Genomic DNA, 72089 nt, shown 5'->3' on the forward strand with positions numbered 1-72089 from the left:
CTAATAATTTATCAGACTCATGTGTGTGACAGCAGAATTTTGGGTACAACTTTTTTATTTACATACAAATGTTTATCATTACGAATACGAATAGTTATAACATGGACACATCTTTTTGGAAGTTATCTTACTCCATACAAGTCCACCTGTCTTGTCCCCTCAAAGTCAAATAAATACCACTTGTACCCAAAAGGGTATGCATAAACTGCATGATCCAGGTTAGACAAGACAGCAAGAACAGAAAAGCTTCTAGGTATGTTCTTGTTGTAAAGATGGCAGACTTGAATGTTTTTATTACCGTCATAGCTTTCCTGTCTTATCGAATGATGTTGAAGTTGAGCAGAAGTGAATTCAGTTTACTCCGGAGATATTAAGTGACCCATCAAAATTATTTAAGAGGACATCAGCCTTTAATCTTTATTGTTTGACTAGCTCCTTTGTAAATGTGATTAAAAACCATCTGGCTTTTATCAGCAAGCTAATTATAAAGTCTGACGTTGTTACAATTATTTATGTGGGTGGCACTGAGTGTAACCAGACATGCCTCTCGATTGATAATTTCATTTACTAACCTATTTTGAGTGCTTATTCTCTCCGTCCTGCACTTATACGGTTAGTATCATGGTACAATATGTGTACTGTACCTGTGACTAAACAATGGGACAAAAGGTTGCAGCCAAACAAAGTTCACCATCATCATTTCTTGTAAAAGCACAACAACAAGAGGAGGCCTAAGCAGAGATCTTTGGAGACACCAGAGTTGGCATATTGGCACAAAGACTGTTACCTGTCAAGCATGCTGGTGATAATGTGGGCTTGTTTTGTTGCATCCGGCCACATGCAGTCATTGAGTCGAGATGAACTCCTTTTCCTATCCGATTCCAAAGCCTTCTAGACCTAAAGGTGAAGCTGTTAGACTGACAGCTAAAGCTTAGCTGAAATTGGCCAATGTTACAATAACACAGCCCACACCTGAGTTGGTTAAAAAGCTATGGCACATTGCAACCTTCAATAGACTAAAGCCGAGGACACACCAACCCGACATCGCCCGCTGTCGGCCGACTGCTGTGTCGCCTCGCGTCGCCTGTGTCGGGCTGGGTCGGGCTCAAAAAGAAGCACTTGTACACACCGCAAAGACGACACACAACAGCAACTGGCACGTACGTTCTGCGCATGCGTGAGAGGTAATTCCCCCATATACCAGCGGGCAGCGGTAGTCTGTATTCACTCAAAAACAAGGGAAAACGGGAAGCTCTGGGAAGCCGTAAACAAAACAAATAGGCTTCATATTCACACCACATTTCCACACCAATCTCGCTACCACAATGCGTAGCCTAAGAATAAAGAATTGGCACTGGCGTTGTCAGCCCTCGGCCTTCAGCTTGTGGAAGAAGAAAAGAGCTTTGCTTTCTTAGCTTTGCTTTCTTAGCTTTGCTTTCTTAGCTTAGCTTTGCTTTCTTAGCTTAGCTTTGCTTTCTTAGCATCGATAAGGACCTGAAGTATGACTTCAATACATCTGCCATTTGCAAAAAGGGCCTGCAAAGACTTTATTTTCTGCGCAGATTGAACACTTTTAATGTGGAGAAAACACTAATGGTGTTATTTTATAAGTCTTTTATTGAATCAATTTTAACTTTCTGTATTGTATTGTGGTATGGCAACTTGACAGTGCAGAACAAAAAGAGGATGCAGGACATTGTCAGAGCAGCCAGTAAAATCATTGGCACTCAGCAGCTCTCTCTGACTGACATCTATGAAGGTCGAGTCCTGAATAAGGCACAAGATATCTTGACCAGTCCTGATCACCCTCTGTCAAAAGAGTTTGTCCCTCTCCCTTCTGGGCGGCGCTATAGGCTTCCCAAGGCCAATACCAATAGGTATAAATTCTCTTTTATACCAACCGCTGTTAAGATGATCAACTTGCATAAATTTTAATATTTTTAATATATTTTTATCATTCTGCCTGCACTGATGAAAGCACTTTTGCTTTTACTCACTATTATGGTTACTATGTCACGTTTTAATGTTTTAAAATTTAATTGTTCTTTTGGTATGTCTGTGTTTGTATGATGATGACTGTTTTTCCCAGACTGCTAAAAGAATTTCCCCTAGAGGGACAATAAAAATGACTCTGACTCTGACTCTGACTTAGCTTTGCTTTCTTAGCTTAGCTTTGCTTTCTTAGCTTTGCTTTCTTAGCTTAGCTTTGCTTTCGTCACTTCCGTTTCTTCGCTACCTGAACAGCCAATCACAGAGTGAGCTGTTTGACCGACGGCCGACGCCGATTCAACATGTCGAATCAGCTGAAAAGCTGCCGACGGGCGGCCGACGGGCGGCCGACCTGTGGCGACGTGCGGGACACACCGGGGAAACTAGGCCGACAGACGCACACCGACGCTCATCGACGGCCCGACGGCCGACAGTCGGCTTGGTGTGTCAGGGCCTTAAGTCAACAACCCGATTATTTTATACTAGAATTTTTTTATTTTTTTTTTAAAGTTCACTTTTTCTTCATGTTGCTTGACATTAACAGTAAAATACTCCTCAGAATAAGAGACATAGTGATAACGTTTGCTTAAATAATGCGGTGGCTGAATTCACGTTTTATGCATGCCCTAGGCTCCACTTGAGTTCATGGAAAACAGGATGGCTGCGGGGAAAAAATAAAATAAACATACTTTTGAAGTGACAACCCACATAATGCCGCTTGTTTAGAGGGATATGGATTTAATTATGGCTTTGGATGGGCACAGACATTGCAGTGGTGTAGGGGATGCAATGTTCAAAGAGACTGAACAAAGAGATTGCTCAATCTCATCCTCAAGAGATTGAACATGCTCGGCAAGCTGTCTTTTTGTTTCATTAATAATAAGGTCACAACATAGACTATTGCTGTGCATGTTAACATAGCTAAGAAGTTTGTTACTTTTGGCGGCTCCCTTTTCTGTCATGTCCCATGTTGCCATGCCTCGCGAAAGGATGCCTAAAGGCATATGATTGAGAGAAGTTGATCTGCATGACAAAAGTCATCTGAACGTGTGAAGGCATCCATTAATCCACAGATAGACAAACTGTCTACGAATGGAGATGGTTTGGAGCTGCGGCAACATTTCATAGACGACTCCCAAAGGCACAACACAGAATCGTCAAAGAGGTACAAAAGAACCGAAGAGTCACTGATAAATAAAGACATGCCTGGAAGTGGCAAACATCTCATAATACTGTCTTTAATGACACATGGTGTAGGGAGCATCATGCTACGGGCTTCCTTTGCTGCCTCAGAACCTGAACCTCTTGGCATCACAGAGGAGCAAATTCCCAAATTTACCAAATGATCCTTCGGGATAATGTCAAGGAGGCTGCCTACCAGCGATAACCAGAAGTGTCAAAGTAAATCCACCAAAGATTTGTTTGAAAAGAATCAATATCCCTTTTGGAGTGGCCCAGTCAGAGCCTGGACCGTAATAAGTGCTGGAGGGGCATTTTAATGTAGCACCTTATATCAGCGTTGTCCATATCCTGTCTGAGTTAAATTGCGGTTATTCTAACATTTCAATCTCAGATTAGCTGCAACATCAAACTGATATTGCTGAAAGCTGCTCACAGACATCAACACTGGACGAGGTGCATTAGAAAGTAAAATGCAAATGATGCTGCTATATGTGCGGTATGTGCTATAATAAAAATGCTTGGACTGGACTGACCTATCCACTAGCCTGCATGCTGTTTTGTTTTATGCAGTCACATGCTTGGGGACTCTGCCTGCTGTGAAACAGGGAAACTCATGGAGCTACTAGAAGCAGTGATCGGTCATCATAGATTTTGTTAATAAGTTCAGAACAGCAGGAAATTGTGTGTGATTTACACAGCTGTCTGAGAAGATCACACTTAACGGGAAGAGAGGGGGAAACGACTGCAGAGGGAAAAAAGTGCCCAAGAGCCTCGGGTGACTTGCTTCTCATTTACGTGGATTGATGTATTTTAATAATATGGAAGCTTATTTCATCTGCGAGGCGGCTGGGAAGCAGATCGGTTGATGGGAGAATAATCAAAATTGTTGGTGTTGCAGTGTAGCAGAAATATTATTTAATGTTCTCATTTGTAATTAAAAAAAATCATAGAGGGAGTTAAACTGTGGAGCGTGACACCGCTCAGTATAGAATAAATATCTGAAAAATGGAAGGCAATGATCTAGTATTGTATGATTATGCAAATACCCCCCCACCAAAGCCTTGGTAACAATATAGATGTCCCCAAAAATGATTACAATTTGTATAATATTTTATGAATTCTATCCTTGGCCTTGTTTGAACTCTCCAACAAGTTCCTTGAAGTTTTGCTTCATTTTCCTGTTATGTTAAATTTTAGTCTACTTTTGCCATTGTATAACAGTTTTGGCTTTAGCTTGATTTTATGTGTCAGTTTGGAGGAAAAAAAGTATTTCTCTGGTTTGTAGATTCTGTAAGTGTGAGGGACCAAGCTGGTTTGGCACGAAAACACATGAAGATTTTAAGGACAAATAAAATTGATGTTGTTCAAAAAAATACGATGTTAACAAAGTAGTGCATAAATAAACCTAATTGTACTAAAGTTTATGCTGCACGTGGAAATTCCCACAGTCTTCAGGTCCTTGAACGCACCACAACGTTGTTCAGATCAGAGCACATGGTGATCAGCTCAGAGCAAACGTCGGCTGAATGTTCTCTGCAGTGTGTGCGTCCATAGAGCTGTAAGTTATGTTGTTTACTCTTAGTTATGTTTACTAATGACTTACTGAATGTTGTTTTATCAGTAATATCGTTTATTTTACATATACTGCATATTTTAATGCTAATTCGGAGAAAGCTGATTAATGCTGGCTTTAATTTCACAACTCATCTAGAGCTGTACTTTTAGTTATGATGTTAGAGATATTTCCAGCATTCCAGTATTGTGTGTTTATGTTTCAGTAACCACACACACCCAAATGTGAGTTGTAATGAGAGCACAGACCTCATAAAGAGATTAAACTTTATTCCTGGACTCTGTGATCATTCAACTCACCTGCACCATAACAAGTGTCCTGACCGACACCCTGAAGTGTTTGCTGCCACCCAAGATCCACATACAGTATTATACACTAATAAAAGTGTCAGTGCCTGGGGATTACCACCATTGAATTGCTGTGGGGGCTGCGGTGCGACCAGTCTGTCCTAAAAGGTCATTATCAAAGCTGCAAACTTCATACTGCACATACAATGCGATATTCCGTATATACTGTGTACTGGTAATTTTTTGTACATTTGATGCCATCGCTGTGAAGAAGACTGTGCTACAAAACAACTGGAAGTCAGTCATGGGACATTTCAGACTAAAATCTGCTGTAGTGATGCTTTACATTATGGGATACATTATGTGAGGTCCAGTCAGTTACACACTTAAACATTTTTCCAGCAGGACCAAATCACCCAGGTCATTCTTGCATACTGCAGATTGTGCACTTATTGCATAGGGTGTGCTATATTTTGGCAAAAAATCAGGACACACTAGTAGCATAGTAAAATGTTATCCCAAAATAGCTATAATCGCTACCTATATTTTGTTAGCACTTGGGTGTTATTGCCCAAGTTTCACCAGCACTTGTTTATTCTAGTACGGAGTAATTTTCACCAAATATAGTATAAATGTAAATGTATAATTAAGATCGCCGCTGACCTTATTATGGCTGCCGACTCTGGTCATTTTACAATCCTCTGCATCTGGTATAATCTTGCATTGATTTTGATCAATTGACTAGTGTTCATTGGTATTTTTGACCTGTCACTTGATTAGTTTGTTACATTTACCTCTGGCTGGACTCATTTTATTTAATTAAAAATATCCCTCCAGACCCCACCCCCAGTTTCCCAACTCTTGCGGTGTTCACCAGGGCTCTATCCTTGGACCACTTTTTTATTTTATCTATCATTGATGTCTTTGTCGAGGTCATATTCTTTTGAAATATTAAGGCTATTTCTTTTGCTACTTGAATGACACCTAGCTATGTCAGACCACCAAACACAACTCCATAATTTAATTAAATTAAATTAAATTAAATTCAATTCAATTCAATTCAATTCAATTTTATTTATATAGCATCTATTACAACAAAAGTTGTCTCTAGGCACATTCCAGAGACCTAGAACATGACCCCTGAGCAATTATTACATAAACAATGGCAGGTAAAAACTCCCCTAGTGGGAGAAAAACCTTAAGCCAAACAGTGGCAAGAAAAACTCCCCTTTAGGAGGGAAGAAACCTTGAGCAGGACCTGGATCATAAGGGGGGACCCTCCTGCCGGAGGCCAGACTGGGGTGGTCGGGGTGGGAGGGCAGGTCAGGATGTCAGCAAGCACACAGCAGAAATCCACACAGACAGGTGGAAGCAGCAGTGGGATGATCAGAGAGGGGGACTGCAGGTCAGCACGCAGCTCCTGAAGCTCCGGCCGGCAAACATACACAAAAGAGAAAAAAGGGGGCCAGCACAAGAAACTATAAGTACGATGGACAAAAATGATGGCTATGAGATACCTATAAAAAATAAAACATGGAAAAGGAGAAGAAGGGAAGAGGAGAAGAGAAGTTAAATCAACTTACCTCTCAAATTGTCTACAGGAAACATCATCCTGGTTCTCCCTCCTCTTCCTGAAACTTAACAGTTACGTCATGTGAGTTTCTGCTTAATTGGTATCAAATTCAATCAATCATAAACAAATAGTTTCTATATTTTAATTGACAGACCCTCTATTCCCCTCTCCCCCCATGTAAGTCTGGTGTCATCCTTGATAATGAGCTCTCATTTAAATTCCATATCAACAGTGTCACCCGTTCAGCGCAGCATCTCTCATCTCTGATTCATTCCTTTCATTCAAAAGTACTGCTGTTCTGGTTCACAGCCCGGTCACCTCCCATCTTGATTACTCCAACTCCGTTCTGTTTGTCTGGCTGTCACGTCCTGTCCATAAACTGCAACTGGGCCAAAAATCTGTTGCCATGTAATAACCAGAATCACTTCCATTAGTCATATAACACTTGTCTTGCAGCTACTCCACTAGGTTCCTATCAAAAAATCTTGCTCCTCACCTCTAGGGTCATCAGTGCCTTTTCCTATCTTTATTATTATACTATAACAATATATCTTTGGCATTCAAATGTATTGGTGTGTTGGAATATGATGTGATGTAAGCTTATTTTTTTCCAAAGAATCTGGCAACATTTTGACAAATTTTGAGACAAATCTGTTAGTAGGGTACATTTTATATTGAACTTCTTTGATTTTGTAGATAGCAAATGTAGCCATGGAGCCATGTTATGTTCCAGTTGTGTCAGAGAGAGAGGAAGACCATTCAAATTTTCCTCTAGGCGTGATTTTCCTATTCCTGAAGAAATGATTCCTTATATGCTAATTGTTACAGTGGTGACTCATGATTTTTATTCAATTAATAAAGAGGGTAAAGTCATCTTCCTCTGCCTTATGCCTTACACAATGACCTATTATCAGTTGGAGAATACCACTGTGAATAGCTTTAATCACCACTGGAAAATCTTTATATATAACAGGGAAGATTTTAGATGTAAGAAATTCTTCATAACTAAAACTTTCACCTTCATCATTTTGTACATCTTTAAGGCGGATTATTCCTTTGTCAATCCAATGTTTCAGAAATAGTTATTTTTTATGAGTTATGAACTCATTATTCCATATAATAGTTTTATGTGGAGAGAAGTTATGCATAGATAATTTTAGTGGTAACTTTGAAACATCATAACTACAATTTAAGAGAAAAGGTAACCCTCCAACTTTCCCAAAAATATTTTGTGGTATAAAGTACCAAAGAGATTCCGGTTTTCTCAAATATTCTTTTATCCATTTGTTTTAAAAGTATAGTTCATATCCATATAGTCTAACAGCTCCATGCCGCCCCCCCTTTTGGGGCTGCTAAGATCTCTTTATTTAAATGATTAGGGTATTATTTATTTCTTTACAGATGGATTGTTGAACAGAGAGAGAGAGAATAGGATATAAAAATCTACAGATACCGTCTGCTTTACTCAGAAGAACTCTACCTAATAGGTACAAATGTCTTTGAAGCCACATATTGAATATGCTTTTAGTTTTTTGTATTTTAGGTTTAAAATCTTTTGTTTGACGTTCAAGTAGATTTGTAGAAATATGAATTCTGAGATATTTAACACTTTCTTTAACTGGTATCTTACATATTAGTGTTTCATTTGTGTTGTAGTCATAATATTTCACATTTTGTCAAATTAAATTTTAACCCTGATGCAACAGAAAAGGTGCCTATTATTGTAAGCACTGTCTCTATTTGTTGTTTATTTACCTAAAATTGTATCGTCCGCTAATTGAGTTATCCTAATCTCTCTTTCAAAAATCTTTAAACGTCGAAAAACATGGCTCTGTTGAATTTGTATTGAGAACAATACCACAACTATAAGAAAGAGAAATGTAGAGCAAGGACAGCCTTGATGGACTGATATACACACTGAAAATCTTTTTATGGTATTTGGGAATAATATGACACAGCTGCTCATATCTTTATAAAGCATTCTAATATAAGATGTACAATTTTGACCAAAAACAAAAGTTTGAAGAGATTTAAATAAAAATCGATGCTCTACACTATCGAATGCCTTATAGAAGTTTAAGAATAAAATTAAAGCATCTGAATCAATATATTCAGAGTAATCTATTAAATCAAGGATAAACCTAATGTTGCAACTTATGTGGCGATTATTCATAAAGCCAGTTTGAGTTTCATTTATAATTTCACTTAAACCTTTTCTTAAACGCCTGGCGAAAATTAGTGAGAGTATTTTATAGTCAACATTGAGCAATGTTGAGTTAAGGTCATCTTTGGCTTGGGAAGCAAAGTTATCATACCTTGTTTCATAGTTGTGGTCATTTCTTCATTATTTGTACATTCTTTCATTATTTTTAAAAAGAGGGCTTTCAATTATTTCCCAAAAGTATTGGTAAAATTCGACGGGAAGACCATCCATTCCTGGAGATTTTCCTTTTTTCATTTTGTTTACAGAAAGACTAAACATGTCGGGATGCTCTGGACATGTTAATCTTTTGGCACATAGTTGGTTTGATGGGTTGCTGTAAAGCTCAAGAGGTTGAGAATTTGTTTGAGATGTTGCAGGACTGAGTTCAATTCTATGGAAAACTATCAGAAAGTTACGCCAAGGAATGCTCTGTCAAATATTACATGTGAGAAGGAGTCAGTTTTTTTAACAAAGTCATTCAATTTAAATAGGAGTACCTGCTTGTCTTGAGGTTCAGTGCCCTCTTCAACATGTTCTTTAACATGTTGAACATTTTGAAAGCTTGAAACAAAGGACAAAAGATAAAAAGTTTTCAGTGCAGTTGAACTTATGTCCTGGTGTAGCTCATCTTGGAACAAAGAGGCTTTAGATGCAGAGGTTATGGGATCAAACCTTATACATGAACCACTTTTGAAATAATGTCCTTCTACTGAGGACTGAAAACTGTCTGGGAAGTCTGGGAAGCAGGCAAGAATGTGGCGCGTCGTGGTAAAGTGTTGCACATTGTTAAAGAGACTCTGAGTTCAATTCCCGCTAGAGGTCTTCAGCCCGTTGACTTTAAGTAGCACAAAGTCTACTTTTAGAGTTCAAAGCTAAAAATAAAAAGATAAATACACTAAGAGAGATGGCTTACCCCAAGGATACTGGTGGTGTGGAGGGTTTGCTCACGGCTTTAAGGCGCCAATGAAAGGATGGTGCATGCTGGTTCAAACCCTCCCCATCCTCAGTATCTGAAGGGGTAGAGAGGATGAGAGGGCAGGAGGGCTTGGGGGGCTCAAGGGAGAGGGCAGGAGGGCTAGGGGGATGAGGTAGGATGAAAAGGTTATGGGGGGGGTCAGGTAGGAGGAGAGGGCATGAGGGCTAGGGGCTAAGAGGAGGGCTAGGGAGTAAGAGGACAGCTGGAGGGTGCTGCAGAGGAGGAAGGCTTGGGGGGTCAGGTACAATGCCAGATGGGCTGGTAGGATGAGAGTGCAGGAGGACTACAGGAGAAAGGCAAGGGGCATCAGGAAGGATGAGGTGTAAGAGGAGGGCTAGGGTGGTCAGGTAGGATGAGGACAGCTAGGTGGATCAGGAAGGAGGACTAGGGGAATCAGAGGGCAAGAGCGCTCAGGGGATCAGGTACGAGGAAATGGCATGAGCGCTCGGGGGGGGATCAGGTAGGAGGAGGACTGGGGTAAGGTGGGCTAGGAGGGTAGAGGAGTGGGTGAGTGAGTGGAATCAGGTAAGAGGTGTCTAGTCTAGTACCTCTTAAATTAATTTTAAAAATATAAGCTTTAATTTGTAAAAGGCCTCTCACCTGATCCACCTGCCATTTCCTCCTACCTGATCCCCCCCGAGCGCTCATGCCATTTCCTCGTACCTGATCCCCTGAGCGCTCTTGCCCTCTGGTCCTCCTTCCTGATCCACCTAGCTGTCCTCATCCTACCTGACCACCCTCTCACCTGATCCACCCCGCCATTTCCTCTTCCCTGACTCCCCTGGCCCTCCTCATCCTACCTGACTCCCCTAGTCATCCTCATCCTACCTGACTCCCCTAGACCTTCCCATCCTACCTCATCCCCCTAGCCCTCCTCTTACTCCCTAGCCCTCCTCTTAGCACCCTCCTCCTACCTGGCCACCCCTAATCTTCTTATCCTACCTCATCCCCCTAGCCCTCTGCCTTGAGCCCCCCTGCCCTCTCATCCCTCTACCCCTTCAGATAATGAGGATGTGGAGGGTTTGAACCAGCATGCACCACCCTTTCATTGGCGCCTTAAAGCCGTGAGCAAACCCTCCACACCACCAGTATCCTTGGGGGGAAGACATTTCTCTTAGTGCATTTATCTTTTCATTTTTAGCGTTGAACTCTAAAAGTGGATTTTGTGCTTCTTAAAGTCAACGGGCTGAAGACCTCTGGCAGGAATTGAACTCACAGTCTCTTTAACAACGTGCAGCACTTTTCCATGATGCGCCACATTCTCGCCTCCTTCCCAGGCTTCCTGGACAGTTTTCAATCCTCAGTAGAAGGACATCATTTTAAAAGTGGTCCAGGTATGAGGTCTGATGCCTCTACCTCTCCAGATACTGCAGGTTTGAACCAGCATGCACCATCCTTTCATTGGCACCCTAAAGCCGTGAGCAAACCCTCCACACCACCAGTATCCTTGGGGGAAGACATCTCTCTTAGTGTATTTATCTTTTCATTTTTAGCTTTGAACTCTAAAAGTGGATTTTGTTCTACTTAAAGACAACTGGATGAAGAAGTCTGTTGGGAATTGAACTCACAGTCTGTTTAACAATGTGCGGCACTCTTCCATGGTGCGCAACATACTTGCCTCCTTTGCAGGCTTCCTGGACAGTTTTCAGTCCTCAGTAGCAGGACATCATTTAAAAAAAGTGGTCCAATTATAAGGTCTGATGCCTCCAGATACTGAGGAGGGTTTGAACCAGCATGCACCACCCTTTCATTGGCGCCTTAAAGGCATGAGCAAACCCTCCACACCACCAACTACACTCAGACAAAAGACATCTCTCATAGTGCATTTAACATTTCAGTTTGAGTGTTGAACTCTAAAAGTGGATAATGTGCTACTTAAAGACAACGGGATGAAGACCTCTGGCGGGAATTGAACTCACAGTGTCTTTACCATGATGCGCCACATACAGTACTCATCTCTTTCACAGGCTTCCTGGCCAGTTTTCAATCCTCAGTAGAAGAACATTATTTTAAAAGTGGTTCAGGTATACAGTTTGCTCCAATAACCTCTGCATCTGAAACCCTCTTTGTTCCAAGATTACCTACACCAGGACACAAGTTCAGCTGCACTGAAAACTGCAATCCCTCCACACCACCAAATAACCTCTTCATTCATGTCTCATAGCGCATTTAACTTTTCATTTTGAGTGTTGAACTTTAAAATTGACAGGTTTGGTGCTGTTTAAAGACAACAGGATGATGAACTCTAGAAGGAATTGAACCTTAAATCTTCTTTACACCATGCACCTCCATAACATCTTGTGCCACAGAGTCACATGCCGCTAAGGCTTCCTAGTGAGTTTTTAGTCCTCAGTAGAAGGAAATCGCTTTAAAAGTGGTCACGGCATAAGGTTTGAACACAAGCTCTGCAGTGGAAAGCCTCTTTGCATCCAGTTGAGCTACTGAAGAGTACTTTGACATGAGGTTTCAAAATAGTGTATCACAGGGCTCTTCCAGTCCGGTCTCCAGGGATCAGGTAGGATGAGAGGGCAGGAGGGGTAGAGGGACCAGAGGGGTCCTGCATGGTTTAGGTGTTATCTTGCATCAACACACCTGATTCTAATCAATAGTCATCACCGACTTGTAATCGAGGTCTACACAACTCCATTAGTGACAGTTTACGGCCAGTGGAGGCTCAGACTGTTGAACTTGTCTTTGCTGCTGGTAAAACTATGACCATAAAAAAAAGGTTTATGCATGTGCAATCAAAATCTATGACTCTGTTTCTGGAATTCATGCCTTTTGAAAAAAAATGAGAATAAGTATGTATGGATACATGGATGGAATGACTATGTGACTCAGTTCTGATGTTTTACGGGCACTCAAATTGCCTGAAACTGATGGGTTTAAAAAAAAAACAGTCACAAAAGTGGCGCTGCAATGATTCCTTCACTGTCTTTTAACCCCCAAACATTTTTTTTAATTATTATGAATCTTTATTTCGGCTTGTACACACTTTTTTGCAGAACAAGATGAAAAGGAAAGAACCATTCTTAATGAGGCAAAAAATATTAATGTTTTTCCACTAACAATTGCTTCCAAAAAATCCATAGCACTTGATTACCTGAAATGAAACTGCATGCAAAATGTTAGTTTGTGGTGTTTTTGTACCCCACAACACACGTCTGTATTTTCACCTGGTCATCTGCTCCTGCAGCCTTGTTGAACCACTCTTTATTCCAAACAAGAAGCAGCAACGAGGTTATATATGACTCACATCTACAGATGGTCAGACATCAGTGACAAAAGTGCAACATCCACAAAACAGATGAAGATGTAGAAATGAAAACTGCTGGAGAACTTCACCACGGAGGAAGTACTGACTTGCTTCTGATGCGGTCCTCATCTGCAGCGCTAATCACTATAACGTTGTAAGGAGGGTGTTAAGGGTGGCAGCACTGGAGAGTATCTGTGTTCACATAACGAACAAGTGCTATTTAATCAAATCATTGCAGTTGTAGACTTTTTGTGAACAAGATGTGAAGAAGTTTCAGGCCTGGACAGCAGCCAGAACACATCCGCTTTATTTGAGACAGAGTTGGCCAATTTAGTATGCCTGGCTTATTTTTTGCTAATATATGATGCAAATTAACTTTTAACAAATTAACTAACTAAGATAATGCAGCCACTGCTGATTCAGGTGGCTGCTGGGTATGATCCATACTGGGGGAGCTGCCATGATTTTTTTTTGTCCAAATCAATACAATCAATCAATACAATTTACAGAAATTACACGTGAACTGTGAACAGTGATCTGCAGTGCTTTGATGATTTCTGACAAACTGCTCCTTCTGATATTACATAGTTCTCACCATTTATCATGAGTATCTGGGATCATCTCTGATTTGAAAGTCAACAGTGTTGTAGTCCGAGTCAAGTTGCAAGTTTTTCAAATTAGAGCTCGAGTTTGACCCAAGTGCCAGAACAAAAACTCTCTTTTTCTTCTCATTCCTTGGAAGCTGCAAGCTGACAGCATCCAACCCCATTTATTGTGGGTGAAAGTTTCCCCTAATTTTGGAAACATGTAAAGCGAAAGCAGGACAAACTTATCTCATGTCGTTAATTACAAATTTACAAAACATGGCACAATTAATCTACAAACTATCTACTGTATAGACCATTTTTTCTGCATGAAAACGTGCATGAAAAAGGTTGATCAAATTTGTGAGTTAATATACTCTTGGGTTTGTATCTTCAAATGTAACCATCTAAACTTAAAGCAGCACTATGTAACTTTTCCACCTTAATATAATATTTCCAGAGTCATTGTGATGGTACATCAACTTCCAACAGGTTTAATGACACCTCTGTCATGGTCTGAGGGGTCTGTATCGCCTTCACTGGCACTATGTAACTTTGAGGAGCATGGTAGGAACCCTTCCACACTACTGGTAAAGCACTACCGCTTTTGTCCAAAGGAGCCGCCAAACTCAACAAAAGCTGAAAGTTACATTGTGCTGCTTTAAGTTTAAGTGTAAAAACAGATCATTTAGAGAAATGAAAACTTCGTCCACAATGACACAGAAGAGCAAACTTTCCTAAAGCTCCCGGTGTTTTTTCGTGCACGGCTTTAACTCTGAAAGAGTAGATTCATTATTAATTTCACTGCTAAAGTCATGGTTAGTGCAACATTTAAGAGGATTCTTCATATCATTGTATTATAACCTCTGTTGAGAAAAATAAATAAAAGTAAAACCAAGTATTCAAATGGTGTAAATGGAAAAACAGATATACAATTCATTGTGTTCATATGTTTATAAACTTCCTAACTTTTTAATTTACAGTCAATTAAAATTGTATTCCTTTTTAATGGTAGAACTGTGAGACTATTTGGCGACCAGACACTTATATTTCTAATGTTTCATGCTGCTGTGGTTAAGAGCAGTTTCATAACACCTCTTTCTTGTGGGAAGACCTCCGCTCATCTGTCACTGTTGCATGCCAGAATCAGAACATGTGCCCGCAAAACTCTGCATACCGGTATGAACTTTAGACCGATGCAGCAGCGGCTGACCAATCATTTGTTTGTCACATCAATTATACATAACGACCACTGATAATGAGAGTTATTCCTTTATTTGGTAACGTGTTGAAGGTATGATCTCTGGATAGGTTACTTAGAAAACTCCTCCTTCAGTTGTTTGTATATTAAAGGACGTGAAAACTGAGGACTAAATCATTCTGGAGGATCTAAAGGCAGAACTTCTGTCTCCTGTTCTCCATCAGCAGGTAAAAGGCTCTTTATCTTTCTGGGGTCTAATATTTGAAGATGAAATCCTTGAATAAAAAGCATATTTTCTCAAACATTTTTTTTTTTTTTAATACTCTAAAATAGATAAATACCTAATGATGTGCAGCCTAAAATGTTGGATATATTTGCTTCAAACATTTCATCATTTAATAGGATTATATAACGGGAAAAATAAATGAACAAAAATAAATACATACAATTAAAAAAACAGACTCTAAACAATGGAAATAATTTCTTTGAGATGAAGCTCAGTTTGCAGAGCAATTAAACACATGATCATGGTTTCCTTGGTTACAGAGGGACTTGAACTACTGCAGGAAACCAGTCAAACCACCGTTGAGTCAAACTCTAAACTTCGAAAGCCTTCAACCGCTCAGCCCCCAAGCTATGGAAGACTCTCCTCCCACTCCACATCAAACATTCAGACTCCCTTTCTCTCTTCAAATCCCAGCTCAAAAATACATTTATTCAGACAGGCATGTTCTCTTCGGGTAAGTTTGTTCTTAAATTTGTTTGCAACCATTTCATTATTTATTTAGTATTCTGTGCGTCTCGCTGCTTTTACATACGACAACCTTGAGTATCTTAAAAGACACATAATGAATGCAATGTGTTATTAATAAAGCGGTTTAATAAACTGCTATCCCATCCTCCGTCATATGGCTGCTAATGCACACCCCCACTCTGATTGACAGACAGAAACAATTAGCAACAAGGGGATTTTTATGTACCTCATCAGGTAAAGTCATTTAGAGCCACAGATAAATGCATAATTAGCTGTGTGGCTTTTTGAGTGACAGCTGCATCCAGTCAATGTTATTAAAGTCTAGCTGTCGTCACTTTAGCTGCTTAACGCACAACATTTTCAGTGTATTTTTACATATGGGCTGTGAATTGCTAAAGCTAAAATAGCATAATCACTGTTATTTTGTAGATATGGATTGTTGTGCTGGTACAGTAGTTGTACTGTGATCTGAGGTCGTCAACCTGCGGCAAAAGAGAGTGTTTTTCTCAGTAACAAGCCCAACTCTGTGGAGACTACAACTGAAGTCATGAACATCCGTGTGAAAGTTAAAGGGAAGGGGTCATTTTTTAAATCAAAACATCTTAACCACACACACGTCTCGTCTATCAGTCTACAGTTAGACCATCGCTTCTTTAAGAAGAACCACATTTCTTATTGTCTGTGGAACAAAAGTTTCTATTCCATGATGGCCTTAGAGGCAGAATAGATCTTTTTCTTTTGTTTTTGGAGGCAAACTTTTTAAACCCTTCTTCAGATAATGTGAAACTTAAACAGACTCCTTGGAGAGAGAGAAAAACATTCTCCTCGAGGGAGTAGACAAATCTGAAGTCTATTTCTTCAAAAAAGAGACAGTGAGGAATGAGAAAAGTGCCCATCCCTGAGATGAGTCGAAGTATTTTGTAAAGCTGGCGACCGCCTGCAGACAGCGAGCAGGAGGGCTCCTCCTGACTGACCCGGCCTGGATTGACAGCACCTTTGTTTGGCAGTGGAGCAGTGTGGGAGTGTGGACGACTTGGGACTCAGCTCACGTTCCGGGAGCACCACAGAGGTATCTGACACAGATAGCTCTGCACTGACTGGGGCTGGACGCTGGATTGGCACCGTCATTGTGGGGCGATGAAACCATTTGGATTCCAAAGTACCTGGAGCTCAGCTCATACACGATCCGTGCACACAAATCCGGAGCGGAGGGGATGAGGACTGTGTGTAAATACAGCTTTCAGACAGAAAATGAGGACCGTTAATTCCGAAGAAATAAGATGCAGCAACTAGGGTTGCCACCTTTCAGAAATAGAAATAAGGGACGCCCTGATTTCAGCAGCGCAGGAGCCAAAAAAAAAGCCCCAAAACTTCTAAACTGAATAAAAATTTGTTTATTTTATATGAAAAAACAAAATGCTTTGATTTAAAGTTTAAAGTGCTTTAATAGCATTGAACTTGCATGACTGTAGAGACAGACAACCATACTAGCAACTGAAATATCCTCCTATGCTATGTATGTCAACATCAGCCAAGATGTATAATATAGTTACAGGTGAAGAATATGGTTTAAAAGTTAATTTATTTCAATAATTCAACTAGAATATGGTGTAAAGGTTAATTTATTTCAATAATTCAACTAGAATATGGTGTAAAAGTTAATTTATTTCAATAATTCAACTAGAATATGGTGTAAAAGTTAACTTATTTCAATAATTCAACTAGAATATGGTGTAAAAGTTAATTTATTTCAATAATTCAACTAGAATATGGTGTAAAAGTTAATTTATTTCAATAATTCAACTAGAATATGGTGTAAAAGTTAATGAAAATACGGTACAAATCGTGTCCCATATTAGTTCAATACGGGACGCAACATTTTTTTCTCAAATAAAGGACAATTCCGTATTTTACGGGACGGGTGGCAACCCTAGCAGCAACTGGAGCATCGACACAGCTGAAGCTCAGAAAGAATTGTCTAAAAACATTATACGTCATATTTCTCCTTATAGAATTATAATTTGGTTAATAAACTGTAATGTATGATGGGAAAGCCGACCCCCCTCCAAGACAGATAGACTGTAAAAGGCAAATTAAATGATTAAAATCAAATTTACAAAATGAGCCAATAATATCATTACAGAATAATTGGTATTATGCTTCCCTGCTCTATCACACTTGATTCAAATCAAAGGATCACCTCATCCGCTCACCATCAAGGTCTGCACAAGTGTTTATGACTCATTGATTTGGGCCGAGGTCCTGCTTCTGCAGAAACAACACCAAATCATCACCTACATCACTGGGCTTGCCAGGTGGCAGGAGATCTTTTTAAAGAATTGCTTCTTTTAGCTCATTGCTGACGTCTTTCCTGCGTGGTATTGGGTTAACAAACACCTGAATAATCCAGACCTGCAAACGCAGAAAATGTCAGCTTTAATAGAGGTGTTTGTGCTGTACTTTATGATGATCAGAGAGGTAAATGAGATCAGCTGTTTTAGTTAAGAGCTAACCTGACGACAGCTAGCCATTAACACAATCACACTCAAAAAGCCACACCCCTTCATGAACCAGGCTTTAAATATGTTGATTTCTGGTGTAAAGTTGGACATTTTCATTAGGCTTGAGTCTTATGCTGCGTTCCATTTACCTCGGAAGTCGGAACTGGGAGCTGGGAATGACGTCACAGCCGAGTTATCAGCGTTCCAGTTACAAAGTAGGTAAACCAGTTTGTAGTTCGCATATACCACATGAAAAATGTAAATTACACTATAGCAGCATATATATGCCGAACAATACTTGTATACGACTGATTTAGTGTGACCAAAACTAGAATGAAGTGCTACAAATTTTTACAGAGCTCTCTTCTACTGTTTACAACCGGGGCAGCCATCTTGGAATGTGAACTCGGGGGTGGTGAAAACTCTCCCACTTTCCCAGTGGGAAATCCCACTTCGAGGGGCGTTCCAGTTGAAAAATCCGACTGGGAACTGGGAAATCCCCACTTCCGAGGACAAATGGAACGCGGCATTACACAAGGGACTGACTTTCAAGTGATATGCTGCCCCATGTGGACAAAAGCTGTACTGCTACATAGCATGGCTTTAAAGCCTTACACTGTGTTTTTGCAGAGATACATCCAGGGCTAAGGCTATTATTTTTAAAGGGGACCTATTATGGCATCTAATACCTATTTTAAACAGGCCTTGAATGTCTTAAAAACAAGCTTTTGATTGTTTTTGCTAAATAAATTAGAAATTCAGCCTCTGAGCCATGTCTTTATCATTCTGAGTGATTCTGAGTGGGCGGGGCGGCTATGATAATGAGGCACTGTGCTGAATGGCTGCCTGAATGACGCGATACACGAAAAAATGGCGGAAGTTCCGGCCGGTGCAGTTTGTTGTGGGCGTGGTTTCATGCATCGGAGGCCAACCGATGTAAATCATAGCAAGAATCTGAACGGCTCGTAGAAGCCACATCACACTGGATGGCTCATCTGGGCGGCTGTACAGACACTGCAGAATTTGGTTGCTTTCCTCCTTCTCTGAGTTGGCAGGCTGAGGGGAGACCACTTTATATATGTTAAAGCAAGAAAAAACCTGTTTTTCACAATAGGTCCCCTTTAACTTTAATCTATTTATGTTGTAAAATACTATACAGTCATTTAATAACAATATTGATCTTCTTTTTTCCTTCACATAATACATCAGTTAAAGTTAAGATTTCAGACGTGAGCTGAATATTCACACTACCTCAGTTTACTTACTTGGTTTGCACGATGTTTTTGGGAAAAAAAATCTGGTTCTGTGGAGACTTCTTCTTACAGTTGGTGAGCTGAGGGAGACTTTGCTCCTTTTTATCCCTACACTGTCTCTGCACATATTACATTCTGACAAGATAACAGAAGACATGAAAAATGGACCTTGAGTAAAATTCAAGAAAAAAAAACACAAAACCTGCATTTCATCTTAGACGGCGGCTTGGATGACTTTTCTCCAACTGAGGCACGCTCTGATGGAAGCCGCTGCTTTTGATAAACACATTTAAGCAACACAATTTCACCTCCGCTCTCACCTGGGGACTGGAAAGAAAAAGAATGGCAAATGCATGAAATCACATGCTGCAATTACACATAGATGATACGAGGAGAGGGAATCAAAACAAACTGCTTTGCAAACCTCATCGTGGAACATCTCCAAGGGCTCACGGATGATGGATGTTGTTTATTACAAAGGGAAAGTGCAGGAGGTCACAATTTATTTTCTTTTAGGGTCAGATTGTGGAGTATGAAAATACTTTAGGAAGCAATTATTTACTGTAATTGTGCTTTTCCCTGAAAGGTGAATATTCTTCATGCTAAATTAAAAAATCCAAGGTGATGTGATGGCAGTAATTATAAGATTTGGTAAAGCTTTCCATTCATCCCATTTAAAAAAAGCGTAAAAAAAATACATTATAGAGTTGAACAGCCAACTAAAAGATTTGTTATTTGTGAATCGAATGAGGAAAAATTAATCGTGAACTGTTTGAGATTCTAGAAATCTAGAAGTTTAGCTTTATGAAATATCTGTAAGACAATTTTGTAAAATAAAACTGCAGAAATACAGTAGGTGAGCTCCCTCTTTAACCATGTCTTTATTTCTCTCAATTTCAGCTGGTTTTAAGGGGCGGCCACTCAGTCCCCTTCCCTCTTCCATGGGGTTTGCCTATTTTGAAATCTGTGTTGCAGCTTTGCACAACTCAAATGCAGTAATGTGTGAAGTTGGGAAATAAGAAAAAGGGGAGGACACTGGATAATTTTACTTTGATCTGGGACTGTGATGTCACAGATGTCTTATTGATTTCAATGAGATAATCTTAGACCTAGGCCATCCCAAACAAGTGACAGGGATCTGAGTTTGTAAGTTGGTACTAACTTCAAGCACATTTTTTTAAATATAATATTCCCCTTTTAACAAATAAACAAAACTTTACACGTAAATTTAGCATTTATAATAGAATAAATTATTTTGGTTAAGAGTTATAATCAACAGAGATCCTCTTACATATTGGATAAAGTGGATTGAATTGACAAAATTAAAATGAATAGGTAAATTTTTTCAGCAGGCCCTGATTTTTGATGTCCCACCAAACAGTGGGCCGACGAGACTCACGATATTTGAATTTCTTTATTCACTTGCAAACAAACGCTTGTAGATAAATATCACGAGAATCATTTCATCTTCCGTTCCTGTACAAGGAGAGCCCGGGTTTGAGCCGCACTGACACTGAGAGTGTTGAATTTGTTCCAGGTGGGGGTGAAGCTCAGTCACGACTTCCCCTCGTCACCGATTCTGCTCATGATGTTTATGGACAGGACTTCTAGGTGCAGCGAAGGGGCGGAGGGGTTCCGGTTCGGCCTCTGCATTTTGAGGATGATGTGGTCCTGCTGGCATCATCAAGCAGGGTCTTCAGCTCTCCCTGAGCATTTCACAGTAGAGGGCATGACAATCAGCACCTCCAAACCTCTGACCACGCTTCTCAAATGGAAAAGGATGAACACATTCTCCTGCTTTGCTGCTTCTGATATATTTTTGCAGCATGTAAAAGCTACCTCGAAAATGTGGCTCATGCTCTTGTTTAACTTATAATGTATAATTTATCATCAGCCTACACCAGGGGTCAGCAACCCGCGGCTCCAGAGCCGCATGCGGCTCTTTAGCGCCTCCCTAGTGGCTCCTGGAGCTTTTTCAAAAATGTTTGACCTTTTTTTTTTCCTTTCTTCTTTTTTCTCTTTTTTCCTTTTTTCTTTTTTTTCTTCTTTTTTTCCTTTTTTTATTTTTTCCTCTTTTTCTTCCTTTTTCCTTTCCTTTTTAATCTTGACATTTCAACTTTTTTCTCAACATTTCGATGTTTTTTTCAACATTTAGAATTTTTCATGAAATTTTGACTATTTCCTTGACATTTCGACTTTTTTTCTCAATATTTCGACTTTTTTCTCGAAATTTTTGACTTTTTTCTCAACATTTCGACTTGTTTCTCAAGATTGTACTTCAACATTAATCTTGACATTTCTACTTTTTTCTCAACATTTCGATTTTTTTCTCAACATTTAGACTTTTTTCTCGACATTTCGACTTTTTTCTCGAAGTGCATAATAAAAAAAAAAAATCTTCCCCCACTAATATAGAAACATGCAGCATGTGTCTTCATTCTAAGGCTTATACAAGACTTTTCATTTTTTGCGGCTCCAGACATATTTGTTTTTTGTGTTTTTGGTCCAATATGGCTCTTTCAACATTTTGGGTTGCCGACCCCTGGCCTACACAAATTACACTTTCTGCATCTGTTGTCACCTTAACTAAGTGGATGTCATCGTATTCAAGTCTACACTAGACGTTGTTACCGACATTAAGAAGATGGTACAATGTGAAAAATTAATTGGAGCAATAGAAGTTGCCGGAAAGTAAAACGTTTCACAGATCACCAACTCCAAAACACCACGGTGAGAAATGGCAAGTCAAACCATTTAGACGTTATTTCTTCCCCGGTCAACTATGCTGTTGTCCAGAGAACCGGGTGAAACCAATTATATGACTCAACTTTTGGCTCTTTTGTTTTCTCTCAAAACAAAGCTGTCGTGCCAGAGAAAAAAAAATTATTGTATCCCCCTTCAGAGTCGTAATTAATTTCTGATGCAATGTCAGAGGACACCACAAACAAAGAAATTCAATTAAATCCAACTGGGTGGGCACTCATATAGATCATTAATACATAGGCTCAAACAGCTTCCTCCGGGAAGAAAAGAAGAAAAGAATGAATAAAACAACATATGAGCAGATGAGACCAGGGGCGTCAATTGGGTATGGCAGCCGCCATAAATACATTTATGGAATTACTCTGTGTCTATTTGTATTGATTATTCTATTACTTAATACATAGAATAACTACAAATGCAAATCAGAACAACATGATCGATTTCCCTCGTTATTTTACACTGCAAAAACTCAAAATCTTAAGAATATTTGTCTTATTTCTAGTTAAAATGTCAAATTTTTAGTCAAAAAATCTCATTACATTTAAGACAAGACTCAAAAACAACCTTTTCACCTGTTTCAAGTAGATTTTCAATTAAAATAAGTGGAAAAAATCTGCCAGTGGAGCAAGATTTTTTTGATTGTAATGAGAAGATAAATCTTGAACCACTGGCAGATTTTTCTACTTATTTCAAGTGAAAATGTACTTGAAACAGGTGAAAATGGTCAAATAACAAGTTATTTTTCTGATGATGACTTCTGATGATAAGTTTAATGAGATTTTTTGACTAAAAATGAGACATTTTAACTAGAAATAAGACAAATATTCCTGCTAAGATTTTGAGTTTTTGCAGTGAGCGAGACTGCATTTGAAAAAGTTCAAATTTTCTTGACCACACAGATAAGCTACATAGCAGACTACTGTGATGAGTATTTGCTGGACGTGTTGATTGATACTCTAGTTAAGTTCTGTGACTCAACCTTGCCATACCTTAGCTTTGACTGAATTGACGCCACTGGATGAGACATGGGAAAAACTCTGCAACAGGGTAAAGTCACTTCTGGGCATCGGCCACTGGGGGGTGCTGTTGCACTGGAGACAACAGGAAGTGAGCGGGAGAGGGAGCCAGCCTGTGCATGAAATCCAAAGAACACAGAGGAGAGATACAGTGAGGGGCTGAAAGAGATACAGAGGCAAAGAGAAGGAGCTAAAGAAGTGAAGAAAGGAGTGTATAGCTGTGGAGGGGGCTCAGAAGGAGAACAAGAAAGCCTGCTATGTTTTTTTGGGGCTTTTTTGGAGTGAGAGCGAATTGTAGGGAAAGAAAAATGGATAGTGGGTGGAGGGCAAATATGATACAAACATCATATTGGCTTTCCCGCTGTGTTAATTACATCTATTATTGCCCTGCTAGTTTCTGGGTCAGAGGAATTTTTATCCCTGACAACAACCTAGGAGGATTGATTACAGAAAATTATACCAACTACGTAAGACCTCATTGAAGGAGGCTTGGCCTTGTTTATGGGTAATTGTGAAAAGCAATATGCCGCTCTGCAAGAGCATGTTTACCACTTGAGCTCTCCCCAAGGGCCTCACAGTGAGACACGCAGCAAGCAATACATTTGTTTTGGTTTGCTAGCTTTCCACCCTTTGACTTTTTTCTCCCACCTCTTTTTCCTCAACTTCACACCACATCCTGAGAGGCTAATGAAACGGTACGCTGTGCAAAGTGACAACACCATGAATCCTATGTAATTACCAGGGAGAGAGAGAGAGAGAGGGGGGGAGGGGGGAGTCCCTTTAAAGCAGCAGGTTGCCACCGTCCTCCGTTTGTAACTGCACATGCACGGCCGGCAAATCTCCCCGTCTGAGTACCTGAACGAGCATGTTTGTGCGCTGCTGCGTCAAACCCCCATCGCAACACAGTCGGTGTGTGATATCTGAACACGAAGGGCTTGTCAGCTGCTTGCACGGGTTTGCAAACTGAACAGCCCACCGAGCGACAACAACCTCTGGGAGAGCGATGTGACACGTGCAGACAAATGCTGAAAACGCACAACTACATGCAGGCGCGTGGAAATGGCAACTCAGTGGGGTAGATTGTGTAACAGGTCATCTTGTCAGATTGTGGAGATTGCTTGAAGGCTGCTTCTTAAGGCCAGACGGGAGTGACGCAGCCAGTGTGTAATCGCTGCAACGCCGCGCACTCACGAGCTCGAATCATTTATTCATGGGAGCATAAATCAAGCTGTGTGGCGAGATAAACACTGGAGACAAGTTTTGTGAGATCTGTCAGTTACATGGCACTACAAATAAAAAACACAAAATCGCCGATAACAGAGGCGGTCGCGAATCTGCCAGCAATCACTGACTTACACCATGATGTCTCTCTTAGCTGAGAGCCTCTCTTTTGTAGAAGCTATTATCAAAAAAGACTTGTCACCCGGACTGCTCTGAGTGCTATCAAGTACTATTAAATATTTCCTCCGATAGACACTGGGATTAAATGAAAAACTGAGTTTCTTGTAATGGACAAGATGCTAGTCGCTAATCCAGATGGGAAATATTTGGATTTATTTCCTTTTTTTTACTCAAATCATTGAAATAATTGTACTTTTTCCAGAATTTCTTTTTATTCTGAACACCTGTACTGATTCCCCTGGATCTTGGAGGTTAAGATACACTAATTATGTAACACTACATAAGATTTACTCAAATAGATCCCACTCAAGAATCAACAAGAAGAAAGTCCATTTGTAACTTTGTCTTATTTCTCCCACTGCTTTATTCTTTTCTCTTACAGCATCCATTACAATTCCATACAAACGGCAAATTAGACGTCATTTAGCGACTTATTGCGACTTTTCGGACAGCCAGTAGCTACTTTCCTTGCTGAAGAGTTGGCAAAGCTGTGTAGCTGGAAGGGCTATAACAGATCTCATACCTCACAGTTTGGATCGTATCATGGTCTTTGAGCAATGGATAGAATTGGAAGAAAAAAGGCTGGGGAACTATTATTTTGATTTCAATATTGCTTTTAAGGCAAGGGATAACAATAAATCGGTCAAATGTTTGAGTAATCTTAACTGAGCACGGCTATTTTATAATTACAAATGATGTGTCATGGATGATATCTGCTTACAACTGTAGTTTGACTGACTTATGCTCACGTCAACATGTTATAAAAGTTAAAAACCCACTTCCATGTGTGTGTATGTGTGAATAAGGAGTTATAAACAGTCAAGTTAGCTGAGTTTACTTTGTTGATGTGAGTAGCAACCATGTTGGATTCTGAAATGGTACATGAGGTTTCTCCAATTTCCAAGTTGGAATTCCATCATTAGTCCATCATTCAAGCGCTTGGTTAGTCAAAGTCAGAGAACAGAAGTGATATTCTTCAGCTTAACGTTCTGCGTGATGTCTTTTTTATCCATTTAACATGTAACATGAACAATAACTGTGGGTATTCCAGAAATAACTATTTTAAAAGATAATAACATAACCCTGACAAAGATCGCCTCGGTCCGGTTGTTTTGATTTGCAACGAGTGTGATTACTCTGGTCCCTCCGGACACACTGAAGCACACAGGGAAAAAAAAGAGTCTTAAGCAGATTAAAGCCTTTACGTGTCAAAGCACCCTTAATTTGATATGGTCCACGGAGTATTGATAGAAGTTGGTGAGTCTGTTCGTTAATTGCAGGCACAAAGTGTATCCTCTCTCTAAAATCCACCTCCAAAAGTCAATATTTTTCACATCTGGTGGCTGTCATGGTTGACTCGCACATGACCGTAAAGCTACATGGAATTGAAGCACAAACATTTCTGAACACCATTCAGCTTTTGCTAAAAAAAATAGGGGAAGTCACACAAAATTCAAATTAAAACGTGATACCCAGCTGCCGCTGAGGTAAATAAAGGCTTCACCCGTCATCTACATACAGTATGGAGCTATAAAATGATGTGTGGAGGAGGGAAATAGCAATTACATGAAACGACATAAGGTCCCTCTCTTGGTTTTAATGAGAAAATTCCATACAACTATACCTCCTTAGGATAGATCTTAAACATAACATGTGTGCTAGAAGGATGCAGTCGCTCATTAGTTGTGGAAGCATTGTACAATTATTTTATAACATAGTTTACCGTTAACAAGTTGAAAAGAAAAAGTCTTACATTTATACAATATAAAAATAGTTTCCATTCATCTCCTTTGACGCTTCATTCTTTTATACTGCAGTTTAACTGGTGGAATGTTTTATCTGGTGATGTCTGGGAAGAAAATGTGAAGACAAACAGCTTCCACTGAATACCATTCATTTGAAGCTCAATCAGCATACGCTTATTCACGCTAAACTGAAAATCAAATAGCTTTTTAATAAGACCAAACATGGGATAATCTAAAGTAGAATGATTTATGCAAGAAGTAGGGGAGATTTACCACTTTGACTAACTTTTCTTCCAATTAAAAGATTTAAAAAATTCCTTTTGCAATATAATGTAGCTTCAAGTGGCTAAACAGGCAAAAAACAGTGTCTGTTGATTATGTTGAGAACAGAGGTCGTTGCCTTGTGTTGCAGGATTTGGGGATTTTTGTAGCTTGCTGTATTTTAGTGAAATAAATGGGAACATGTTTTACTATGTATCCAGTTTTGTTTTTTTTAACCATTTGTCTGGAACATCAAAATGGATGCAACAGTCTGAGAAGATCTGCAGACCAATCCATCCTGAGAAAAACTTTATTAGCCCTCCCACAGGAATACTGAGCCATTCCCAAGCTAACCAGGACATGTAATCTCTTTAGCACATCCTCAGTCTGCCTCAAGGTCCCCACCTGACAGGGAATGTCGAAAACACTTCCCGTGTCTGGATGGAGTTCCTGACCAGTTTCCCAATACACCTCAATTGATGTGAAAAAACAGCTCTACATGGTGTCAGAGAGAACCTGTCCAATGTCCAGGTGGGTTTTTTTTGCCTTTGAGTGTGGTATAACATTCACCGCCATTCATCTCAGACAGTTCAAAGTGGGCTTTGTGCTTTGAACTTCATATTTCCTACTAATGTTCATTTTCATTCAGTGAGCTCTTGTATAAGTATTCAGATTTCAACATACCCTGTAGTACATGCCTGGTAATGATACCTGAAATAAAATATGACTGAACTATTCAATTCAATTTTATATATAGCGTCTATTACAACCAGTACTGGAGTTGAGGGGGGATGGGGGGGATGGCATCCCCCCTGAAATAAAAACGGTCCAAATCATCCCCCCTGTAAAACTGCCATCCCCCCTTTTCATCCCTTATGTCATTTCATCAATGAATGTGGTTTTACTGCTATTTCAACATTTAGAGTCATCACCAGAAAAATAACTTATTTGACAATTTTCACTTGTTTCAAGTAAATTTTCACTTTAAATAAGTAGGAAAATCTGCCAGTGGGACAAGATTTATCTTCTTATTACAAGCAAAAAAATCTTGGTTTTTCTACTTATTTCAAGTGAAAATCTACTTGAAACAGGTGAAAATTGTAGTTTTTTCCAATGATGAGTCTTGTTTTAAGTGTAATGAGATTTTTTTTAAAATGAGACATTTTAACTAGAAATAAGACAAATATTCTTATTAAGATTGTGAGTTTTTGCAGTGATCCATTTTACTTATCCTGTGAAGGACAGAGTCATATTGATAAGTTCAGAAAACTGTTTTTTATTGTTGTGTTTTGATGTATTTGATGTAAGCCCAGTGGATATTTAAAGCTTACAGAAGGCTGCATTTAACTGCTGCTATGTCATTCCTGCAGTATTTCTGCAGGTGTTTTGGTCAGTGCTATTATTTGTAATATATTATATTATTTGTAATCAGCACAAATTATCTGTCCCCGTATGATAAAATCCACCATCCCCCCTGATTGTTTTTTTACAACTCGAGTACCGATTACAACATAGCGTCTATTACAACAGAAGTTGTCTCTAGGCGCTTTCCAGAGACCCAGAACATGACCCCCGAGCAATTATTACATAAACAATGGCTATGAAATCTGTGTAAAGCAGTGCAGGTGACAAATGGCACCGACTTATTTTTAATTCCAACTAAACACAGCCATATTAATGAACATGACTTATAAAGTCCATTTTCATTTAAAGCAGATATAGATTAAAAAATAAATACAAATCCTGCATTTAAGAGCAGAACATCAATGTTAACTTTGAAGAGTTCAAGTTTCCAGTTGTTGATACTGCAGCTTGTACTATAGTTAGAATGACCTGTTAAAAAGGGGCTTGACTGGCATTCATTTCAATTCTACATGTACAGCAACTCCTTTGATCATTTTATCTAAAGGTTTTAACTAAATTAAAGATTTGATTTAAGGTTATAAATGTGGAGGGGAAGACTAATGAGAAACATTAACTCCCGTGTGTTCTAAGATGGACAAGCTGCACTTCTTTTTGCCTCATGTTTGACACTGAAACTCATCCATGTGTACTGGACAGTCCAGTTTTAGACCAAGGACTTGCTTTTGGTCGGCTGCATCTTTCTGTTTATTCCACGGCCTGCTGCACAGGAAGCTGCCAGTAGCCTGATGGATGTAAGGACACCATGCACACTCATCATGGGCTGATGTCTCTTTGAGGGGCTGCCTGGACTAAAGGTTGTGATGGGTGCGTAGAGCAGGTTTAAAGGGATCTCTCACGTCTTGTAAGGGCCAAAACCCTTTTTTGGTGCATTTCTCCTTTCCCTGTCCTTTGATCAATTAAACCCAAGGATAAGCTTTAGTAGTCTACAATATGAAATGGGATACCTCTTTAGGAAAGCAGGACCATCATCAGTGCTCGCCAATGGTTTTCACATAAAGGGATGTGACACGGTTCTGTTTGAGATCAACATGCATTTCCCAGTCGGGGTCCTATTGGCATTGGTGATGTCCAAGCAGTTAGAGGCCCATGCGCAGACCCCAGACATGCTGGAGGGATTTAGTCTCTCAGCCGGCTTGGGGATGAATGCTTTGGTCTTTCCCCTGGAAGAGATGGAGGAAGTGGCCCAGGAACGGAAGGTTTGGGACGCTTTACTAAAGCTGCTGCCCCCGCAACCCCAACTCAGAAAAACTGAAGTTAATGTATAGGTGGATTCACTTAAAGGGGACCTATTATGACATCTAATACCTATTTTAAACAGGCCTTGAATGTCTTAAAAACAAGCTTTTGATTGTTTTTGCTAAATAAATTAGAAATTCAGTCTCTGAGCCATGTCTTTATCATCCCAGTCTCTAACCTCCTTATCTATGTGGGAGATTCTGAGTGGGCGGGGCTATGATAATGAGGCTCTGTGCTGATTGGCTGCCTGAAAGACATGATACACCGCTACGAAAAAATGGTGGAAGCTCCGGCCGGCGGAGTTACATGTCCTAACACTGTGTCATAACTGCATGCGATGCGAGCGAGTGTCAGCGACAAAATCAATTCCATTGCCTGATTTTCTACTGGACTGTCTTAACTGGCCGCAGCGACGCAGCACTGAATCGTTTTGAGCTGGCCGTTTCCTGCCGCTCGCGTTGAAAGCCGGTTGAAAGCGCTCTAGGAAACGGTCATGGATGAGGAACGGCTGATCTAGTTAGTTGAAATGAGAAGTTATCTCTATCCTCATTTCACGACAAAAACCTCAATAAAGTGGCAGCTGCTGGAGGGAGATGGACAGAGAGCGTCCGATGTCACGCAGTGCGAAGTGATAGTCGGACGTTCGCATGCAGTTAGAATAGAATAGAATACTTTATTGTCATTATACATGGGTACAGTGAGATTACACGGTTATATACTTGTGGGCGTGGTTTGCATTTTGGTTACGTAACGAAAATGCGCAAATCTGAATGGCTCGTAGAAGTCACATCACACTGGATGGCTCACCCAGGCGGCTGTACAGACACTGCAGAATTTGGTTGCTTTCCTCCTTCTCTGAGTTGGCAGGCTGAGGGGAGACCACTTTACATACAGTATGTTAAAGCAAGAGAAAACTTGTTTTTCATAATAGGTCCCCTTTAAGATCTGCTCCATTATGTGTGGTGCCATGTCTGAGGTACAGCGTACAAGTAAACAAAAAGCAGCTCACCACTGCGACCTAAAGTGTAATTACATGGCAACACAAACACAACAAAGGAATATAAATGCCAAGGTCTCTTTGTAGGCTATATAATATACATGTAGAGTTCCTATGTAGATGGACTAAACACACTCAGTGGGTTAAAAGATTGAAGGGATCAGGCACTGGGATCAGCTGTAATTGCAGTGTAGTCAAGTATTTCATGGTTTTACCTTCAGTAGACTTCCGTCACAGTCCTGTCAGTCAAGGAGGGATTCTGATAAGGACAGCAGCTTCTCAAAAGGAGTTCATTTTTAACATCTAAAACAACTGAAGTCTCACAAATTTCACAGTGGTTCAGATAAACATTGCACTGTGGATTTTTCCACGGCCCCTTTTCCATCAGTCAATTACATGGACCGGGTTCGTGACAAGGCTTTGGAACATACACCGTGGATCTTGTTTCAACACAGACATCTTACGGTAAGGACAACATAGTGACAAATGGCTCTCAGTTCAATCAAAGCTCTATCACAGTCACTGCTATCATCCTGCTTTTCAAAAGTTCACCTTCGGATGAGAAGCATGCTGCTTCACAAGCTCTTACATCAGCGTTTATTTCACCCTGGGGGGTGTGCAATGCAGCGTGTGCTGCTGGTTCACTAAGATGTTGGTTTTGTTTTTACTTCATTATTTTTTTGAATTTCTTATCTTTGCTGAAAGCAGCTATTTTTTGATGTCAGGACTTGAGTCCATGATACATTTCCCTCTTCTGATGCTGGTTCCGGTCTCAGGTGTGCTCCACTGTCGGATCTAGAACTAAAAAGCCAAATAAAAACTCAAATTGTGTAGTCACTGGCAGAAAGCTTAATGATGAGAGCAGTGGGTGACCAACAAACATTAGATGAACAAAAATGATTCTAAACGCATGGGTTTTGCATCATTTACCATCGGTGTCTACCTCTGTCAGTGTGTTTTTATTTAAATCACATAGGATAACTGTGGTGTTTATAGCATGCATGGTTAACGTTAGCCAGAAACCAGTGGCGGATGGCATTAGTGCCTTAAAGGAGCATGAGGCTCCTTTTAAGAAATGAGACTCTCTAGCGCCACCCTTCACCACGACGGCCGTTGGGGGTACTGCAGCCAACAGTGAAGCCGGCACGGGAGAACGGGGAGAACGCGCATGCAGCGTCATGTGACGTCACATCCACAGCCCAGCGTGGGAAATTCGGGACCGAATTGCAGCACATTTTGCAGCACACAGCCTGTTCAAGGCAACGGAGAGATTTGGAGACATTCTTTTGGGTTTGGAACACTTCATCTGACATTATTACTAGAAAACTTAAAACATATACGAATTTTTTTCATAAATTCTGCCTCAATCCGGCCTCAAGCTCCTTTAAAGTGAAGCACTAAATAATTGTTTTTTTAGGTTGCTTTTGATTTTGGGTGAGAACGTTTGTCCAACTACACCTGAAATTGAAACAGTTTGGCTGGAAAATGCTGTATTTCATCAAATTTACTATTATTTTTAATAAAAATCTCTGAAAAAGCCCAAATTGGATCTAATTTGTATTGTTGTGAGCATACTCGCTCTGTTTTCATTGGTTTGAGTAGATTAAAGGCAGTAGGCTTCTGTCTTCAAAGAGCAAAGAGTATGGGAATAAATAAGGGGGATTGTTCTTTATCGCACCTGATGCTAAAATGAGTATTGCTGAAAAGAAAAAAAAAGCAAGCCTCAGTTTCTCTGCCGTTGGCTTGCTACCTTGAAGTGTCGCGGACCACCTGTGGAACCGGGCTGAAGAGCAGAGGCCATTTCAAATCTGGGGATGTTTGTTCACCTCACCACAAACCGGCTGAAGTTTCAGTAATATCCGCATCAGAAACAGAAACAGACCAGTCGTTGCCGACCTGACAGATGCTGTTTTCCCTTGCAGAGACAGGGCGGTTTTAATGAGCCAGGCAGGGAAAGGTAAATTTACTACTGCTTGTCTATTTTTGTTCATTAGGCCTCAGGGACATAAGTACAAGTGACAAAAACAACAAAAGCGCCAAAAACATCTTCCTCTATTAGTAATTTGCACGTCACTTCAATTATACCCTTGCACTGATATTTTGTGGGTTAAATTGAGAGGCTGGCGCATTTAGACTACTGGATTATTAACTAGACCCTGCCTTGCTGATCCCGGAGCGTAAGACCTGTCATGACAGCCGGCTGCCTGTCAAACAGCTGTCAAACTCTGAGGGGAAGGGAGACGGGGAGGAGACGAGGTGATACATCGATTATTTAGTGCAACAATGTTAACTAAGGCTACAATCATGCAATCCATGTTAATACAAAAACTTATGTCCACCGTACAAATGATATGCAGGTCCAGGCTTACTTAGCTCCCCATCTGAATGCCTTTTCTTCTTGAAACTAAGACTGTTGTAACCGTGCTCTGCTACAACTGAGACACAAACTACTCATTATTTCTCCACACAATCTCACAAAATGTGACCGGACAAAAAGTAAAAAGAATGTTTTTTGCAAAATAGCCCTTATTATCCTGCAATAAAAATCCTGTATAATTTTCTTTTTTGAGATAAATTGGTTGCCAATTCAGTGACCTTTTTTTTTCCTTTTTACGCATTTTTAGATTCTATAAAAAAGTATCTGTTCAAGTTAATTTTCATCCATGAAAATCTGTTAATTATAAAATGATTTTTTTATTCAGTTCTTCTAAGTCCACTAAATTTGTAGGAGGTGTTAAAGTGAGGAACTTTGGTAACTGTTTCAAACTGCTTCTTTAAAGTCATTGCTGAGTTTAGGATCATACGTGTAATAAAAGGTTTTCATCAAACACCCACAATACATATGTTGGTACAATTATTTTAAGAAACGTACATATAAAAGCCAGACCTTTGTCCAGTTTTGCAGTAGCTCCATTAGCAATAAATTATGACAAGCACCGGCATGAAACACTTTGCTCAATAAAATAAGTACGGCCATAATGCACCACAGCACTTCATCAGTGCAATGCAGAGATGCAAAGATTGAAAAATCCCCCTTTTACGTTAAGAACCATTTTGTGTTATGATTCATATAACTACCTCTTAAGCAACAGATGATTACTCATAACTCTTCATAATTGTAAGTGGCTAGATGGCTCCATCTGTACGCATATTGAGGGCTACGCTAACGGTACACTGTTCATGTTTTAGGTTTCGCATTGAAGTATTGACTCTACACGACCTTGCAGCATTTTCTTGGTTGGATCAATATGCGAAGATGGATCGTGCGGTAGAGGCCGCTGCCAGCAGATGGACGTGTGCGAAAGGGAAATGGAAAAACAAATCAATCCTTACACCTGGACACAAACTGCTTCTCTATTTCGAATGTGTATACTATAACACATGAAGAGCTGATTATGTTTCCTGGAGGGTTCTTATGGTGATGAAAGCGCAGCAAGACATGACTGCAGGTACAAATTACAGACTCTCAACCCGCTCAAGATTTCTATCTGTAAGGGAATTCCCATTTAAGCTGTAACCAATGAGAGATCAGTAATGTCACCATGACTAGGTGTAGAAACCTGGCAATGGAAGGAGGAGATGCCATAAAATCACAATTAAACACAATGCTTTATACCTTAATTTGAAAGAGTAATTCCTTTCTCATTCCTTATAATCTACTCACCACCGGTGGCAATCCCTGCTCTCCGTGTGTGCTAATTCAGTACTTCACCCATGCTTGTTTCTTTTCTTTTGTCGTTCGTATGCTGATCAAGTGATTGCACAAACAGCTTGCGCTGTCATTTCTTCCTTCGGCCCATTTTCAACAACATCTCATGTTTCGTGTATGGTTACACCTAATTTCCAATATGTGTGTGTGAATGTTATGTACCTTATCAAGTAACTTTGACTAACTTTATTAATGTTTGTCACACTAGCTGCTTTCACCTTTGGTGAAATTGACTTCGAAGCTGTAAATTAGAACCTACAATATTATAATCACTCTTATTTTAAAGGAACATTTAGCATTTTGTGCTGTACGAAGAGACCACTGCAATGCCTTCTGGGTTGGTCTAGAACAGGGGTCGGCAACCCGCGGCTCTACAGCCGCATGCAGCTCTTTAGCGCCGCCCTAGTGGCTCCCTGGAGCTTTTTCAAAAATGTTTGAACTTTTTTTCTTCTTTTTTTCCTTCTTTTTCTTTTTCTTTTTTCCTTCTTTTTTTCCTTTTTTCGTCTTTTTTCCTTTTTTCTTTTTTTCTTCCTATTTCCTTTCCTTTTTAATCTCGACATTTCGACTTTTTTCTCTAAATTTGGACTTTTTTTCCTCTAAATTTTGACTTTTTTCTCGACATTTTGACTTTTTTCTCGACATTTCAACCTTTTTCTCAAGATTGTACTTCAACATTAATCTTGACATTTCGACTTTTTTCTCGACATTTCAACTTTTTTCTCGAAGTGCATAATGAAAAAAAAAAATCTTCCCCCAGTTATAACTAATATAGAAACATGCAGCATGTGTTGCCTTCATTCTAAGGCTTGTACAAGACTTTTCATTTTTTGCGGCTTTTTTGTGTTTTTGGTCCAAAATGGCTCTTTCAACATTTTGTGTTGCCGACTGCTGGTCTAGAAGGGTTAGAGGTGAAGCTCAGCAGAAGAGCCTTAAATAAATCTCTGTTTCTCTGCCTCTACGTCAACAATTGCATTCCTCTGCACTTATTTACCCATTGCTCTGTCTTCTAGTTCACTAGGTTCAATCATTGTCATGGTCATTTTAGAGAAAGCAACTGCGGGTCCTGTTAGGCCTTGCAGCATTATCCGAAATAAGGATAACTGGATAGATTCAGTCAACAACATCATAGGTAAGGATGAGGATAGTCAAACTAAAATGATTAGCTTGGGGTAGCTGAGTGAAGGTTAGTGTGTACCAGCTGGGTTTCTTGACCCTCCCATTCTGCCAATTGTTGAATTAAGTACAGTTCGGTGAAGTCAATTCTTGTTAACATGGCACTGTGCAGAGCAAAGAAAAACAGTCTATGTGTGTGTGTCTGTGTTACGCTGCCTTCTTTTGGTCTCGAGTGTTATGGTTGCATTGCATGCCTTTAATTGATGATTTCATTGTCTGTAGCTGACTGCAGTGTCTTTGATTGGCAACCTATCCCTGGCTTACTGATTCCCACCTCTCATCCATATTCAAATGAAAAAAAATCTTCAGGACTCAGATCCGAAACAAAATAAAGCAAGGAAAAATTAATAGTTGGAAGGTTCTTAACCAAACAGTTAATCACAATGTGAGGTCATTTTTACCTCACATATTCCTTTTGCTCTTTGCTCTGTTATTTTTTACTTTAAAAGAAGTAGTCCCGGGGGTAAATGGAGTTGAATCCTGTCCTGCTCCAACAGTCCTGACTTGGGTTTGCTGACTGTGCTCTTTATAATGCCATGACATTATTATGAAAGAACTCAAACTCTTGCAGAACATTTGATTTGTAGCAGCTGGGTGGAACATATAGCCCTACCTCCTCTTGGATAATCTGTGAGCCTTTTGGACTTATTTCATTCTCAGAAGCAGCATCACGCTGAGGATGTGCTCAAACAGTGAGCACATGAATGAATGTTGATCCCTACCAGGGTAAACAAACAAAAGTATATTGATATTTTATACTTTTTTTTTCTTCATTGCTGGCTTATTTTTTTGTTTGAACTAATAATTTCCTCCGGTGAGCATCATGCAGTTCAGAACCATCAATGGGAAACAGTCGAAGGCAGAGAGCATTAGCTTATTGCCTTGGCACAATGCGGCAGCAGCTCCGTCAGTTCGGAGAGGAATAAATGAGTCGGTGAAAAACTGCTGTTTGATGCATCAGTGCTGTGCAAGGCTTTACATTTGGGATTCAAAACAGCAGAAGGCTGCTAAGAGGCAAACTCTCACACTCTGAACATTTTTGTTGGTTTGCACTCATGGAAGGAAAAAAAAATCAACGATAACAATGAGAGCATATCAAAAAGGTTGCAGAGCATTTCAAAACCAAAATGTAGGGAGCTACAAAGAATATATATTGTTGCCATGTGATTGTTGGTCAAGGAAATTTCCTCTTGGTGCCATAAGCTACCGAGTGACATGAAGGAAAATATCAAGGGTGGGCTGAGGACCACACACACACACACACACACACTCTTTACAGCATGTTCTGTTGCTGGGCTGTGCTCTGCCGAGCAACTATACAAATGGCATCCTTTGAATAAAGCATACAGAAGTCTCACTTTTGCCCCAGAGCAAAAATCATTCTCTGCTGAATGCCATCTGTGAGTCTCTCCATCTCTTTCTTGTCTCCTCTTTGTGCGACTAACAGTCGACTGGTTTAGTATCAGGCTACAAACTCGATAGCCTGCTTCTTTTTTTTTGGGGGGGGGGGGTCCTGAAACTTTACTACATGTTGTTACCATATATTGTAGAAGGTAAACGGTAAGTTATGACAGACCAACATATTCAATGCAGAGCTTTTTGTAGGTCGGCTGAACATTTCCAGCGCCCAAAGCTACTCATGTGATTATCCGCATAGTTGAATATGCTTAAGATGCAGTGTCTGTAGTGAACTGTGCCAGCTGGGGTCATTTGCTCTTTTTAGCCCTCTCGTCATTTTCTAAAACGTTACTGTCCCACTGAGCAGGTTGTTTCATGACATCACAGCCACCACAATTGCCACTGGTTGTTGATAGGCCATGTTTATCTGGCTGTTTCCATACATGGGAGGTGTTGCGTGCATTGCAAAAGTGGATTGGGAAGGTCGGGTGGGCACTGTGAAACTAAAAGCGTGCAACAAAAGGATTTGAAATGTGCAAAAGTTAAAGAGTAACATTCTCAATCCATTCAGTGAAACAAATGCTACTGGCCTACATACAAATCGCTAAAATGCCAATTTCAACTCTACATTTGTGTGGCAACAGTAGGAAGAATACGTCCAAAAGAAGTCTCTTCTGACACTGAAACAGTGTAAATTATGGTTTAATGTTGTCTCATTAACAATGGTTTGGTTTTCTTGTGTTTTTCTTTCTTTTCAAATATTTATCACAGAAATGTGGTTTAGCTTCATTGGGAAAAAAAAAAAACTATGGTCAGAGCAGAGGAGAAAACTGATGCAACTGAAGACAATAGAGGGGTATCTGTATGTTTATGGTGGTAATAACAGCACAGGTGGAGAGTAAGACCAGACTTGTCCTCACAGTATGCATACCTTGCTTTTCCTTGATCATGGAGGCAGCAGTGGCTGAAGCAAAGTGCCCTCCAAAGAGTGAGCAATGTAACTCAGAGTTAGTCACTGAAAGGCTTTTTGGCTTCTGTTGAACCAGTTGGTTGGTTTGTTTGCATAAGGTCAGTGCCTCTTCCCCCTCAATAAACCACAACTCAAAAACAGAGGTGAAAACTGGACCGTGAAAGCAGATGTCTTATTAAACAAATCTCACAAATAGGCTGGACACAAACTACAGCAGTTTACAGTAAATGCTGTGGCACATACATCAGATACATGATTGGATTGGGATCTGGAGAATCCAGGGTCAGGTCAATGCCTTAGGATCTTCTTCATCTTCTGAAAGTCATTCTTAAGACTCTGACCGCTGCACATTCACAATGATCCCAAGAAGATGCAATATTCCATATCCATTACGTCCTCCTGCAATTTGAAGACAGTCCCTTTCCTCATCTTCATGATCAGCAACAAGTGATCACCGACTCCTCGGTTCAGTCAGCATTCAATAGAGCAAAAGCGCTTAATACATTCCCACTTAAAAGAAATTGAAGTTTCTGCCTGCTTGTTCATGAGAGAAACATCAGTGCTGGATTCACTTTGTTAGGTTTCCACTGTTGCAGGAAGGACGCAGCAGTCTCACATCAGCAGGTGGAGGCTATTCCATGATGCCAAACATGCCAACAGCATTTTAAGAGCTTGTTCCCCAAATTCAGTGACAAACTCCATGATACGCCCAGTCCACCCACTCTGCCTTTCCAACAACTGTGGTAGAACACAGGTTTTTCCATAGCAAGGGCTTCTGGGGTTTCCTTTAATGACACAAATCAATATACCAGCTGAAAAAGGTTTAAAACAAATGCAGATATTTTTGTATTTGTTTCAGATGGTTGACTCCACATTATTTTCCAACGCACTCTATCCACTGGTGGGACTGTGTTCACCTATAAGTGCACACTTGTTTTTGTGAGCACATCAAGGCGCAACTCAACTGTGAGCAATACAGAGAGCAGAGAAAATTAAAGTGGCACTGCCAAAACAAGCTTACAATCTTTTCTGATACTAAGACCGTAATATTTAAGAAATTGCTCTCCAAAATTTGATAAGACTCATAACTCTCACTACTCAAAGTAGTAGTTGTAGTTGGCACATGCATTGTACAATCTTAGACTGATATCAAATCCTAATGATAGCAAAATAATATGGTTTAAGCTATTAACCAATTCCTAATCTGAATTAAACATTTCAGTTTTCGATTGATTAATCAACTATAAAAATAGACATTAGTTGTAGCTTTACTCCCCAGTTCCTAAAGTTATTCACGTTTCTTCCACAGCCCCAGCAACCTGCATATAGTATCTCTTGATTTGATTTGTCATTGAATGTCAGGTAAAAGTCACATGGGCGATTAGCCAGTCCAGTTTTGGCCCATTTTTATTTTTATTCTTTAATCTGATAATTGCATTGGCAAACAACCACCTTTATTAAGCTTATCGGGCTGTGTGTCAATCAAACTGGCAGGATACCCAAGGATACTGCTGTGGATGCTGAGATCAGCTCACTTTTGGCTGAAGTTCCAGCTTCCAAGGGGAACCGTAAGGTTTTAATCTTCACCTCTCTGGTTCAATATTTAAGAGAGAGAAAGAAAATGCCAATAACTTTAGGTTATTTGGGTGCTCTATTGATGGTGAGCCATCAGCTTGTGCTTAGGTAGAAATGAATGTAGAAACCCCACAAACCAGGCTTCAGGAATACATGATTATAAAAGGCAGTGTTGATAACCTCTGATGTGATCAATTCTGTTCTTGTTTCTGGAGAATTCCCCTCCCTCGCAAGTTGTGCGAGCAGGAGTACGCTGCAGCTGCACCATGTCCACACGCAGAGCTGTTGTTAGTAGCGATAGAGGGACCTAAATGTTTCAAAGCGTGATTACAATTAACATCTGTTTTCATGTGAGCACAGACGCATAAGGTATTTTGTTGAAAAAGTGTGCAGTCAAGAAGCGTTTGCCTTTATGCCTTTATGATGTCATAACTGGTGGCGTATGTTTCAGCATAACAAACATACCAGTGTGAAAAAAAACAACATATTTTTAATTCATTAGATTATTCCAGTTTGGTTTTTCTACCAACAATAATGTTGACAGATTTTGTATGGTGTGGGAAATTTTAGTCCTATTGAATTGAATAGGGAGGTAGAGGATCTACGCCAGGTACGTGATCTTGCCAGCCAATGGTCCACTTAATCTGTTGAAAGAATCCCAGATCCTTCATCTGCTTGTGATTGGTGGTCCAGGTACACCTCCACAGTGTATGCAGCTGCGGAAGACAACGTTCGGACCTTGAGCTTGGTGGAGAGCCTCAAACCCCTCTAATGGAAAACTCAATACGTAAGTCTCCCAAATCCTTCATTTGCCCTATTGATTCTCTTGCTAGCCGTTTGAACCATCCTTGGAGCGAATATTGCCAAGGTAAGTAAAGCTGCTCACACTGTTCATCCTTGCTTCTTCTTATGGTGATTGTTTCACGATAAGGTTTTCTCAGAGGGGGCTGACACAAGGCCCCTGTGTTTTTCAAGATTTCTTGGAGCCAAATGAGATGGGAGAAGTAAACTGCTCGCTTAGGTGTGGACCATATGAAACTTTTATTTCGAGCAATAATAGATTTTAAAATGTAGATTTTTTTTATCCTCGGGACATTGGTAAACCCATTTAAAGCCCTGGGAAAATTTGTCCCCAAGTGGAGAAGTTTTCTTTTGTTTTTTTATTATTACTTGACTTAGCGTGTGTTACAAAATCCCTTTAACCCAGATGCAAATCCCTGCCACGGGGCCAGGTTTCAGCGGCAGGAACATTAGTAAAACAATGGAAAAAACAATTCTGCACAAGGCACAAGGGGGGTGTGCATGAGCCCTGCTGAGGGACCTTTTTCAGTGTTTATTAAATGGGGAAAAGGCTTAGCTCACTTTCTGTGGAAAACACGACTGCAGTGTAAATTTCACTGGACTTACTGGCATTTTGGTTTATTTTTTATGCGAATGATCCCAAATACATAACATGAAGACTATAGTACCGGTCAAAAGTCTGCCAACAGCTGTAAGATCAAAATTAAGGATTTTATGAAAAGTGAAGATCAGGACAGCTACTGAATCATTTTCATATTTTTCATATTTCATATTATCAGCTCTGCAAATCCCTTCGAGTTTTGTTACGCCTCAAAGTTTAGAGTGGCAATCTACTCTGAAGAACCAGAACTCTGCCAGCTGCATTGTCGACATTGGTATTACTACAGCTATCAAAGTTTGCATAAAACCCAAACAGAAAGCATACATAAAAGATTCTTTATTTGAACATGTGGGTTAGAATATGAATGACAACATATTAATATGCGGAAAAGACTGCATAAGACCTTGTTCAGCTCTGACACATTTCTAGCATGACTGGTGTGAACAGCTCTCTGAGTGAGGTCACTTCGCAGCACATGAACAGGGTAAAGGTCTGGGCTGTTTGGGGTTTTCTGCTTTTGTAGCATTCTGTGATAGATTTACTTTAATGTTTAGGACCATTGATTGCAATAGACTGAAGACCCACTGAGGGTGTAGCCCCTTACATTAAACTAAAGGGAGAGAGTCTTCACAGCCCTGTGACTGAATTTGAAGAGACAGGTATAGGTGATGGTTGGATGGTTAAAGGTTCTTCAACATTGCTCCTCAAGACCGGCTGTCCTGCACGTTTTAGATGTTGGTCTGCTCTAACACACCAAGCTCAAATCAGTGGACTACTGGTAGACTTGTGTGGTGATCCAATCATTTGAATTGGGAGTTTGTTGGAGATGAACGAGATCTAAAACATGTAGGACATAGGACCCTGAGGACTAGGGTTGAATATTACTGGTTCGGGGTAATTGGGAAGATGTTTCGATGTTGGTAAGCTGTGCGGTTTTTGTATCTGTGTAGTGCCGAATATTCTTCACAAACAATTCAGATTTTGTTTCATCAGCACCCAGAACATTTTCAGCATCTCCCTCTGGGGCTTTGTGCCATGGCCACCCTGTTCAATGACTTCAGCAATGTCTTTAATCCATCAACCATTACTTGTGGGATTTTGTTGACCTTGCTGTGGATTCTGTGTTGTGCCTGTGAAGTCATCTTGGCTAGATGTTCAACTCCAGGAGGAGTAGCCACTGTAGTCAACAATCTTCATTTAAAGACAATTTGTCTAACTGTGGACAGATAGATGCCTAAACACTCTCAGATTACTTTTCCCATTTCACCCTCATAAAGATAACATTCTCTTGATCATATGGCTTTTTGATACCTCTCTTTTTTGATGCATTGCCCATGAAAGGAGATATTTCTTGTGAAAAACAGCAATCCTAAATTTTTTAATTAACTTTTATCAATCAAAGCAGCTTTATAGCAGACTCATTAAATGGACTCCAGGTGAGCAAACAATACGTTCCAATTAGATTTTATTAAAGTTAGTAGTCGCTGGTTTCACTTAGTCTTCCTGCTGTTACATCTCTACTCATCGAGGTTATTGATCATGAGGGCACAGGCCTCTGCAAAGTCATTATTGGATTTTCATTGGATTTGTTCCATAACAAGAAGTTCTGTTTGTGTTTTCGGCCTAAGAATGTTGTCTTGGGGATTTTAACAACGATGATCCGTTCACATATTACGATAAAGAAATACAATATTTAGTATGCGTGGCAGCTACTCAAATTTAAAACGGTCTCAGCTACTATGTTACCAAATTAGCCTAAGGTGATATCAATGACAACAATAATAATGGATGAGATTTATATTGCGCTTTTTTGGACACTCAAAGCAGTCACAATGGTTCCATTATTCATTCACTCTTCATTCATAATCGGTGGTGGTAAACTACATATGTAGCCACAGCTAGTCCGGGGCAGACTGACAGAAACGTGGCAGCCAATCCGTGTCTAATGGCATCTCCAACCTGTATGAATGTTCCACCACCGGAACATTCATACAACATTCACACACCACCGATGCCTTCAATGGAGGCAAGGAGGGTGAAGTGTCTTGCACAAGGACACAACAATAGATGACTGAGGGGGAGTGGGGTTCAAACCGCCAATCCTTCAGTTATTGGACACCTTCGCCACTGCCGCTCTGCTCCATTGCCTATGTGGCAATACCACTTTTGTCCACATGGGGCTAGCGCATCACAAAATGCTCACATACCAGCTGCTGGAGTACTTGCACCTCTCGTGGGTCAAAGTGGTTTTACAAATAAATATCAGATATGCATCTGTCTCCACTCAGTTGCACAGTATTGTTAGTGGCTCTTGTCAACACATCAGATATGTATTCTGTCATGTGTTCAGAAGTGGTGTTACTATAAGGAGTGGCTTTAAAGCAGGTTGTTTCTGTTGTCACTTGCATCCATTGATTCAATGCAAGTTCCCTAAAAAGGATTTTCAAATTTCAAACTAGTCAGTTTTGGGGGGGGTTTGCAGTAGACTTTTGCCATTTTTCTACTGCTGCTCATTCAGTGGACTAAACTACTCAAGCTTCCTGTTCGATTGAAGCTGACTGAGATCTATGTTTTGTAGGCAAACCAGAGTCAGTTTCTTTGGCCTGCATCCGAGTTTGATTGTGCATTCCTACCTCCTCATATGACCATCTGGAGCAGACTTTTTGATCAAACACACTGGTTCATTTAAAGAAGACCAATCAGGGCTGGTGTGAATGCACCCTCAGGTCTTGTTCATGAGTGAGAGAAGAATGGAGCGGGAGATTCAAAGGCAGAATGGTATGGAATCAGCAGAAAACCAGACTTTGTATTGATCTGTTGTAGTGTAGAGAGTTGAGCAAAAAGGCAAGGCTCTCTGTTTACTGGTTTACTGTTTACTAATTTCATACCCTTGCTGTGGATAGTTACCAAAAGAATAAGATCACAGATTCAAGTAGCTCAAATGAGTTTCCTCCGCAGAGTTACTGGGCTCTTCCTTAGAGATAGGCTGAGAAGTTTAGTTATCTGGGAGTAACATGGGGCTGCATGGTGGTATAAAGTACAGTCACTGCTCCTCCATATAGAGAGTAGCCAGTTTAGATGGTTTGGGCATCTGGTGAGGATGCCCAGAGGAGGCATGTTTCAGGCATGCCCAACCAGGAAGAGGCCTAAGGGAAGAATCAGGACAAGCTGGAGAAATTGTATCTCTTGGCTTGCCTTACTGTATATCTCTTGGCTTGCCTTACTGTATATCTCTTGGCTTGCCTTGTAACGCCTTATATTCTCCCGGAGGAGCTGGAGTATGTGGCCGGGGAGAGGAAGGCCCAGGCCTCTCTCCTTAGGCGGCTGCCTCTGTCATGCAACTTGGGATCATCAAAAGTGAGTGTATGGACAGACAGTCCTTTTTCAATAGGACTACTGAAGCCAGAGATGTGTAGAAGATAGAGCTTTGATACCGTCAGTGACTTCTACATAAGCTTTATGTCCAACAGTATAAGGTTTGTCTATCTTTTGCCATGCCTATTGCCTTGGCCCATGACCAGTCAAACCAGTTTCTCTTCCATTGGATTGCTAATCCGTATATATTTTTGCCGGTATCAACATATCAATATTCTGAAAAATTGAGTTGTTTCAAGGTTTTGCTAGGTTTGACATTTGAACTTTGGATTTCTTCAAGGTTATACCCTCTTTCAGCTCTTTGTTAGTCTTGATTTTGAGCCACATCAGAACTACATCATATTTGACTAGACCCCTCCCTCATAATAATCCTGTGAAGTGATCTATGAATATGAGAAATAGTAGTGGAGAAAAGAATAGAGCTTTGCTCAAGTTTATAATCTGCTCAATGTTCTCTTTTCACTGCCAAGCAACAAGTCAATGTATATTTTTTCCATGGCTGAGCAGCCAAGAGTTGCTTTCCCTGCTTGTGCTGAATAGCTGTCAGAACAACATCAGTCTTATATTTCCTTTGCCAAATCCAAATTTTTGGCCTCCTGACTACAGAACTTAAACAGCCTGGGGCTTTATTCAACTAGTTAAATATTCGGCAATCATGGGTCTTTTGCATATCCACTGAGAGTCAAGGTACATGTTAGATTGGACAAAATAAGTCCTTTGAAGTGAGTTGCACTGGTTACACAGCATGCTACAAAGCAGCCAAATCAAGACATACGCTACATATGCATTAATGCAAATTTGTTCATGTGTATTTGTGTCTTAGAAAGTAACAGCGGTGAAACGGAAATGGAGATTTCTAATGCTTAGATCTGCAGCCTTCTTCGAACAATTGGAGCTCTCTCATCTCATTCATTCTTGAGCTCATTGACCTTCGTAACTTATGGTGTACGTGTCTTGAATGGCTGAGTTTGAATGCTGTTTTTCACAAGCACTTAAATCTATTCCTTCAGTACAACTTGAAGTGAAAACATTTTCGGTGATACAGAAAAGAAATAATAAACTGGGAATGCTCAAGCAATCAGAAATATTTATTTTAACAAGTCCTACCCATAGGTTCTGGGCAATCTCAAATGTACCTATTCCCAACAAGGGCTGATCTCATGGGTAAAATTTTATACCTTGGAGCCATGGTTACTTGTGATGGAAATGGTGATCTTAAATTACCAAAGTTCCCCCAAAAAGTTGAAATGTAACTATTCAGACTTACAGTTTGCTACTTTGATCCAGACCAAAACAGAATTTGATACAATTAATGGCCCTTTCACAATCTAATCAAAGTTGAAAATGCTACAAATGTACAAACTAAAAGTGATTCGGACCAAAGCAGAGAGCCAAGGTGTGAAAGAACCCAACGTTTGGTCACTAGCAGAAAGTTCTGGTTTGTGGGTATCCACAACAGTGGATGGACCAAAATACACACCAGAAGAAAACCACATGGAGGCATATTGATCTCCTGTATTGACCAAAGGTTAGGACGTGCCATTATGTCATGTAATACCATTATAATTGTGTCTTAGGCTAGGGGCTAAATTTCTGTTGTTATGCTGAGCTACATATGCTCATATGCTAACCAAGTTGTGGTTAGAAGTGGTTGTGCTACATACAGTGACTTTAATTCACACACGTCTCCAAAAGGGGATTGTCCATGGATTTCATAGCAGGGGCCAACCCCCATAAGTGAAACCAAATGCAATTCATGTGGGATCAGTAGAAGAATGCAGTGAACCATCCCATACAGGGTCTAATTTTTCACCCCATTTATATCACATATAGCTCAACATAGATATGTTGGTTGGGTAAATCAGTGTTTCCCAACCCTGGTCCTCGAGGCACCCCTATCCAGCATGTTTTAGATGTTTCCCTGCACCAACACACCTGATTCTAATTAATGGTCCTAATTAGCTTGTCACCAAGGTCTGCACAAATCTGTTGATGACACACGTACTTTTATCACGGTGTGCTGAAGCAGGGAAACATCTAAAACATGCAGGATAGGGGTGCCTCGAGGACCAGGGTTGGGAAACACTGGGGTAAATGATAGATTTAGAGCAAAAATGTCCAAGAAAAGAAAGGTTTATCCAGTGGAAAGAATATTTGAATAGAGATGGCAAGCAAAACATGTGTTTCTGCCACACAGAGCAAGCCAATATGTGTCTTCTTTTTTTCTTTTGGACCATTGCGGTGCTCAAAGAAAACAGTTGACCTTGGAGGTTTGACATCAAGCAAGTTGCTAAGTATGTTAAAGGGGACCTATTATGGCATCTAATACCTATTTTAAACAGGCCTTGAATGTCTTAAAAAGAAGCTTTTGATTGTTTTTGCTAAATAAATTCAGCCTCTAAACCATGTCTTTAGCATCCCATTCTCTAACCTCATTATCTACGTGGGATTCTGAGTGGGCGGGGCTATGATAATGAGGCACTGTGCTGATTGGCTGCCTGAATGATGCGATACACCGCTACGAAAAAATGGCGGAAGCTCCGGCCGGCGGAGTTAGTTGTTGTTCCGGCCAGAGTTAGTTGTGGGTGTGGTTTCACGCATCGGAGGCCAACCGATGTAAATTGCATTTTGGTTACGTAACGTAAGGGAGCAGAATCTTATTGGCTCGTAGATCCACATCACACTGGACGGCTCATCCGGGCGGCTGTACAGACACTGCAGAATTTGGTTGCTTTCCTCCTTCTCTGAGTTGGCAGGCTGAGGGGAGACCACTTTATATATGTTAAAGCAAGAAAAAAACGTGTTTTTCATAATAGGTCCCCTTTAATGTTAAAAAATATCTGTTTTTGTTGCTGTAATTTATTCCAAGTCCAAGACCTGCAATACAGCAACATTGACAGCAAAACCTGACACCAGCAGGGAACTGAAAGAAAATCTGAGCACAACTCCTTGAAGAAAACTCAGTTATGTGGCATTTTACGTAGTTGCTTTTTTTTGTAATCGCCTGAAGGTAGATTTGTCTATGCCAAACTCTGTAAAAGTAATGAATTTCTCTTTTATTAACAGTTAGATGCAGAGACACTTATGAGTAAGGGCTTAACGGGATGGAAAAATCACTGTTCTTGTAGCATGGTTCAGTACATTTTCGATACAGTAAGGTGACAAAATGTAAAACATAAAACTGTTCCTCTTTTGTGTAAACAGGAACCGTGTTAATGGCATTCAAAATGAAACAAACTGCAAACTTGCAGTAAATTCTCTGATTTAAAAAAAACAACAACAACAAATGATTCACCACTAAACTAAATAAAAATCTGGACAAAATAAAAAAAATAAATATGAAATAATGGTTTCATCATTTTCTTTTTTAGGACAGCGCAACATCAATACTTCCTTTACACCCTACCTGGTCTCAGGCTTACAGTATGTTCTTATATGGCATTTGTCCCCTGTACTGGGGGCTTCAGAGTTTAACGAATTAAGTAAACGAATGATGTAAACAAGTGAAACATAAACAGTCTGAATTATCTTTTTTTTTTGTTAGGAAATTAACATTCCTTATTCCTTATTTCCCAAAGTCCAGTATTAAGAGTTCCAGCTTGAAGCCCTGATCAGCTTCTTTTAACCTTCATGTTTTTTGGTAGAAAACCTAGTTTGTCCACATTGTATACAGAAAGGGCAGAACTGTTGGCAGTCATAATGTCCCCTGCTGTAGAAAACAGCCGCTCGCTCGGGGCAGAGGTAGCTGGTATTGCGAGGTAGCATTTTGCAAACTTGGCAACATTACGATATATGTGATCATTAGTCTTCCACCACAAAAGTGGGTCAGAATCAAGAGAAAATGCAGTTTACTGCCTTGAATGAGGTAACCTCTTCCTTCACCTTCAGCTGCAAAGTTGGTTTGTTTCCCACCTGAGCGTTGAAGATATCACCGAATAGTTCAGCCATCACAGACTTTTCGATGGGAGGAAATGATTCAGATGCATCTGGGTCTTCTCCTGTCTCTCTGGTGTAACTGGTCACTGCTGTCCCTGTGACCTCCTCACTCTACAAAATAAAACATATCTTATACATGAGAAAATTACTACAATAGGCAGCAGCAAGCAACATGTTTTAAATGAATAAAATATATTTTATGCACAAATACTATAAACATTTCTGTTCTCCCATTGTCATCATCTCTGTGATAAGGCTGTTGAAGATTTGGTCACGACAGGCATCATCCACACGAGGATTGGCCTTAAACCTTCGACACATTCGACCTGCATTCGACACAGTGGACCACAGCATCAGGGGCGTAGCACTGCAATGGTTCAGGTCATACATGGCTCACCGAACTTTCTGTGTCAGCCTTGGTTACTGTGTCCTCCTCTGCGCCTCTCTCGTGTGGGGTTCCGCAGGGCTCAGTCCTCGGCCCTCTCTTGTTCTCTCTGTATTTGCTTCCACTTGGCTCCATACCTAGAAAGCATGGGGTTTTCTACCATTGTTATGCAGATGACAGTCAAATTTATGACCCTCTTAAAAAGAAAGATGCTTACTCAGGCCCCGTTTACACGGAGCAAAAACTTCATGCGTTTTGGCCGAAAACGGAGGTCAAAGTCACCAAAAACGATCATTTCTGAAAACGCCGCCAAAGTGGAGATTTTCAAAAACTCAGTTTTCACGTTTGCGTCTAAACAGAGGAAAACGGAGGAAAACGGAGACTTAGGCTCAGAACGTCACAGAAACGTCAGCAGCATCATTTGTGCGACCTCTTTACAATTTGTTTGGCCACCGTCAATATTTTCTTGTATTTTATATTCTAAAGTCACACTTAAAAAGTAAGACCCCGTCCACACGTAGCCGGGTATTTTTAAAACCGAATATTTCCCCCCCTCCGTTTATAAAATAATTTGTATCCACATTACATCGTTTTAAAAAAAAAAACCCTTCCACACATAACCGAATCTCTGCTTTTTCGACCACATTCATAAGCATTCTAAACCTGTAGATCATCTGCGCCTCCCGGGGAAGCTGCACCTCCGCGGCGCGCAGCTTCCCTGGGAGGCGCGTCTCCTTCTCTGTAAGCCGCAGTTAACGAGCCCGAGTCCCCCCGTGTCCCGGCCACGGAGCTGCCGCGTTAATATCTTAATATCTTCGGTTTAGCAGATACCCGGCTACGTGTGGACGGGGTCTAACTCCACTTCTCTGTCACTCCAAACAAAAGAGTCTCGTTCAGTCTTGGAAGTAACTGGCAGTCAAGGCTGATTTATGGTTCCGCGTTACACCAACGCAGAGCCTACAGCGTAGGGTACGCGGCGACGCGCTCCGTACTGCCCCCTGCAGGTTTGGCTGCTCATAGCACCTTAACAGCGTTTTCATGCCGCTTCGTGTAAACGAGGATTTTTTTGAAAAGGTAGAGGGGGAAATACCTCAATCGTAGCTTTAGTTCAGTGTCTTGATGACATAGAGGCCTGGATGTCTCTGAACATTTTAGTTTTTAATGAAAAAAAAAGACTGAAGTAATGGTTTTTGGTGGCACCACAGGAACAGATCTGGGCTCTTTGTCCCCGCATATGCATGTGCAAAGCACCCTATTTGTGGGCCAGGTCCTGATTCATTTACTGCATTAAACACATTTCTTGCATTGTCTTTGTTACTGCAATTGTTGTTCCTAGCATCCCCAGATTCCACTGTAGCATTATCCCCTTTAGTTCCGCTGCTATATTTTGCTGTGTTGTTCATACATAGCCGAGTTTGCAGGACATGGCTTGGTATCTTCCACTCTGGGGTTGATGTGATTGGCAGTCACTGTTATGTAGCTCTCTGTAGCTCTTAATGTCCACCCATCAGTAGTGAGTGCCACAGCAGATGCCTTGGACAAGCTGTGGATATCAGAAGATTTAGCTTTTTCATAAAGGGATGGGAAGTGAGGACGGAAAGGAACTTCATACCCGGGTTTCCTTACCTTCAGCATGTGCATCTGCATGTCTCCGGTGTGCACAGCAAGTGAACTGCTGGTTCTGGCTGCAACCCGTCTATCTGTCTTTATAATGAAAAGATAAAGCACACTGCTTCTCCTTCAGAGGCAGAAACATGAACACACACAGACATCATCGTATCTGTTTCTGCTCACGTGGATAGAGTGATGCTGTGGGTGGATTATGAATTTTGATCATGTGCATCAGTCTCATCGCTTGAGATTCCCATGGCATCAGAGAAAGCATGGACTTTGGTAAGTGTGATTATTATGAATGAAAAACAAATAAAAGACTGAAGTAATGGTTTGTGGTGGCACCATAGGAAAAGATCTGGGCTTTTTGGCCCATCATATCAAACCAACCATCACTAACCTTGGGGTAAAAGTGGATGCAGATCTCAAGTTTGACATCCAGATCAGGGCGGTTGTCAAATTGAGTTTTTATCATTTGAGGCAGCTCGCCAAAATAAAGCCAATTTTCTCAAGGCAACAGTTTAAAACATTAATTCAAGCCTTTGTCACCACTCGGTTGGATTATTGCAATGACCTTTATGTGGGGGTTAGTGCATCCCCCATCTCCCATCTCCAAAACAAAATAAAAAACTATTGAAGTTGTCTTTGCTTTGTCCTTTTGACAGGATTTTTTCACATCCTTGTTTGTTCTGCAGACAGATATAACGTATACTACCAGCCAGTTTGCATAAAAAGCTGGTCTAAGAATCCTTACCTTCCATCTTAACATTCGCTTGACACCTCTAGCAAAGCATGGGATGCACTGGACAACAAACGCTTTGAACATGTTCAGACAGGGCGTTTGAAATGAAACGCATTCAGTAAAATGGAGCGGCGAGTCATGTCGGGCCTTTATAGAAAATTAGATCTTCACATGGTTATCAATTTTGAGAAAACAAATCAGAACCTGTTTTGTTTGTGTCCTACTTTTCATGGGAATACAATGCATAAAGGTGAAATATGTTACAATGGTGCGTCTAAGAATTATTTGTTTCCTGTCCCTATTTGGTATGTGACCTGACCAGATAGTTCTCTCAAGTTTATACCTCAGCTCATTATCTCCAGTGTGAAGCATTTGCTCATGCATCATCACTACATCTTTTTGTTTCCAGCTTTTTAAAAACTCTGCCTTTGAGATTGGTTTATTGACATTTCAGCCACTGACTTTAAAAAGAGAGGTTCCCTACTTCTGCACAAATTTGATAGCCAGGTCCTTTGCCACTTTTACCAAGCTCTCTTTCATAATTTTTAAAGAATTTTCTTCAGCTCATTCAAGTCCTTGGAGGCAATTATTTAAAATTTTCTGTGAGGTGTGTGGGAAGTTTTTATAAGTTACATTAACTTCAAACCATTTCAACATTTGCAGTTTTATGTATCGTTTTTTTTTTTTGGGGGGGGGGTTGGTTTCAATTACCTTTTGAGTGTGAAACTTCCCATTTGAGTCCTCACAGCCCTCACAGTAACAGTGTACTCTGGTCTTCCATCATCCCTCCACTCATAGAAGTGCTGATCAAGTGTTCCAGGTACTGTTTCCACTTATAGTTAATGATCACAGGAGTATGGAGCTGTTTGAGCACGATTGAATCCAGCTGCTCTTACCAAATTCTTATGTGGGTTGAAATAGAGATATTAAAAAAAAACATTGGAACAAAGATTGATTACAAACAGGCCAGTTTATCCTCAAGGCCTTTCACACCTGGTACAGACATTGGTCCTAACTTAACAGCTTCAAGTGCGTTATGCTGGAGAATGATGTTTTTTTTTTTTACCTTGTCTGCACACATATTAATGATTGATACCATGACGGTAGAAAGCAAAGGTATATATATGTGCATTATTACTATATTTAATATATATATATACATATATATATATACGCATACATATGCGTACACATACATAAATATACACATACAAACCCAGTGATTTTTTTGTTTTTTTTTGGGGGGGGGTGACGACATCCACTGCCAATCCAGGAAGCAGGAACACACGGAAAACACACGTCAAGCACTGAAAATCTGCAACAAAAAACCACAAACAAAACACGAAACCGGCACGGAGCCGACCAAAACATGAACAGCAATTGACCCAAATCTTGAGATCAGATCACAGTCTGAGCTAAGCTACCGCTACCGCTACCTAACCCCAAAAACTACAGAGCAAGCATGCAGGTGAACAAGCCAGTGTGTATGTCTATGTGTATGTATGCGCGTATGTATATGATCATGCGTGTGTGTGTGTGTGTGTACATGTCTTTGTGGCTGTGTGTGTGTGTGTGTATGTATATGTTTGTGTGGCTGTGTATGTTTGTGTATATGTATGTGACTGAGTGGCTATATGTGTGTGTGTGTGTGTGTGTGTGTGTGTGTGTGTGTGTGTGTGTGTGTGTGTGTGTGTGTGTGTGTGTGTGTGTGTGTGTGTGTGTGTGTGTGTGTGTGTGTGTGTGTATAATAAACCAAACAAAGCTCCACCTGAAGTGTATCTATAGTGGGGGAGGGGGGGGAGCAACCCCGCCACCCGCGAGACCAGAGGCCGACAAGGAAGAACCGGGAACCCAGGCCACCAGCAACCCCACAGAGGGGAGAAGTAGGAGGGAGGCAACCCACCGCCTGCAAGGCCAGCGAGGGAACGCGGGTGATGTGGGACCCCCTCCCGCCCCTGGTGTTGAGTGCATGTGATTAATGCCATAAAAACAGGGAGGGGGAGGGCCAAGTATCGATTTGACACCGACCCCCCCCCCCCCCCCCCCCCCCCTGGAGAATGATCTTCAATGTGAAATCAACATAGACCGGAACACGTCATCGGCCTACATTGTATTTCCTGCTACTCCTTCTTATTCATCATAGACTGTATGAAACAATTGACCGAGCATTCAGTTTCATGACCCATTGGTTTCTGAAGTCCAGTTTTGAAACCTGTTTTTCTTTCGTACGGGGTGCAGCCATGTCGCTCAGCAAGCCGACAGGAACACGCCCACCATATGTCAATCAAAGCTATTTGCATACTGTGAGATGTTTCTAGCGGAATATACCATTTAACATTTCAATTCGACTGTGAAATCAAAAATGTCTGTGGCGTTTAGCCAACGCTAGGTTAATACAAACAGGTGGTTGTTTCATGAAGTGCGATAGCATGACGTTAACGGATGAGGAAGTGATAACAGCTAAGCGTTGGCTCAGCCTACATAAATAATATTAGTCCTAAATTTAATGCTTGATATATATCTCTACTGGGATGGCACAAAAAAAAGGTGGTTGGTTCTTCCTTGTTTTTAAAGCAGGTAGAAAGATTGCTGCAAATGAAAAGCTCATACATAACAATGCAGAAAATAACCTCCACCGCCATCTAGTGTTTGGTGGTGTGATGACAGAATACACATTACAAGTGCAAACTGTGGCTGCAAAGATCAGTTATGCAAATTAATCAACATGGAATTTTAGTGTAAAACCATATAAATGTCAACAAGATATCCGGTCTAAAGGTCAAAGTTATTTTTCACCTGTAATTGAAATACATTACAGGAAGTGCAGAGGGCAGTATAGCTTCCATTGCCTGTTACTGAATGTGATGATCTATACAAGGAAGAACACATGCACAAAGGTAAAAAAGTCACATTTTACCTCACATCCATGAACAAACAAAATATTAAATGTAATAAACAAATGACATCAACTGAATCCTGTCATCATTAAGCATTTAAAAAGGGAGCTGATGTGATCATTTCATTTGAACCATCTAATCAAGCATTTAATCTGGATTGTTCCTGAATCAAAATTATTGCACTGGCATTTTAAGGGGCACAAAGAATTAAAAAGCATTCCAGTGGTCTAAAAGAGCTACTAAAATCTGACACATGACATTGCAGTAATAAGAGTTACAAGCAGAAGCATAAATATATTTACAAGCCTTACATTAACATCTCTTAATATTACGTATGATGTATGTGTTTGTGTATATCTGGACTGTATAATGAACCTGGTAAATAAATAATGCAATATAAATCTGCATTTTCTGTTCATATTTAATTTAGAGTTAGCACCATTTTGAGTCTATTTGACTGCAGATATGAATCAAATGAGAGTGTAGAGACATAAAACTGTTGTTTTATCAGGTTTGGAAAAGAGATCTCTCTCAGCCACTGATACCAAGGTAACCTTCAGCTTCAGGGTAAACCACGGGTGAATACAGGAAAACCAAAAAGAAATTAATAATAAACCATGCGTGAATAAAAAAAAACTAAAAAAAACATCTTTTTACTTTTCGTGCTATTTTATTTGCTATAGATCTTTTCAGCAAAACTTTGATAAGTTTTGAGTCCATACTGACTAAATAACTCACAATAGAAAATGCAATAACCCTGCAAGTGATCATTCATGACACAAGATGATGTTTCATATGCAAAAAGATGTTTCGCTCTTATTTTCGTTGAAATTCTACTGTGATTTAAAAAAAATAAAATGTAAATGGGAGTGCAGGCGATCCTGTTGATAAGGGGTTAAAAAAAGAGGTGAAACAAAAGATGGTGACAGGTGTTGCTTTCCAGGCATGGAGACGAGTATTTGCAAATAAAGGAATGAAATATGATACAGACCTGGCAACGTTGCTAAACTAAACTAGTGTGCTATTTTAGAGTGCTAATATATAGGCTGTAAAGCAGTGGTCGGCAACTGGCGGCCCGCGGGCCACAATTGGCCCGCCTCCAATAATATCTGGCCCGCCAGATGACATTGAAAATCTGATATATATATATATATATATATATATATATATATATATATATATATATATATATATATATATATATATATATATATATTTTTTTTTTATTATTATTTACTATCACAAAAACGACAATTTCATAGAGAATTCAAAGCCTTTATTTAGAAAAGATAAAATAAAATAAAAGTAGAATCTTCATGATTCCGGACGCACACAATTCTGTATAGTTCCCTGTCACCTGTAGCATAGGGGGGCCTTAATTAGAGGTGCACACAAATATTCAGGAGTAACGTAGGCACAGACTCCCAAAAAAAAATCCTGAAGCTGTTGAAATGGTAAGACGTATGTGTCAAGTGATTTGTTGTGGTTTAAAATGTGAAAAATACAACTGATAACTTACCTTGACCTGTTGGTCTTTTAAATGGTAAAACGTCCATTATATGTCTAAAAATACGTCAGAAAATCCGCCTCATTTGCATATCCTCTCACTCGCTTCAGGAGACAGAGAGCTGCTGCTCCGTGTGCACGTACTGACTGTCCCCTGTGCTGCTGTTCATATCATGGGTTTTTCATGTGTTTAATGTCATTCTGTGTATTTTAAAGGAGGACTGCATTTGTTAGTAGCTTGGCAGAAAATATTATTATTATCACCAAGTTAGTAATAAGCGGTTTCATAACGCAGCCACAGAGTAGCGCTAAAGCAGTAATAACACACTAATAACAGTCTGTAGCAAATTCAAGTTATTTTATTTAAATTAATGACTTTCTTAAATTACTTTTTTGTACAAGATATAATAGTATAATAATACTAGTAGCCTATAGATAAGGGGAAAAAAGTTTTGTTTAGTAGAAAAAAAAACATGTTTCGCCTGATTGATGTGATGTTCTGGCCCACCATTCAGTTGCTCTGAAAAAATTTGGCCCGAGGCCAAACTTACTTGCCGACCCCTGCTGTAAAGTAATAACGCTAGCTGTTAGGTGATGGTGTCCCCCAAACTGGAGAGAGCAGGAAGAGGAAGTTACTGTCCTTTCATTATATCTTACATCAGTGACTGATTCATTAATTTAATCAGCCCTGCCCTCATTTGGTCTGGAGTGGTATGGTTACATTGCATTACTTTAATACCTATGCCATAAACCCTGAACATTTCAACCTTGATATTTGAAATTTGAACATAAATGCTACATTTTTTTCAAACAAAAAGGAAGTTTTAACTTTTACAACACCCCCTCCCCCAACGAAGCACAGGAATAAGAATATTCAGGCATGAACATTGTCCAAAGACAGACCTTCAGAAGAGCAGCAGTCCACCTGCTGAGATCATTGCTGCCACTGTGCTACGACTCCATTAACTCACACTTGGAGATCAAAACTAATCTTTGGAATTAACTGGGAATCCTTCTCCCCCCAGTCTTTATACGTGTTGATGCAACAGAGTTAGTGTGGGATTCAGTTTCAACTGACAAAGCTAATCCCTTTTTAAAAGTAAGATTGGGATTCTGCAAATCAACAAGACTCCCCCGCTTTCTTTATAATTATTTCATTATGCAGCTCCATGGGTGTTATCCAAGTAGAATTGATGAGAGTAGCTGGCAATGCAGATGCCCCTGATGTGGCAACTATTTGTTTCTTTGGGGAGAAACAATCAGACTTGTGTTCATTTTTTTTTTCGCTTATTGACTAGTATTTTATTAGCTTTCCCGCAGTTCATGATCCTTGGGAGACATCTGCCACATCTCAGCACTTTCCCGTCCCGTAACTGAGCCGTAAGTGCCAAAAGTAGCCCAGATAAGTGCCAAAAGTATCAGCTACCTTGGCAACATCTTGGATGTTAGTCTCAACAGTGAGGTAATAACAGTTCCATGCCACAACATGATATTTACCTCACAGTCAGGAATGGCAATGAAACAAACCTCAACGTTGCAGCTGAAAGTTAATGCCAGCATCCCTCCGATTTCTCTTCACCAACCTCTGTACAGATGGGCTTTTATGCAGCAACTTTGCTTGATCCTCTGGCCTTAGTATATGGCTCTAACAAGCAGCATGTATGTGGCTCTTTAACGCCCCCTCGTCATCTGTGCTCCCATAAATGCACCTTGGTTAGAAGCCGCGTGCAGCAGCAACAAGTCATTTAGTCGTTTTGGTTCATCGAGCAGGACATTTCTTGGTTAGCTCCAGGGTAATGCCGTCTGCAGGAGGCTGGAGAGAGGACGTGGAGGATAGAGAGGAGGGCTGACATCTCAATACCTACAAAAAAGAAAAAAGAAATACAATGCTCGTGTGAAAGTATAGCTACTTATGTCATAAATGTGTTTGTTGCACATCTCAGAAAAGTTCAATATGCTAACAAAGAGCTAATTTCACAAAATTATCGTGGGATTATTGCAATTGTCAAGGTCCTGAAACTGTTGACTACCAATTCCCTCTGAAATTGATAGTAGATTCCTTCCACGCTCCATGTGCTGAAAACAAATTATTGTGCTCTATTCATTTTTATTCATCTCTCATTCAGTTTATTCCGTATTCTGCTCACTCTAGAAATCCTGAAGGCTTAATCCTTACACAATCTTACCACCTGGATATTAAATAAAGAATAAAAACACAAATCAACACTAAACAAGGGCCCTAGAATGCTGGCGGCTAAAATACTGGCCAGATCACGCACTGATGATAAGGTTATCTGGTTTCATACTTGATTTTCCTGTGTGTGAGATGCCAGCCTACCAATAAAACATGGTGTTTCCCCGGCTCTCAACCATTTTCCAATGTTAAAACCACATTCTGCTTGAATGGGCATGCCACTCCTGTTGATTGATGTTTGCTCAGAGTCTGCATTGCAAGATATTTAACCTTAATCTTTTTCACCTGAGAAGACGTACAATGTAGCCGAAACTCTAATTTATTTAAATCCGATTCACCGCCTCGTTCTTTCAGATGGATGAAACAATTCAGGAGTTTTGACATCAAGGCTTCTTTGACCTTCTGATTTGGAACCGTAGCTTTAACCTGATTGTGTAAATTCATCCTCCTTCAGTTCAAAGACCTTACACATCAGGACAAAATGAAAAGTTATAATATTAACCTAGTTCATGTTAGATCTTAGAATATGATACAAGACTCAGATTAATAATACATTGCATACAGTATATGAATATTTAAATCACCAAAAATTAAGCAGAAATTCAGACCCTTTTTACTTCCATGCAAATTAAAATTGCGTGTTTTTTGTTTTGTGCTCCGGGGATCCCCCTACAGCTCAAGTGTGGTTCTGCACTGCCATTAATACACGTCACAAATGGAGTCCAACCCACAGAGTTGTTTTAATCCTGAAAAACTGAAATACTTCTGTCAAAAATAGGAGAATGAGGATTGAAGATTTCATAGGCAAAGAGACGCCTAACTCATCTTTGTTGCTCTTAAACACTACCCGCGTAGGCATTAGCATCATGCTACCGTTGAATGCTCATTACGCAAGGATAATAATGATAATAAAACTTTATTTATGCAGCACTTTTTTCTAAAACACTATTGCAAAGTGCTTAAAATGACACTGGGGAATTAATACAAGCAAGCAACTTAAAACAGCAGCAAAAAAAACAAGACATTTACGAGATTAGAAGGAAAAATAGATCAAATCAGTGATTAAAAAAAGAATATATGGGGCCATCCAGCATTTAATCTCAGATTAAATGAATCTATAATGAGAAATCTTTTTAAGCATTTAAGGAGTCTTCAGAGGATAAGGCATGAGGACTTTATTTAGTCAGAATGAACGATGGAGGAACCACTAACTCTGAAATGAGCTTTTCAGAAATGGGAGAAATTCCCAAAAGAAAGCCAGAAAGCCACATCAGTAATACACAAAATTATAGAATGTATCATCTTCCGTAAAGAAAGACGGTAAAGTCGTACAACACAGCGTTTATAGTTTCATCTCAAACAAAAACAAGACCAACTTGTGCACTAAGCGTAGCCCTCAGCAACGAATGACAAGCTCTTTTCATCTTCTCATCATATTAACCCTTCCATTAATCACAGCGAGCCGTAGCTTTGCTGTGTGAGACTGTGCCATCCGTGAACAAAGTGACTTTCCAGATCATTAATCAACTCAAGATAAGCCAGCCAAGAGGTTTCCAAAATGTCGAGGGGGTTGAAGTTGGAGTCGTGTGTGCGCTGCGCTCCGGCGTGATCCTCCACCAGGGAGCTGATCGCAGCACAATGTTCCCACAGGCCCCAGATGGTGCAGAATAGCAGAGGGATAGCGAGAGGAATGACACATACAGTACAACGTGGATTTGTGCAGATGTGCTGGAGAAAAGTCTGCAGGAGTTGGCCACGTTAGCTCCCAAAATCAAACCGCATTCTGCCAACATCATACCAAGCTAAAATTAAACCTTGCAAGGCTTCGTAACCCGCTTTGAACTGACATCAGAAACATAATAAGCTTAAATTCATACTGAGGCACGCAGCGACTCTCAGCTTTTACTTTGGAGCCGTGGAGGTTCCTGGCATCTCTTTAACATCACAATGCTTGCTGTGATAGGGTGACAGGAGGAATGGATGGGGAGGAGTGTTAGCACGCGAACACAGTGGGACACAAGCGTTTAGGTGCGAGATCCTACCAATTTAAAACGAGTAAACAATATTCTCAACTCTATTTATTCACAACCAAGATTTTGTAAACCAAATTAGGGGTGAGATGTCGTGGGGACGGCAATTTCCAGAGCCGACTTTCAGTTCTCAGCTTTTGGAGAGATAGTTATTTGATGTTTGCTTGACTTTTCTTCTTTTAAAAAGACGAGAACAGACTTCGAGTGAATTTCAGAGGGAATAAATGAGCAGTCGGGGCGGTGCAGTCTGAGGTCGGAAGGAAGGAGCCTTCTGCTGATCTGAAGACAGACATCGCATGAAAATGAAACTTGTATATTCGACATAACGTGTATTGTATATTCAAGAACTTACAGTAAAGGTTAAGTCATGTTAGAAATACAGAATATTTGAAGTGTCATTTAGCACTTACTGGAAACAATCACCTAAAGTACCTGCTAACTCCAGACGCGATCATATCTTTCGACAACTGCAACTCTCTTTACGCCCCCTTTTTCAAACATCAACAACCGCACAGCTTTCTCTCAGAGCAAAAGTGGCAATTAAAACTGCAAAGAAAGTGTTTGTGGAAGAGTAAATGAGACATGGAAATATTGGACAGTGTTGGAAAAGGGACAACTTCCACCACCCATACTTCGATTAAAGGTGACCTATTATGGCATTTAATGTATATTTTAAACAGGCCTTGAATGTCTTAAAAACAATCTAAAGCTTGTTTTCTACATCTGTAAGGGATTCTGAGGGGCGGGGAGGCTATGATAATGAGGCTCTGTGCTGATTGGCTGCCTGAATGACGTGTAGGAGGGGAGGGAACAAAGCCTCTCCGGGCAGAGCAGCGGCTCCGTACACAAAGCGTGTCCCATGCGAGGGAGCTTCGGCAACAAAATAAATTCCATTGCTTTATTTTTTGTATTGGACAGTCCTAACTGGCCGCAAGTTTAACAGTTTCAGTGTGGACAGAGAGCGTCCGATGTCACGCAGCTCGACGCGATAGTCGGACGCTCGCATGCAGTTACACGGTGTAAACGGATCTTAAAGCCTGAATTACGGTTCTGCGTTAAATCGACGCGTACCCTACGCCGTAGGCTCTGCGTTGGTGTGACGCGGAACCATAAATCAGCCTTTAGTCACCTGAGGAGGGAACGGGTCACCTCGTCTTCACACTAATTCACACAGGAAGATTTAATTGAATTCTAAACAGGGACACCACAGTTATTTACTCCGATTCCTGATCATTTTTTTATGTTACAAGACAAATGAATCATGTTAACGGTAAAGAAATCACAACACTGACTTTTCACAAATGGCAACTTTATTGTTAAAAAAATAAAAGAACATAAGTTGTATATAAATAACATGTATGCACTATTGCTGGCTCAAGGAAGGACCGTGCGTCTTCTGAAGGTGTCGTTGAACAGCTTCAGGTGCTTGGAAAATCTGAAACCATAAACAGAAAAAAAATTTGTTATTAATAGAGCTCCGGTGTTACCTAACACATAAATAGCATAAAAAAATAACGTCACTTACCGCTGACTCGTGTGCAGTGACCGGGTCCGTACTGTTGGTACTGATCCTTTTATGAGGGTAAATGTCGATGCAAAAACTGTCCCTCGAGACAGTTTTTGGGGAGACCACTTTATGTATGTTAAAACAAGAAAAAACGTGTTTTTCATAATAGGTCCCCTTTAAGTCACTAGTTGTTGTTTTTAGACAATCAGTTGCAGTTAATTATGTAACAACACTAATCCAGACCAAATAGGAGCATTGCATGATGAGTAAGTTCATCATTTTATTTCCTAGAAGTAACCTCCCAATGTTAAACTGCATTTTGCCTCCTTTTTTGTCTTTAACACTCCTTTTCTGGCGACAGACAGTTATTTGATAGGAGCAGGTGCTCGTAGTGTTTGAGGTAGTCTGTTTGCCCACAACACTTGTGGCTTATCCACAAGAGCAGAGGGCAAATGAACTCCAGGTATGCCAAGATATGGAATTTTGAGATGGCTTTTTGGTGAAAATCTGACGGGTGATCTCACCAATGTGCCCCCCTATGAGGCTGGCAAGAAAGAAAGAGGACAAAGCATTGCCTTTATATCACCTCTAGGTTGAGAAAGTGGTATTGCATTTTTACCTTAAAGTATACATTTTACAGCAGGCTGAGAATTGCAATGTCCAGCCGGCTTCGCCTGCCAATGTTGCATGTGATGTCATCAGCTCAGCTGTTGCCTGGCGACAAAACACAACAATAGCATAGATCCACGGTGGTCTCTGGGGATTTTAATAACACCCCATCTCTTCTAAATGTCTAACCATTCTATTTTGATTCATTATTTATTTTTCCTTCATAATTCATAGTGCAACATAATTTCCTTTCAGGGAATTCTATTCAGTTCCATCACGTGCTGACAGCAATCGTTTCAATGTCATCCTTAAGTGTTTATTTATGAGCAAAACAGAAAAATAAAATGCAGGAAAAGAACGACGCCCCACATAAAGTCTATATATAAATCACTTGTCCATCATCAGTTGTTGCTCTGGTTTGTCCTCGGGAAGATTTAGTTGCTAATGATTTTAAATGCCAACCATTATCCCTCAGCTTCAAGTTTAATGAAGTAATATGCAGGAAAATAGAGGAGGGGGCGGGGAAATGGCAGAAAGCTGGAGGTTTGTGGGGTTATGGCGCACTTGTCCTAGAAAGCAGGAATACATTTGGATGGAACAGAACGTTTTTTAGACGGAGCATTTGGAGTACCAGAGTGGATACATAGGGGGAATGCTGTGGTGGCTGAGAGCCCGAGGTGTAGCATAAATAAGGGATGGTGAGCAGGGCTGAGCGCTTCACATGTGAAAAAAAACCTGGGGGGGGTTAACAAGTCTGTGAATGCCAGATTCTGTGTGTATTGTGTATGTATGAGGGCAAGTGGGCTTTGGATAAACAAGGCATAAACAAATGAAGAAAGAGCTCTAGCTCTTAGATGTCAAGTCCCCTTCCGGAGACTGTTTGTGCCTCACACAAATACAAACGCAGGCAGCTGTGCACGGACACACACAAACATCGGTATAATGTTTCCCCCCAAGAAAACCTGAACAGACTCAGCGCAGTGATTTTCTTTACCTCATTTATCACCACCAAAATATCTGGGTATTTGCATGCACGCAGGCAGCCGGCCTGTCTCGTCGTGGTCCGTGTGCCTTCCACCAGAGTTGGTCATTATCTTGGCGTGCCCTTGTTTGACTGTGAAACATTTTCATCTGCGATGACTCATTGCTCTGAGAGTACACCAGCTGCCCGATGTCCAAGTGTGTGATCATGGCATAAAGTGTGCAGATGCGAGCAGTGGCTGCCTGGTGAGCCACGACAACGGACTAATTAAGCTTGTAAGTGCATGAGGCAGCAGGCTTGAGCTGAGCATGTGTCAATAATACATGCAACCTAAGTTCTGCTTGTTTGCTGTTTAGAATGTTATCTGAACTGGAAAGCAGTAATAGTGTGAACATGTGGGGCAATGAATGATTCTTGGGTGTTTGTCTGCAATTAACAGTCATTCCACCCTGAGCGAAGTTTCCTGCTGCAGTGGAGCCCAATTCCGGTCTCTGAGGGATCGCTGCTGTGCATGTTTGAGATGTTTTCCTGCTTCAACACACCTGAATCCCCATCAGCCTTTCATCAAGGACACATTGAACCCATCAGCCAGAGTAAATAAGATTTAAGTCATCCGTTTACAGTCACAGCTGACCTGGGATTCCTTCTTGTGAGAGAAATATTTACTTAGGAGACTTGGATAACTCAACATCGTCTATGATTTGAGTCAAAGCTTAATTTGATAAGTACAGATAGGTTACAGTGTATGAATGAATAACGTCCCCTTGCAAAACTGTTGTTGTGCACTTACCAGAAAAATTATGGAAATGGCAAATTTTTCTCCCTCTGTAGTGTCTGTTCTTGAAGCTTTTCTTTCTCTGTCAGTTATACTGGGATAAAAATCTACAGCTACAGCAATCTGGGGGTTGGACTCAACACGCAACATGTAACCATGGCCGTGGTTTACCGCGCTGGAACTGCAGGGGACTCCCAAAAGCAAAACCTCCAACTCTTCAGTTACTACTCCAAACTACTCCAAAACATGCCCTGAGTGCTTTAGCAAAGTCCACAAAGCAGATACGCAATAAAGTAGCAATGTAAATATATAATTGTGGCAGAGTGGAGTAGCTGCAGCCACTCAGGTGGATGGGAAACAGGTGTGTCCCATCAGCCTCTCCACTCTGCCAGCCTTGATAAGGACTGGGAGACTGTAGCTGGGGAGGTGGGAGACTGAGAAGCTGCTGCTGTGCCATGCTTGTGCACTGTGTGGTGATTTTGGTGAAACTGGTGAAATAAAGAAGGGTCTGCACGAAACGCCGTGTCCTCTCCATCCTTCGGTCGGGCCCCCGTAGCATCCACCCTGCTACAATAATGTAAACCAGAAAGCTTGTTTTAGATGGAGGTATGGGCCAATAAAGTCAAGGATGTAACTGTTGGGAAAGACACAGGGACTGTTAGAATGATTTTTAAGGCACTTTCTGCAGAAAGGGAAGCAAAGTCCGAGTCTTGCAGAGCAACATGGCTCTCTATGGCTCTCGACGAAATGCTTGCTGGCTCCTTCTTTGCATCAGCTTTTATTGAAAAACTGTGACAGGAAAATGACCATATAAGGATAGTCAGCAGTTAAATAGACAGACAATGAACAGACGTTGGGGTTACAAAGACACACATGTGACTTTTCAGTTAAAGAGGAAACTAATCTGTGGTATGCAGAAACAAACAGACATCTTTAAAAGCAACGGGTCCCATAGGTCAAATGTCTTCTTGACTAAAAACAGGAACTTCATGGGGGTCTTGAAACAGATGGTCCAACTAACCCTTAGCTAACCTTTAAAGACAATGAGACAGTTGTCGGACAGTCGACCCCCCTGACAGAACTCAGGAAGTGGCCTGTGATCTGCATGTGATAGTTTATAAGGACAAAACTAATTCAGAAGTTTAATTAACTTCACAGTAACTACACATTAATCAGAGTCCATGGGTAATGTTCTATAGCATTGTAATGTATGCCAAATCCATAGTTTCCCTATTGTTAACCAAAGAGCACTGGTGCCCACACCTATGGCCACAAAAAATGGAAAATGAAATACCAAAAAGGCATGGTACTGTATCTCTTGAGACTCCAAACAGGCTCAGACCAGAGTCTCCAAGACGAAAGTCTTGCAGCATAATACAGTGGCAATGTTTTTTTTGTTTCTCTAAAGTGAATTTGCATTACTTCTGTAAGATAATGGATGCCCTACATTAGGATTATTCAACAACAACTTAGTTTGAGGCATTCAAGGCATTCAAGCTCAAAGGATCTTTTCTATCGTCAATCATCAAGTCACTTGAGGTCAATTTTACTTCATTTGGTGAAGCAGAGCTTTTGAAGAGGTGCTCTTTTTAAACATTTGTTGACATCAAGATGTTTATCTTCAAACAGCCCCCACCCCCCAATTCTTGAAAAATCAAACACAACCTATCCGTGAAAGACAGCATCAAAATCTAGCAACAGTGTGTGTGAGTGTAGATAAGCTGCACAAAAATAACATTTTCTGTTCTTTGAAACATTTTCCCTCTTGAGCATCTTTGTTGTTTGTGACCAATCCTATCACCTCATTAATGTCTAGAATTCCTTGCATAAAGACCAAAATAGATCAGCCAAACCTAATTGGTCCCCCTTTACCTGCTTGAACTGTAATAAACTGCTTTGTACAACACTTTTAGTCATGAAAACTGCATTAAAAAGCAAAAGAATACAGTAAACAGATTGATAAATTAAAGAGTAAAACTGAAATGCCTGAAGAGAAATAGAGATGATATTGCACAGGGTTCGAAAGCAGTTAACAACCCCTTCTGCTCTTCTGCTGTTAGGAAATACATATATCCGATCTTAACACAATTTATAGTATCACCAAAGCAACAAATGAGGGCGGACTGTTAGCTCATACCATTTATTTTTCTTTTTAAATTTCATACCCATCTCGTGGCTATTTTAAGGTATGGATTTTGCGCATCATACTTTGTAAGCTGCTGCCTGAAGTTAGTATCCAGGTAACTCTTTGTGATACATTTCTTTTTTAAACACAGGACTGCTTAGCTACTTGTGTATCTGGCTAAGCTAGTCATCTAGTCATTTCTGTAGGATTACTTGAATTTGAATCCACATAGCTATTATTGAATGCTTAATATTTTGAAGAGTTAATATCAACACTATAATCAGTACCAAAAATAACAACACTTTTTGGCAAGTTTACAAGTAAATGTAAACTTAAACCAGCTACATGGACGATCAATTCAAGGTAGATACTTTGTTCTAATATACAATTTTATATAAACAGGCGCGGATCAAACCAGACATTTGCCAAAAAAAAAAAGGAATCCAAGTCAAGCCCTAATCTACTGTACATGCTTTTCCACATTTTTGGACTTAACTAAAGTGGTATGGTGAAATTTCATCTAGCACATGATCGGAAGCTCAAAACATAAAATCAAGCCAAATGTATCTTACCACATTTTTATAGTCAAAATATTCAGATTCAAAGTTCTGGCAACACTTTCTTCTGGGGAGTTTTTTCTAACGTTGGCTCTCTATGACATAGGGGGGGGGGATTTCCTTATATGGTCATTTTATTCAGGATGTGGACCTTCACAACAGGGTTGGCTTTTGTTATCATTTAAAAAGTGGATGTTTCTAACCCAGACTGAATACAGTTTTCATTTTTGTTGATCTGCTAGCACTTTTTGATAAAATTGTGCATTTGTGTCTAAGATGTCTCATAAAAATGGTGTTTTTGGCTGTATGGGAAAGCGGATGCTGTTTCTTTCTCTAGGCCATCAACTAAGCAAATTAATTTATTTTTTAACTCCAGAGGTACAAGAGATTAAAATTAGACTGCTGAAAATGAGAATAATACGGCTTCTTTAAGCCTCTCATTAAATTAGATTTGCTGGCTAGCTGTCTGGTTTGATAAAGACTCCTCATGCAAGGACAGCATTTAGAAATAAAATTATTTTTCCATCCTTCCAGTGAACTTCCAAAGACATAAGGGCACAGTGTCTTATTGTCAGTTTCTTGCGTAGCAGTTTAATTTGTAACCCATCAATATAAAGCGTAGAACCCTGTTTTTCTTTTTGTTTCCATTACTGTGGTTCATGTCAAAGTTGTGAAAGTTGCAAGCATCTGAGCTGATACAGTATAATATAATATGACACTGCAAAGGCCAAGCATATTTTTCCCCCCTTTTCTGTCTTTTTTTCTCTCTCATTTTTTCCCCCTTTGGCTTAACACTTCTCAAATTTCTGTGACAATGCAGCAGGTAGTCAAAGGCAATTCAGTCCAGAGCCAAAGGGCATTAAATTGGCCTCCATTTGCTAGGTCCGCTGTAAAAAAAAAAAAAAAGGCTGTCAAGCAGGGAGAGGAAATGTGAATGATTTCAAAACATCACAGAGAAGCTCTTTCACACATTGAGAATAGACTATGTTTGCATTTTACACTTCCATGCAGCCATTTTGTCTTCTGCTATGCCTGTTTTGAAGCAGGTTGTTAACAAAAGCTACGGATGAACAGAGCTCCATATATGTGAAATATTAGGAAAAACCATAACATGTATTTTCATTCAGTTTTTTCATGCCCAGTCAAGTGGCATTTAAACAAGATTCAATGCAATATTTTTCCTTAAAAGGAAAGTTAACTGTAAAGATAGAGAGAAAAAAAGCAGGAAGAAACATTTTTCACCATTAAAGTTGAAAATTTGATTTGCCAAATTCGAAAAGGATTTAAAAAGGGACAATACATGATAAACTATTCACCCAGAAAGGGCTTTTAATTTTACCTGTTTTGTCCAGCTTAAAAATTTAAATGACTACTCTCCACAGGAATCCATTAAAATTTGGACAAAAGGGAAATATGACTAATAGTGACTCATAAAGCTAAAAGGCTGGAGGCATCGAAGCACAAATGATATATAGTTGACACATCCAGTTCTAATTGGGTCTTTTCACTACTTATTCCCTTTGTCTGAGGGGCTGTAATAGCCAGGGACCGCTGCACTGCTGTGATTTCGTCCAGTTCCTGCGTCATTTCTTTTGGAACTTTGCAAATGACCACAAGCTGCAAATAAACAAAGCCACTGGTTCCTAGTTTCGCCTACATAGATGTTCTCACAAACAATGGCGTTCACATTCACACACTTATTTCAGTGGGCATTTGTTGCCAGGCAGCAGAAAGTCCCCAGTTCACCTCCTTCCTTTCTTCCATTTCTATCATATCTGCCTTTTCTGAAAGGCAGAAAGATCAAATAAAGATAAAAGTTAAAACAATATATCCCCTTTCTGATGAAGGGCTTTTTGTTTATATAACATACATCTCCTATAACAGATGCTATTCTTTTATTATCTTTGCTGTTATGCTGCCTGCTAATGTGTATTTTTAAATCTGTCGTGTCCAGTTATGTCTTTTCATGCTGCAGTGGGTTCCGTTCTCATACGCTGCCAACATTTGTACATGAATGGATGAATGCATTGCACACTTTGCCATTATTTCAACAATTTTACAAACAGCAACAATACAGAAAGCAAGACAAGACAAAGCTTTCTGTTTTGCTGTTTTTTTATGTTGCAGTGTTTCATCCTGTAAATGCACAAATACAAATGTCTTGAAACGAATTAGTAATTGTGTAATTAATTGTGTAATGTGTAATTAATAAGTAATTAATTTAAAATGTAAAAAACAGGAATTGACAAAAGCATTGAGCATAGAAAATGACAGCCTGAGGGATCCAAAATATGTAGGAAATGTATCATAATTGCCCATCAGAATCGCAAAAAACTAAGTAATATCACAATAGACAGTAATTTATTCTGTATTTTTTGAAAACAGAAATAATTAGGGGTTCAGTAATTGAATAAACTAAAAGATCTGACCTGCCGGCATCGATTTTATAGGTTTTCAGTTTTGTTTTTCAAAGATATAACCATCTGTACACATGAAAATAAAAATGAAAGATAGTAGCAGCTGCTGTTTGGACTAAAGTTGTTGTTCCAAACAATTTAGTTGTTATCTTTGCACGAGTTATTTAAACGTTGCAGGTTGTACAATCTGAATTTAGTTCCAGTTAATTTTATTTTTATTTCACAACAGAGTAGGATTAGACCCTAATACTCCGTTATGTGAACATTCCAGTTTCAGTTTAAGCATTCAGCCAGCTATAGAAGTATCACTGGCTGTGATAGAGCCCTTTTCAGCATTACACATGATACAAAGAACAAAAAAAAAATGCTTTGAGTAAGCAAATGGGAGTTTAATGTGACAAAAGTGATGAATTATGTACGAGTGGCAGTCGTGATCAAGCACAATTGGTGTGTTATGACTGCTGGGAGCAGAGGAATCTGGAGGGAGGGTCAATCATGTCTGGGCATGGTACAACTTGGCGAGCACAAGGGCTTGCTAATGCCTCACCATATAATCAGAGAGGCAGGTTTTTGACAACAGATCAGATGTACCCTCAACTCTTTAGCCCAGGGGACGTAACGGCTATGGTTTCCAAAATGGTTTAAAATTTTATTTTTTCTGACAGGATAGTTTTCCAATTTTCCACAATCCATTTTTCATTAGCTTTGGCCTTCTTTTGAGGACATTAAGTATGGTAAATGATGATAAATGTAGTCTTTGCACTTTATACTGAGGGAACATCCGACGTTCTGTGAAGTTGTACCTCTATAAAAAGGCTATTTTTATATCACCCAAGGTGTTTGTTTCTAGCAAAACTTATTTTTTTATGTTCTATTGTGAATAAATTGTAGGCTAATGAGATTTGGAGTGTCTCAACTTTTTTGTGAAGTGTAAGTTATTGCAATCTCAGACTGGGTGTGTGTCCAATTGGTCCAATTAAGAACTGCTCTATAGAACAAAAATGATATCATGCTACATGTGACTTTATTCAAAGTCGTAATATGATTGATTTACGAAAAACTTGTATGCTTTCTTTGACCATGCACCCTATGACTTATCTTTATTTTGAACTGCTTTATGTATAACTATAGCTAAATGCAACAATTTGTTAAAAATGTGACTGAACAATTGCCTACATATTTGTCATGGAACTAGGGCTGGGCGATATATCGAGGATAGCCGATGTATCTCGGCTTCTACTCTGTGCGATGTACAAAATGACTCTATCGTGCATATTCGAATATAAATTTTCACGCATTTTGCTTTTAGCCGCATGCATTAAATTACAGGCTTTTCTCACTCTCTCGTCTCGTCTCTCCTTCTCTGAGACATAAAACAAGCGCACCCTGTTACACATGTCAGTCACGTGCTGTCGTGTGTGCATTATCATTGGTCCTGCTGGTGTCAGCGCTGCGGTCCGGGACCAGCGCTCACTTCCACCCCGCTATAACTTTACTTTAACTTTCCCAAACTCGGCCTGTTTGCGCCGTGAGCTCAACCGCGCGGTTGCTACGCGCGGTGGACTCTTTTCAAAGCTAACCGGCTTAGTAAAGACGGGAGGGGATGTTTTCTCCTCGCACAACGCGAACGGCTCTGAGGAGCCGCTCAGCGCGACACGCGCAGCCGAGCCTTTAGGCTGATTTATGGTCCCGCGTTACACCAACGCAGAGCCTACGGCGTAAGTGCGCATCGCCGCGTACCCTACGCCGTACCCTACGCCGTACCCTACGCCGTAGGTTCTGCGTCGATTTAACGCGGAACCATAATTGAGGCTTTTCTCTTCCATAGCTGAGAAACGTCACCTAGTGTTGCTTCAATGTGGCCACATGAAATCAATCACTATCATCGAAACAAAGTCAAACAAGACTATATGACGTCATATTTCTAACAATAAGTGAAAGTGATGCAAAGTAAAGGAGGAGAGGATGAAACATTGCAGCCCCTACACCTACAATTAGTCGTAATATAAAGGTGCTGTAAGGGGACCCCCCTGCTCAGAGCAGCTCATCCTGGTAAAACCCGGTAAAACCAGGTAAATACAGGTGAAACCTGGTCATCCTGGTAAAACCGGGACCAGAACATGTTCTTACCAGATGTTCTTCAGACGGGGAGTCAGAGATGCAACGTGCACTTTCTATTTTGAAATTACACTTTTTATGTTTGTGCCAGTCACTGCTTAGTAACTGTTTAATAAATACAGTTTTGGTAAATTTGACTTATTCCCCGTTTTTGCAGGAAAGTTTAAAATGAGCATATATTAATGCAGTATGAACAAGAATGTTTTAATGTAGACATATAGAATCATCATACTGGTGTGAATGTAGGCATCAAAATGTTAATTCAAGGCTAAGGCAAAATATCGAGATATATATCGTGTATCGTGACATGGCCTAAAAATATCGAGATATTAATAAAAGGCCATATCGCCCAGCCCTACATGGAACCCATATTTATTACTTATAAGCCATACTAGAATTTGATTCGTAAGTTATACTATCAACTTGGTACCCCCAGATATCCACTCCTAAGTTAATAGTGGAATTAAAAAAAAAAACTAAACCTAAATACAGTCAGGAGATTGTTCCCTGGGTTTGAATTGTAAAACAACCCCCCTACGTCCTTGAGTCCTTGCCAAGACTAATGACAAGCCTCGTTGTCTCTCCATTTGTTTTCCTCGTGTTGTCTGCCACGTCGCAACACAGCTGGAGCAAGATTACAGTTGTACTGGGCGCCGCCTGTCACTGTACAAATGCCCGTCATTAATTTTACAGACAGAAGGCAATTTTAGAGAAGTGAATAGGTTCCGTTAATGGGGTTCCGTTAATGGGGAGAGGTCTGTTGTTTCATCAAGTGAAACATCAGGCCAAAGATGTTCCTCCACATTCATGCTTTTTCTTTCCAGATGTTCACATTGAAAGAAAGACTCTGACCTTGACTCTATGATTTTTATCTCAATTTTTGTATAGACCAACTCAAAAACTGATTTCTTTTTCTTTTTAATAAGTTTTTTTTGGGTTGTAGTTAAAGAATGAAGTTGAGAAACTAGGAGAAGACTCCATCCCTTCTGTCACTTCTGTTCCAGCCAAGCAGGAAATCCTCATAATGAATTCACATTAAATATTCAGTTTAAAAGGTCTTGTTGAACAAATTTTTTTCCCCTCTTTCCATTCCCAAAATATTCATTTGGACAGATTCGCAACTGACTCCACATAGTTTAAATGCCATGAAAAAAAGGACCAGATTGGAGTTCAGTCAAAAGAATCCATCCTTTCTCTGTTTATACAATGTGACATTTATTTTAGAGGTTACCTTCATTTTGCACTGCATTCCTTCTGCTTTATCTTTCGTACATGAGTTTTTAATGGGACTAAAATTCTGAGCTACAATATAAAATAGGGTTGTTAAACTAAAGGATTGTACCATCTTCTTTCTTCAAGTCTCGATCCTTTTCAAGTATGGTTGAATTTAAACTAGATAGAAATTCTTTTTGAAAGGTCTCTAATTTATCTTGTATGTTTTGATTGACTGACGCTAGTGTCAAAGGATCAAAAATTGATTCCCCAACTTAGACATAAGCAAGGCTTTTGCCACATTGCCACAATTCAGTTCAGAGATGCTTGACTAGACTTTTCCCTATTCAAAGTGAACGGAGTGTGACACTTGGGAACATCAAAACACCTTTGTATGACATCACAGAGGGTGTACTTTACAAATTTGACTAAGTAGAATGTATTTTGGAGGATGGGTGAACACAGTTTTGTCTTCCTGTAATTAGAATGGTAGCATACTTAATAAAGTCAAAATGTAGCTAATAGGCCCACAGGTTTCCATAAATGTCAGATGACAGTTTCAAATAATCTCTAGCCTGATCATCAAAAAACAAACAAAAAGGAACCATTGTAACTACATTAAATTAGAAGACAAGAATAGTACATTTTGAAATTGTAACTTAAACTTATGAGCTTTGATGTTTCACAAATATACAAGAACACTATCAG

The sequence above is a fragment of the Cololabis saira genome, chromosome 24, assembly GCF_033807715.1.
Source record: "Cololabis saira isolate AMF1-May2022 chromosome 24, fColSai1.1, whole genome shotgun sequence".
In the NCBI taxonomy this organism is placed as follows: Eukaryota; Metazoa; Chordata; class Actinopteri; order Beloniformes; family Belonidae; genus Cololabis; species Cololabis saira.